This window comes from Cornus florida, unplaced genomic scaffold (genome assembly GCF_030987335.1).
Source record: "Cornus florida cultivar Cherokee Brave unplaced genomic scaffold, ASM3098733v1 CherokeeBrave_3.0.0_Hap2_Chr11, whole genome shotgun sequence".
Classification (NCBI taxonomy): domain Eukaryota; kingdom Viridiplantae; phylum Streptophyta; class Magnoliopsida; order Cornales; family Cornaceae; genus Cornus; species Cornus florida.
Window position 1 is genome coordinate 55,779,962 of NW_026775581.1, and position 72,089 is coordinate 55,852,050.

General features: G+C 35.5%; 3 protein-coding genes and 1 long non-coding RNA gene across 4 annotated transcripts; 3 read left to right on the forward strand and 1 right to left on the reverse strand.

The window, feature by feature from the left end:
- The first annotated feature begins 16,885 nt into the window (after positions 1-16,885).
- Positions 16,886-25,932, forward strand: LOC132286375 (E3 ubiquitin-protein ligase ORTHRUS 2-like). The gene is made up of 9 exons (XM_059788701.1): positions 16,886-17,537; positions 19,558-20,090; positions 20,692-20,817; positions 23,206-23,308; positions 23,403-23,464; positions 23,541-23,643; positions 23,965-24,109; positions 24,409-24,626; positions 24,836-25,932. The coding sequence occupies exons 1-9, from the start codon at positions 17,049-17,051 to the stop codon at positions 25,337-25,339; spliced, it is 2,283 nt and encodes a 760-aa protein (XP_059644684.1). The 5' UTR covers positions 16,886-17,048; the 3' UTR covers positions 25,340-25,932.
- Positions 25,933-27,171: 1,239 nt separating this feature from the next.
- LOC132285153 (ADP-ribosylation factor-like protein 2) lies at positions 27,172-40,367 on the forward strand. Its single transcript, XM_059787323.1, has 6 exons — positions 27,172-27,374; positions 35,645-35,816; positions 35,928-36,038; positions 36,479-36,641; positions 39,299-39,379; positions 40,103-40,367. The coding sequence occupies exons 2-6, from the start codon at positions 35,752-35,754 to the stop codon at positions 40,238-40,240; spliced, it is 558 nt and encodes a 185-aa protein (XP_059643306.1). The 5' UTR covers positions 27,172-27,374; positions 35,645-35,751; the 3' UTR covers positions 40,241-40,367.
- A 10,973-nt stretch (positions 40,368-51,340) lies between these two features.
- On the forward strand, positions 51,341-54,691 carry LOC132285884 (uncharacterized). The gene is made up of 2 exons (XR_009472633.1): positions 51,341-51,491; positions 54,380-54,691. It is a non-coding gene; the product is annotated as an uncharacterized LOC132285884 (long non-coding RNA).
- On the reverse strand, positions 51,841-54,488 carry LOC132285883 (ethylene-responsive transcription factor ERF113-like). Its single transcript, XM_059788113.1, has 2 exons — positions 54,347-54,488; positions 51,841-53,472 (listed from the first exon to the last, which is right to left on the reverse strand). Exons 1-2 carry the CDS (start codon positions 54,486-54,488, stop codon positions 52,871-52,873), a joined length of 744 nt encoding a protein of 247 aa, XP_059644096.1. The 3' UTR covers positions 51,841-52,870.
- Positions 54,692-72,089: the final 17,398 nt, after the last annotated feature.

Genomic DNA, 72,089 nt, shown 5'->3' on the forward strand with positions numbered 1-72,089 from the left:
GCACGAGCCCACCGGCGCCCATGCCGGCGCCCAATGGCATGCACCAGCTGACAGCAAGAAAAAGAAAAAAGTGAGGTTCCAGAACTGAGGCTTGAAATGGAGGTCGAAACGAATTTTTCTGGAAAAACACGAGAAGAAACCCCCCCTAAAATCGAGTTTTCTACCCGATCTCGCGAACGGAATCGAAAAAAACTCACTGTGAAATCCCCAAAATGCCCCTAGATCAGAACTGAATAAGAGGGTTAAAAGTTGCTACAGTGACTGTCTGCAACTGAGAGCAAAAACGGGCTAGAAGATGAATTTTTCTGGAAAAACACAAAGAAGAAATCCCCCTCAAAATTGAATTTTTCTATATGATTCGTGAAAGAATTAAAAAAAAAATGCAATATAGAATGCCTGAAATGCCCCTCCATGAAATCTGGTCATGGAAGTCCAAAAAACTGCTAAAAAAAAACAGAAAGCTGAACTTTGCGATCGATTTCCGGTACCAAGACGACATTTTCTAGAAAAACACAAAAAGGAAACCCCCACCAAAATCACGTTTTCTAAATGACCATGAGGAGACTGGAATTTATTTCCCGAAGAAAAACTCCAAAGTGCTCCTAAACCAAATTATGCAAAAAAAATGCAAAATGAATCCCTAGGAGGCTCAAATTGCAAGGAAGAGGTTTTTCCTGGAAACGATCATGCACGCAGACGTAAATAGTGATTTTGAGTGCGCGGGAATGGTCCACGGCTCCCGGAAATGGCCGAGTCAAAATCCGACCCCCCAACGGCCAAAAAGAGGAAAATGAACTTGAAATGGAAAATATGGAAACCAAAATTAGGAAATGGTTTCAAATGACCGTTTGACCTTTGGCCACACTTCAGACGAGATAAATGAGACCTAGTGGAGGTGCCGGAACACACTTTACACCACCCGATTTGAAAATAAACCCTTAAAGGCTCAGATTCTACTATTTTAGCCGAAAATGCAATATGTGAACTAAAATACAAAAATGAACACTAAATGGTGTTTGGCCCTTGGCCACACCTCATACATGATTATAGAATCCCTATGAAAAAGAAATAGTGGAATTCCCATGCCCAATGCAAAAGTTTTGGAGAAAAGACTTGTGAGTTTTCAATGTTTTCATAATAACTTTGAAAGTAAAGTGCATAGAATACATAATACATGTTATTGGCCACCGGTCTCATCTTATACACGTTGAATACAATGAAAAGAGTGTACTTGTGCACACTTTACATACATAGAATCAAAGAATACAAGTTTTGTCATGAGAAGTTACAAATCATCCAAGGCAATAAAACCTTTAAGTCTTGAGTCCTGTACCTGAAATATGCCCCAGTAACGTAGGGGTGAGCAACATAATGCTACTCGTAGGAGATGAGCATGCATCGACCTAGCATTTTACAATTTTATCACCTTAAGGTGAAACATGTCAGAGGGGCTCATGCTACCTAACATCTATGTCACAATGAGACTCAGGGAACATCATAAGCTACCCTAGAGTAATAATCAACAAGAATCATGATACTTAAACATGTATGAAGCGAATCAAGATTTGGATAATTCAAAGAACATGACAAGAAGGATGCTTGAATACAAGTTAACAAGAATTACATTATCAATGCAATTAGGCAAAGTTTGGAATAATCCATACAACACGACAAGGAGTTACTAGAATACAAGTTCACATTGTCAAGGCACTTTACATGATTGGAACATACTATTTAACACGACAAGAAGTATATTCGGATATAAGTTAGCAAGAATTACATTATAAATGCAATTGGCATGATTGGAGCATTTCACATACACAAAAAGTTTAAATCTTCAAAGAATAGCAACTTGAAATTTAAAGAGTGAAATCAAACAATGTGGAAACTTGGATATTACCCGGATTAAAACCGTACTCTTGGGATCACTTTAGGGTTACTAACCCAAGGGTACCTTCCCCTATTCTTGGGATTACTTTAGGGATTATCAACCCAAGGGTACCTTTACCTATTCTTGATTAATATCCCAAGTTCCAAAATCAACAAGTTGTGCAAGTCAAGATTGTATCAAAGACAATAAATACATTAACCACGTTTCATGCACAACCAAGATTTTGGAACACGCAAGTCATACCCCTAGTTCATTAACTATCATGGCATGTGAGATGACAAGAAATCATAGTATGCAACTATATAGACAACATCCAAGATATATAGCACATAGAGTTCATTGAAGTAAATATACCACAAGTATAAGATACATAATTCAATTACTTTCTAAGCAACATATGAGTAATTAAATCATTCCAAGACAAGTGTGCATGTTCATTAAGTACATTAATGAAACCTAGATACAAGGGGTTATGATTAAACCGATGGAAGCATAAAAAGGAAAATTTAATCAACCTAAGGGATTAAATTATCACAATTACGAGGCAAGTCCAAATGTTATATGAACAAGGTGTGTCAAGGATCATATCAAGGTCAAGTTCAATGTTAAGTTACAAGTCCATTTCATGCAAGACATAACCATGTGAATTAAGTTCCATACAAAGGAAGTAAATGAATACGAGTTTCAAACTTATCCGATTATTCTCAATTTGATATATGTGAAGGAATTTGTCACGAAAATCATGAATTCCAAGTTAGAAACTTAATCAAGACCAATGAGCTATTGAATGGATTTTAATTATTACACTTAATTAAAATCTCTAAGTTTTGAAATTCATCCAAATGATCTCAAATTTAAATATGTTATACAACATACCATGACATGATTTAAAAACACGACACAAGTGAATTCCATGCAATGAATGACCATGAACATTAAACTTTAATACTAGAAAAATAATGAATGATAGATTTCAAAATCTAACCAAATATTCTAGATTTAATATATGTGAAACCATATAGCATGCATATTAAGAATGTCAAGTCGGAATTCCAATGGGGTGAATAGTACATCCGGAATAAATTAATTAATCTAATTAATTAAATATTACTAGATTTTAAAATTTCTCCGATTACTCTCAATTTAATCTATGTTGAATAGCATGCTAGGGCCTAATATAATATGCCAACACACATCGATTTTAAGCTAGTTAAGGCCACATGAATTAATATTTTATTCTAGTAAAATATTAAATAAAATATTCGTTACTTGTCCAATTTCTCTCAATTTAATATATGTTAATCAACATATCAAGGGGTAATATTCTATTATGCCACATGATTAAACAAAGTTATGGACAACCGGGAAAATTAAATCCTTTATAAGAAAATTAAATAATAAAATCTCTAGATTTCATATTTAAGCATGTAAACAAGTTGTATAAGCATCGATAGCATGTTATATAACAATAATTAAACCTATAACACCCCCTACCTCAATTTGAGATGAAAACCTCAAAGGCCCACAAAAAAAAAAAGTGTTCCGAATCTGCCGAAACCGAAGGGTTTTGTCGGGGACAACACGATCTACATGAATCCGAAGGAAGCCCCATGAAAATCACAACTTGACCTCAAACCCAAACTCAAGAAATGATCAAAAATGAATTCTAATAAGGGCGAATGGTAGAACACGTCGAGGGGAACAAAAATCGTGAAGGCCGAAGACTTTTTACTTAAGAAAAGTTAATCAAAGGAGGAGAGAGAAGGTGGCAGCTCCATGGGCATCCATGGCTGCTTCAGGAAGTGCAAGGACAGTGGGGAAGATGAAATTCACGCCCCTTTTATAGAAATCTCAAAAAGTGCCTCGAACGGGCCCCGCCGGGTCCGGAAAAGTGGAATTTGAGCAAACGCGCTCAAATGGCAAAACTCTGTGAACGAAAAAGATTCAAAATGAGAAAATATGAACAAAGGAAGAAACGACATCAAAAACTGAGTCCCGAATAGAATGTTATGCCCCGAACAAGTTCGACGGCAACCGGGTCCAGAAACTCTAAAACTGGAGAAAAACGACCAGAAGGAAATTTTATGAATTTACGAGTCAACAAAAAGTGAAAATGAATCCCGTAGGAGGATCCAGGCTCTAGACGAGGTATTTTGTAATAACTTTCGTTAATTGCACAATGGCCACTACAAAAAGGGTTAATTGCTAAACTGACCCAGAATGAAAATATCTTCCAAAAGATATTTTCTTAGATACCACTGAAATAAAATATCTTCAAAAGATATTTACTTAGAACACCCCAAGAAAAGAAAAAGATTCTGAAGAATTGTGCATCCACGCCCCTATGGACACCGGGAGCAACCAGAGTACTTTCTTGCAAAAATGAAGATACGTATTTCAAGGAAATCACTCAAGATGAAGGCACGTGAAGTCAAGAACCAACTCCAAGCATGAGAAGTGAGGCTGTGCCAACAATGTGACAAACAAGGAAAAGACAGAATAGGGAAAAAGACGAAATAGGGAAAAGGACGAAAGACGCATAGTGTCCGAAAAATGAAAATGTGAAAATGACTCGGTCCTCAAAGGAAGTTGTCAATTCACATGAAAGAGTCTTAGAAACCAATTCCGAGCACTCGAGATGATTCTAAGCGACAAGAAACAGAGCTCAGAAAAGAAAATTAAACGAAAAAAATTCATTCATAAAATTTCAAGAAAAAAGGAAAGGGAGGCAAATGACCGGGTCATTACAAAAAATGTAATAAAAGAAAAATTAAAATGCCGAGACTATCCTTTTAAAATTAGGGGTATTACATTGTACCTTGCATGAAATTAACTTAGGACTTGATATTTGTAAAGGCCTTGACTTAATTTTTAACATATATGAATTTGAGTTCATTTGGCAGTGATTTGAAATCTAGAGATTCTATGTATGTGATTTTAAAAATTCCATATAATTATTTAGATTGATTTAATTGTATATTTGAAATCATATTGATGTCTAAATAATGGATTTGAGGCTTGTTGTATATTCACATGAATAAGTTTTAAGTATTACTTATATAGTTGTTAAGTGTTACGAATCGCACAATAAAGATTCAATTTTGCTTATGCCATGGTATGTGTAACGAATCGCACAATGAAGATTCAATATTTTGTATGCTATTGTAGTTGAGGACTTAGGGCATATATTGTGTTGTTTCCAAAAATTTGATTGTACATGGTAGATAGTTAAGTACTTTTAGTATATATGTATTAACTTTGTTGCACAATTTATTGATTTTGGAAACTTGGGACATTGTTGTATTGACTGTAGTTAGAGTACGACTCTAATGTGAGAGATACGAGTTCTCCCCAAATGTGCGCACTAGGGTAGTTCCCGGCGGGCTAGTAACCCAAAATAGCTACTATTCGTTCGGTTTAATCCGGCGTAATGTCCAAGTATGTCCATATTTGGTTGATTTTGCATTTTCGTTTCCAAGTTGATAATATTGAGTATTGATAACTTGTTGCGTTGTATTGGATATTCCAATATTGTTTCATTCCTTTAGACTTGTGGTTTATGTTAAAATGCTCTAATGTAGCTTAAGGATGGACCTATAGTTACACTTTGAACATAGACTTTATGCGGCATGAACCACATGGATCGGTTTATATTGATTTGCAAAACCGTTAAAACTTTAGGTTATACGCATGTTCATTTCCTACGAATAACTTTATTTACTCACCCTAGTTGTTGGGATACTTTTCAGATAAGGAGACCTTATTTTGGGATGTACGTTGGCGTGGTAGCTTTGGATAACTTTTGGTATAAATTTCACATACATGCAAGTGTCAACATGCTATGCTTTCTTTTGAAATTGTAATATAAGTTTGGTTTCAACATGTTTTTACCTTGAGAAATGTAATATGTACCTAAGCAAACTTTTTGAACTCACTATATATGTATGATATGTGGCCAAGGGCCAAACACCTTTTGGTTTCATGTATACTCTTTAGTTTCATGTGTTTTCTTTAAAAGTCAACTTTACGATTTTGGAGGTTTAATAGATGATATTTTATATTTGGCATGTATTGAGGCCGTAGGCCATTGTAGCATGTGTTAAAATACATATTACGTTTGCGTGCATGTTCACTTTTGCATATATCATCATATTGGATGACATGGACACTTTACGTTTCATACATTTTCATTATTTTGTAAAGATATGCGCATAAGGGCATTTTGGAGTTTCCACTTCAAAAATAAGGATTTCTTTTGATATAGTCATATAGAAAATCACATTTTTAGAGGGGTTTCTTCACAACCTTTTTTTTTTTTTTTTTTTTTTCAAAAAAGACCGCTTTGATATCAAAAATTGCTCGCAGCCACAAATTTTCTGGTGCATTCTACAGACGGCGATCAATCGCTAACTGCCTCGATGGATCGCCAACTTGGCGATCGATCGAGAATGCATTGTTTGCATCCTTCGTAAGACTTAGCGATCGATCACCGAGGTGGCGATCGATCATAAAGTCATTATTTATTTATTTTCAAAATTTGCATGGTCTCATTATCATCCTTCGTGGGGTTTGGCGATCGATCGATAGATCTGGCGATCGATCGATAGATCTTGCGATCGATCGCCAATGTCCTAACACTTAGTAAATTTTTTTATTTTTTTCAAAACTTCGAGGTTGCACATCTCTTTCATCTGGACTCCGAATAAAGCAATTCTTGAGTCTAACTTTATTTATTTTTTGTCATCTTTTCAATGGTGTGCACGGTAGCATCCATTGCAATGTGAAATGACCATTTTGCCCTTGGTTCATTTCTTGTCAGGTTTTTGAATCCTAGTTTTCGCACTTGGTTTATTTGAGTTCCATGGTTTTATGGGAAGTCACTTTGGTGTCTTAGGGATAATGTACATCTCTAGAGACTTTGGTTTTATCTTTCACTTCCGTATTTAGGATCCGATATTGGGTCATCTTTTGGGTCATCACTGACGCACAGGGCCGTCACGTCCCAATCCTGCCTATGGCCATATCCTTATTAATGCTTGATTTTACAACGAAATGACCAAACACAGTTCACGTTATCGTATAATATGTTATCTATATATATATATGTATATATATATATATATATAGACACACACACACACAAAATGATCTCTTATTCAAACGCATATATAATATTGAGTTGAGTTTCCTTATAAGTAAGCACATATATATTTTGAAGTTAGAGTCAAATGCAATCATACACATAATACTATTTTTTGTAGAGCTCAAACACTTGACCTCTCATTTGAAGTGGAGAGATCATACAATTTGTGCTAATGCACTTCAGTATTACAAACAAATATAGTTGTAAATCTATGTGGTCTTTTATTTTACAACAAATGAACCATTTTATATTTTGAGTGGATGTTGAATGTCTACAATATGGTGGAAAAGTGAGAGTCTAAACACATAACATGTATTTGGAGGTCTTTATGTTTTAACATTAAAAGCACAAATCAAAAGATTTAGAGTTTATACTTGCACAATTCATGAAATCAAATTTTAAGATTCACTCTCATAATTTTTCAATTTGTGTTGAACCTAATTTTACTCTGTCCAACCTCCAAATATTGTCACTTCAGAAACTATTGGAGCACTATAAGCATAAATTACTATCTAAAACATAAATATTTTTAAATAATTATGATATTGAATTTTGTGGTATTGGTATGAGTTACACCAAATGGAAACAATCTAGTGGGATATTATGTGATAAAAGAACAAGACATAAGCAAAAATAAAAAATTTATAGGACCATAATTAGACCAACAATGTTATATAGGGCGGGGTGTTAGGCACTAAAAAGGGAACAAGAACACATCTTTATGTAGCATAAATGAAAATGTTAAGGTGGATGGGTGGAGTGACTAGAAGAGATAAGGTAACTAATGAGTGTAAGAGAGAAATTAGGTGTAGCGCCCATTGGTGAGAAAATTAGGTAGAGTAAACTTAGATGGTTTGGAAACATATACGAAAACCTAGTGATTCGTTGGTGAAGTGGTGAAGAATTATTGTAATAGAAGGAAAGAGATGGAGAGAGCGTCCAAAACTAACATAGGATGGGGTTATTAAAAATAATTATAAAAAGTTAAACATAGTAGGAGAAATGACATGCAATAGAAAAGACGAAAGGGAGATAATTCATGTGGCCGACCCCATTCATATGGGATTAGGGCAATAATTGATAATAATGATGATGACACAGGTGGACTTGAAAGAACTTAATCCGAGCAACTCAAACTCTACTAAAAAATTTAATGGGTTGGGTCAACGTATTTGAAATCTCTAATTTAGATTGTGTTCAAATTTAAGAGTTCGAATTCATATGGATGAAACTTGAGCAAGTTTTCCTCCACCTAGGAAGAACCTGAAATGTAAGGAAAATTAATGAATTTTATATTTCTAATGCTATGGGTTACTTGCATAAATTAAGATTAAAGTTGTATGTTTTACCCTTTGATGGCGTTATAACCGATTTGGAATATTTAATGGACATGAATCTTATCATATATTTTATTGTAATTATAAATTATTATCTACGTTATAATTACTAGTGTGATTCATTAACTAAAAATAAAATAATAATGTGATTCATTTTATTACACGTTTTTTGCACCCAAACCGATCCTACGATTGAAAGATGATATTGGGATTATATGTGGTGATGATTTGATGAATAATTGCAAAAAAGAATTTATGTTTATCTGAAATAGCAAAATATACACAAATTAGTGATACGTGGCAAATCATATATCAATTTCAGCAAGTCACCCGAAGGGAAATTGATATAATAGTGCACACTGGTTAGGGGTAGAACTTGATCTTCAAAATATAAGTTTCATCCACACCAAGGCCTACTAAGGCTTGGTGATCCATGACTAAGGCCTAGTCAATCAAGACCAAGACCAAAACCAAGGCCTGGTCACCCAAGGCCTACGAAGGCCTAGTCATCTAAGATCAGGGCATGGTTGCCCAAAGTCTACCAAGGCCTAATCATTCAATATAAAGGCCTGGTCGCCCAAGACCTGATCATCCAAGACCAAGGATTAGTTATCAAATCTTATGAAGTCTTAATCATCTAAGAGATCATTCAAGACTAAGGCCTGGTCATCAAAGACCAAGGCCTGGTTGCCCAAGACTTGGTCATCCTAGACCAAGGCCTAGTTATCCAAGACAAAGGTTTGATCATTCAATACCAAGTCCTTGTCGCTTAAGGTCTGATCATCCAAGACCAAGGCTTAAGAAGGCCTAGTCATCTAAGACCAAATACTGGTCATCCAAGATCAAGGCTTGGTCATCCAAGACCAAGGTCGCCCAAAGTCTAGTCATCCAAGATCAAGGCCTGATCACTCAAGGCCTGTTCATTCAAAACCGATCGATGTTTGGTCGCCTAAGACCTAGTCATCCATAACCAAGGCCTAGTCACTTAAAAATTAGTTATTGCTTTATTATATTTCATTTGCTCATTCCGAACCTGGAAATATGGGGCAATTAAAAAAGAAAAACTAATCCCGTATTGACTGGTTGCATTGAATAACTAAGATAACAATTATACCTATTTTGAAACCCTAACATTCATGGAATAAAGATAGTTGCAACCTTATTGGTTGTTGGTAGACATATGGCCACCATTTCCAAGGAGTGGTTAGAGGAGTTGGACACAATCCCAAAAAAATCGTCTTACTCGTTACTGATTCAGATCACGAACATAACATAAATGCAATTCTGGCTAATTAAATGAGGTACGTCGAATTTATTGTGATTCCTGAATAGAGTACCTGACAATTATCACTGGTTATTGACTTAACCATCAGAGCATCCTCAGCTGGCACCGCACCGGTGCCATTCAAAGTGACGTCATCCATTTGTTTTGCGAGAAACGCGCATCACCGTTTTGGGTCATGTAGATTTTTGCATCAACAAAAACTTATTATAAGGTAGAAAGTTATCCCAAAGTGTATAAGTAGAACTCCAAAATAACAGGTTCATTTAGAAAGAAAAACAACAAACATGGTAAAGTTGCAAGTCTCTCTCTCTCTTATATTTATTTTACCGTGTATTTATCAATAAATATTGTTATTGTTTTAACTCAATCATATTTCATTCAATTAATTTTGATTATTCTGAGTTGAAGATCCAACATTGCATGTCAGTCCAATTACTATATAAGGTGATCCTTGTATTTCTCTCTCTATTTTTCAATTATTGGTCATGTTAAACAGCATTAGAAAATTTTGAAACAAATGAACTTTCATTTAGAGTTTTAATTTAGAAAAATGAAATGTTTCATTTTCTACAGTATGGGAACATAATGGGTTAAGGTACGTAAGCTTTCTCTTTATTATAAAAGTTGATGATTTATTAGTTAAAGATTTCCATTTATAATAATTATTATGATAAATATGTTGTTGTCGAATTGTAGGCCCTCCTCTCTTTATTTTATAAATGAAAGAAGTTGAATGAGATGTTACACGTAGTTATCATATTTAGTAAAAGAGTGTTTTATATAATTTGAATGAATTATTTTGGTTATGTGACAGGTCCATGGACTAGATCAATGACTCAGGATAATATCATCTTTTTGATTATTTGATGTGTCCATGGACTAAATTAATGATTAAGAAGAATGTCATTTTTATTAACATCATTTCATGCACGCATTTGTCAACAAAAAATCTATGCTCTTAAAATATCTGAAGTTGTATAATTTTATGCTATAATTATTGGCTATTAAATTGAAACTCTAGTTTGTGAAGTTTGTGAGAGGTTAGACCAACATAATATTAATGTTGATTAAAACTTCACGATAGAAAAATGGTAGCATTTACATATTATTTGTCTATGTGTATTACAATTTTAACGGGCCTTTAATAGAGTAATAATAAAATACAATAAAAATGAGATATTAAGCACAAGTTGAGGTATCCAAATAGCTTATCTGGAAAAAGGAGAAGAAGCAAATAAACTAAATGGATTAATTGTCATGGTAGGAATGTAAGTTCTTTGACAAATAGTAAATGAGCTTCAGTTATAGCATCTTGATTATCACATGTTCTGTCCCTTTAATGCCCAGCCCATATTTATAGTTCGAGGTTTTGTGGGCAACATATAGGGGTTTGCAGCCTTATTAGGGTATTAGTTAACGGTTATGGTGTTATGATTACACTAGTTGTTTATTAAGTCAAATTGTATCCTTAAATCTGGTCGGGCCTATAGTAGCACATTAAATGAGTAATGCAACAATAAATATGTTTACCTGTTTAACAGTAGTGGTAGTTGAGTATTAAATAACACATATTCACTATACCTTTAGTTAGACACAAAGTTTAAAGAAACTAAGTATATTCTGACTTCTCATTCACCATTCCAAGATCCTTCCAAATATCCCATAGTGTGACTATAAGCATATGAAAGATCCTACCCACACCCTTCTTTATATTTTCCAGTCATGTCTCGAGGGCTGTACGTCGAGAATTTGAACTTTTTGTAACTATGTTTTGGAGCTGAGAACTACTTTATCAAGATCTTTGGTGTTTATGGTATATATCTTGGCGACATTGGGTTTTTGATCTTGAGAATTATTTTCTTGGGGTTCGGAGTGACTTGACAACGTCAGTATTTCGGAGTTGAGGGTTGCTTCCTAGAAGTTTGGGATGACCTGACTATGCTAGAGTTTTGGACTTAGGATTGTTTCCTCGAGGTTTGGGGTGACTTGACGATGTCAGAGTTTTGGGCTCAAGAGCCGTTTCCTTTAGGTTTGCAATGTCCTCACGATATTAGGGTCTTGAACTTGAGGTTTACTTCCTCAAGGTTTGTAGTAACCTAATGGTGTATGGATTTAATATTTGTGGGTTATTTCCTTGAGGTTATAGGAGACTCGAAAGTATTAGGGTTTATGTAACGACCCAACTCCTCATGGATCCGGATCATTAAACGGGCCTTAACCCGACCCAAAAACATCCAAGGATGAAACGGTAATTTCACGTAAAATTAAAATGTTGAGTTCCAAAAAGGGCAAGATGGTAATTTGCCATATTTTAATAAATTAAGACCCAAAGGACGTCATAGTCATTTACGTGCATCACACAATAATTAAAATGAGGTCCGGGGTAAAATAGTCCTTTTGGGGCAAAAATATAATTACGGCATTTAATTGGGTCATAAAAATAATTAATTTCAACTTTAAATGATGCCAAAGTGTAATTTTAAGAACTTAAATTGGTAATTACATGAAAAGGCAGAACCGATCGACGTATACTCCTTATACGTCGACTGGTTTGGGATATGAACAGTGGGAAACCCACTGCTATGATACCCGTCGACTGGTTTGGGATACCAGTCGACTGGTTCTGAACATAAGTTACAATGGATACCGGTCGACTGGTTTGGAACGTGAATTGCTCAAATATACTGTGAAGATACCGGTCGACCGGTTTGGGTTATACGTCGACCGGTTCAAGAAAATCTTCACTCCCACTTTCCACTATCCTGTGTGACCTGTACTCCAACTTTTGATCGTTCAACCACCCACGTCACAACACTTACGTGCAAAATTAATACATTTCAACAATAAATTCGAGTACAACAACCACGTTATTAACGTAATTTACCACACGTCACTAAAATACACTAGAGGCTTGTGTTTGAATAAAAACTTAATTACATTATCCAATGGCCAACATTTGCAAACTTATTTACATTCTCCAAAAACTATGATTATACATGAAATGGCCGAATACAAAGTAGCAAAAATCATCTTCTAACAACTTTCAATTTTGAGGTGGATTGGCATCCGCCGGTTCTTTTCCAAGACCTGAAAAAAATTATATAAAGTAGGGTGAGCTATATGCTCAGTAGGTGACACTTAAGACATGCGTCTTGGGTCCCCGTGAATCCAATCAACGCATAGGCCAATGGGAATTAGGGAGCATGCAACACAGGGGATTAATACAACATTCCAACCAAATTCGAATACAAAGAATGTAATGCCGTGGAATGCGAATGCATGCCAATGTCACTCCCCATTTTCATTATCAAAATCATCACTTTCAACTGTTAATACAGCTCGCCCTTTGGTGACCCCGCCGCGACACGAGAGGAGGATTGGCTAGTGTCCCTGACCCTTGGTAACCCCGCGCTGTCATTATGGGGCCCAGCTAGCTCAACCACGCTAGGGCGACTCCCTAGTCCCCTCTAGGCTATATTAACCTCCGGCCCGTTGGTAACCCCGCAGCGACCGGGTTTGCATAAAACCATTTTATCCAAAACACTTCCCCGAAATTCCCAATTTCATTTCGAAACAAATTTCTCCCGTTTCATGCAACCTAATGGTACATGTATGCACATATATTTCATACTTTCAATATTATGGCATTTGAAGAATTACAACACCCAATCAAACATATATCATGTTCAACATTTCTAGAAAGGTCATCAACATAATAAACACAACAAAGCATCATCTAGACATACTCTTCACATAGAACAAGTCATATTCAAGATTGTGAAATTCTCTAGACATCACTTACACAACATTAAAACAATTAATTCTCAATTTAAGCATGTTTATTACACAAAGAAGATAAAATTCACAAAAGAGCAAGAACATCATGAATTAAGGGTCCCTACCTCAAGTTTGCACCAAAACCCTAAAGATGGGTCTCAATTTCGAATTCTCTAGGGAGGCTCAAAGTTGGAATTGATGGTACTCATGCGTAGAGCTTGTCGTGCTCTCCGTTTTGCCTCAAACGGCACTTAAAAACTCCAAGAATTGATAAAGTAATCATGATACAAAGTTTAATGTAAAAGAGAAAGAAAATGAAGAGGAAATGGAGCAAGAACTCAGAAGGGAAACCAGCGGGGAGAGAGAAGATAGAGACCAAAAATGTGGTCTCAAGGCTTTAAAGTTGGTGGTGGTGGGTCCCATGAATTTCTTTTTTTTTTTCATTAGTCTCAATTTGCACCACATATTACAATACATGCACCACTAGATAAACACCACATAAACATATAAATTTAAAATGCACAAAAGCAATTGGACCCAACCACAATCCCGTACACAAAACGTGAAATGACGAAAATACCCTTACGGCGACACAACTTCCGAAAAAAATGAAAAATACTGAAAATTGGAAACGCCACAGTTTAAGACTCGAATGGTTGTAATCTTGATGTTTAGGATGATGTCAAGGTTTGAGTTGGCCACTTAAACTTATTGTCTTTGACTTTTTTACCTCACAAGTTTGGCAACATGTGCGATGCGTGTTTGATATCTATAACAATAATTTCGTTTTTATACAATTTTATTATTTGTTAATCATTTCCTAATATTTGCTCGAATTGAAATAGTGATAAATAAATTATGGTCTACTTGTTTTGCCACTCAGTAAACTGTTATTAAGAACTCTGAAAATAAAAAATTGTTTTCAGAGAAAAATAAAAAACAGTTATCTGAAAACAATTATTTTTATAACTGAGTTTTCTGAGAACAATTTTTTGAAAACTGAATCAAACAAAGTTTTTTTTTTGGCATTTTTACAATTTTTTAGTTTTCATATGACAAACCAAGCAGGCGCTTATGGTTTGGTGTGTAAGAATGGAATGGAATGCAAGTGAGAATGGAATGAGAATGAAAATGGAATGAAATGGTTATTCTCATTCTATTGTTTGGTTGTAAAGATAAAATGTGTAAGAATGGAATAATAATAACCAATCAATGTTTGGCTGAACCAATTTAAAGTTTAGAATTGAATTAATTTTAAATTAAGTTATACAAAATACCCCTTTTAGTAACAAATAAATTAAATTAACAAAATGACACTCTTCTATAATTTTTTTAAAATAAATGGTGGTAGTGGCAGTGGCGGATAGTGGTGATGATACTGGTGGAGGTGGAAAATGGTTATGGTGTTGGAAGACGGCGATAGTGGCAATGGTGGAAGGTGGCAATGACGGTGTTGGTGGAAGGGGGTGGTAGTAGTGTGGTGGTGGTGGTGGAAGGAAATAGTGGTGTAGGTGGCAGTGGAAGGCAATGGAGTTGGCGGTGGTGGATAGTGGTGACTGTGGTGGTAGAAGGCAGTGGAGGTGGTGGTTGTGGTGAAAGGTGGTGGTAGCGGCGGTAGTGGTGGTGGAAGGTGATGGTGATGGTGAAAGGTAATGGCGATGGCAGTGGTGGTTGCGGCAAAGGAAGGCGGTGTCGGTGGTGAAAAGTGGCGGCAGCGATGGAAAGCGGTGTGCGGTGGTGGTGGTGGTGGAAGTCGGTGGTGGTGGTGGTGAAAGGCGGAGGTGGTTGTGATGGAAAGTAGTGGTGGTTTTTGGATTTGGAACATGAGGGATTTTTGGGAAGTTGAATTTTTAATTTTTTTTACTTGGAAATGAAATGGCCATTATATAGGTTTAGTTTTCAGATAATAGTTTTAAGAGAATTATGAAAGACTATTATCTGAAAATAGAATTCAGAATTTTTTATAACTGAGTTTTCAGAAAATTGAATTAAGTAGAGTTTTTTTTTTTTTTTTTTATATATTTTCCTGTTTCCAGTTTTTCAAAAACAGAAAACTGTTTCAATAGTTACAAACCAAACAAACCCTTGACCTTGCTTGGTTTTGTAACTCTGTCAGAAAATTGAAAATAGAAATTTGTACAAAAAACTCTGTTTTATTGAGTTTTTTAAAAACTTAATTATATATGTTTAGAACTGTTTTTTTATTATTCTTTGAAAATTTTTTTGTTTCTAAATTTTTAAGAACTGTTTTCAGAATTACAAACCAAGCAAGTCCTTAATTTTTATATATGTCTTTGACCATCCAAACTTTTTATCCACTAAAACTTTGAGCAACTTGAACCAACATTGGAGAAAATGTGTCATTTGTTCTTTAGAAGGAAAAAGAAAGGAGTTTATTTTTGCTAAACATTATACTAAATCAAAGAATAATACTAAATAAGCAATTCATCTTTTGTACGACTTCAACTCATAGAGTTAAACAAGAACTCTTATCGAGATTAAAAAGCAAATAAAATCTCTATTTTATGTAATTAGTAAATAAAATTGATCGTCAAATTTATTCTCTCTCTAAATAAAATTATATTTGTTACAACACGTGATTATCGCAACACCCACTGCAACAACGTGCATTAGTGGTCTTTTCCTAAACTAAAATACCAGTATTGCAAACTAGTAATAAAGTACTGTTTTAAGGACATTTTCGTCATATGGGGTCATCCGGTGTCCTTTTCATTCTCTCGCAACTTTTCCAATTTTTTCAAATGGAAAATACGAAGTAATAATCAGACGTTTCAATTTAGTCGTGTGCTTAGAAACAAGTCAAAAGTTCCACCAGTAGACTTTGAATTTAGTCAACAAAGTTGTCCAATTTCTGACTTGTGACGCTCAACACCAATAGTTTCAGTAGAGTATCCAAATAATCTACACTCGACCCCACCTGATCATGTCAGATATTCAAAACCCCGCCCCTTCTTCGACCCTTTTTCAAAACCCACAGTCACCAGTAACCACGGTTTCCTTCCCTCTCGCTATATTTTTCCCACTTTCTCTCTCTATATGTATATGGCAATGTACACATTCTATATTCTATATTTTAAAGTCATATAATATTACTATTTTAATTCAATTAAATTGTACGTAGTACTTCTTTTAAATATTTGTTTTATAGCTTATTAATTTTTCATATACTAATTAATTCACTTAAACTTAATAGTAATTTATTATATCCATATTGGAATAATTTACATAAATTAGTTACTGTATAAAAAATCTTTATACAGTAATATTATATATATCTATACTGCTACTTTCAACCAATTTTTTCAATAAAGTGGATGAATTGAACCCAACCTTTCAATATACTATTAATATACTTATATAATATACTATTAATATACTTATATATATATATGCACACACACATATATACTAGAGTGTATATATAGACTCCTCACTCTCTCTACAAGAAATGAAGTAAACCAAGCAAACCCTACACAACGGTTGATAAACACTTTCTCTCTCTACTCTCTAGATACCAGTCTCTCTCTCTCTCTCTCTCTCTCTCTCTCTCCCTCTCTCTTTGTATCAATCTATCGACAGTGCGCAGCGCTACCAATGGCGCACGATAGCCAACTTCCCTGCGACGGAGATGGCATTTGCATGCTCTGCAAAAACAAGCCACCGGACGAGGAGAAGCTGACCTGCAACACGTGCGTCACGCCGTGGCACGTGAGCTGCCTGGCCGTCAAGCCCGAAACCCTATCCGGTACACTCCAGTGGGGGTGTCCGGACTGTACCACACTCGTCGGCGCCGACGCCGGAAAATCTGCCGTCGCCGGAGGAGACGACGCCTCCGGTGGGCTCATCGCCGCGATTCGGGCGATCGAGGCCGATGCGTCGCTGACGGAGAGAGAGAAGGCGAAGAAGCGACAACGGCTCTTGAGCGGGGGCGCAGAGTCGGCCGGTGAAGACGACGGCGACGGCGGAGAGAAGTCGAAGAGGAAGGGGAAGGAGAAGGTGGAGGATACGAACCATTTTTTTGATCTTCTTGATGAGACCTTCAAGTGCTCGTTCTGTATACAGTTGCCGGAGAGGCCTGTCACGGTATTGAATTTTTGTTCTGTGCATTTTTGTCACTCGATTTGGTCTTGCATTGTCAGGATTTGAGTGTGTGTGTATATATATGTTGGAGTGTCTGTTATCTGAGGGAATCTCTATTGCATGGCTCTACATTGGCTTCGGATCGAACTTCAGGTCTATCGTTCTTTTGATTATTTTCGGGTTATTCTTGATGCCTGAGGTTTTGATCAAAGCTTTGACTGCTCTCTCTACAGTTCAAATGCATAGTATTTCGAAAATTTGAATATATGCTTATTTTTTAATAATAATAATTATAATAATTTTTTTTTTTTTGAATTAAGACATATTTTCTTGTGTTTATAGCTTTATAGATCTTTTCCGTATACGTTTTTTATCTCAAAATTTTGATGAAGTTTTGATAATTTTTTTGGGGATACAATTGCGGATTACTGTTTCTATCCGTTTTTTGTTACTATTCCGGTATGTGTTTGGTTATAAATATAATTTCAGCTGCATAAATGCACATTTTCTCATCTCATTGGTATTATATGTGAGCATTTGCTTGCCATTCATTAGGATTAAGAGCTCTGTTATGTTTATTATACATTTCTCTCTCTGAAGATGCTCTGTGGTATTGGATAACAGAAATGGAAACTCCCAGAGGGCATTGGTTGTTGATGTTTATTTTTCCTAAATAGATTTCCTGCTACAAGTCTATAAGTGAAACTGGTTCTCATTGTTTTTGGATTACCCTTATGGAGTTTTTGGGTTCATAATTCAGTTCATACTTCATGTGATGTCAAATTGCCTTATTTTGACTTTGAGTTTGTTGCTTAATACTGTTCTTCTTTCAGTAGGGTTTTTTTTTCCCTTCAACTTTAGATTGTATGAGCCATCTGTGGCTTCATTCTTTCAATGGTGATCTACCTCTTATATATCATCTACTGTATTTCCCCTTCCTACCCCATAGTTTCTGTAGAACTACTTCATGTATTTGTCCTTCCTGTTCTGTTGCTTCTCTCTTTGTTCTAGGATTTTCTAATGCCCCATAATAATTGACAGTGGCAACAATGCAAGTTAAGGAAGTTAAATAGGTGTATCCTAATGCTTCTTTTCACCAGTCCTGCTCTCCGAGGGTTTTGTTCACCATCCTGGTGGTTCCACTTTGATGTCGGGATGCAGAAATAGTATTATATTTGAGCATTTCCGTTAATGGAACTTCATGTTTGCAATGATTTTTGTGGTCCTGAGTAGGAACTATGAACAACCTGACTTGCCTGGTTCCACTTTGATGTCAGGAAGCAGAGATAGTATTATATTTGAGCATTTCCGTTAATGGAACTTCTTATTTGCAATGATTTTTGTGGTCCTGAGTAGGAACTATGAACAACCTGACTTGCCTGATATGGCAATTGAAGTTGGGTTAAGTAGATATTTCTATTCTGGTATGGAATAAGTCATTTTCGGAGGCATTTTATGATGTTTTAATAGTCTGTGGAGTTGCAATTTCATTGACAGAAATTAAATGAAGAGGTTTTTGTTCTTCAATCTGAGAAAGAAAACCAACTTAGTGGGCCCTTTTTTAATGTTGGGATGCACTGACATTATAATAATACTCTTGACATTTCAGTTAATGGATTTGCATATTTGTATTTTGTCGGCTCTCTGACTGTGAATAAATTTCCTTAATTGATAATTGGTGTTGAATCAGGTGGGTTTCAATTTCTGAAATTTAATACTCTGACATTTCCGTTAACAGATTTGCATATTTGAATTTTGTCGGCTCCCTGACTGAAGTATTCATGAATAAAATTTCATGGATCAAGTGGGTTTTTATTTCTGAAATTTAATAGAAAATTATTTTAAAGACATTTCACATTGTTTTGGTGTTCTGTGGAGTCATGGACTAGGCAGTTCAGTGTCAACTTACGGCTTCATTTAACTGCATCTGAGTCATAGATGTACCTCATACAAGTAAGAGGATATGTTAGCGAAACAAATTTAGGTGTGTTTAATTACTGAAGATCTTACTTTTCATTCCCAGACACCATGTGGCCACAATTTCTGCTTAAAATGCTTCCAGAAATGGGTGGGACAAGGAAAGCATACTTGTATAAAGTGTCGCTCCAGTATTCCTGCCAAAATGGCAAGTCAGCCCCGCATCAACTCTACACTTGTGGCTGCCATCCGTATGGCAAAAATGTCAAAATCAAATGCCACAGGAGGGCTTCAGAAAGTTTATCATTTTGTGCATAACCAAAACCGACCTGATAAGGCATATACTACAGAGCGAGCAGTGAAGGCAGGGAAGGCCAATGCGGCAAGTGGGAGGATATTTGTCACTGTCGCACCTGACCATTTCGGTCCGATTCTTGCTGAGAACGATCCAGAGAGGAACCAGGGTGTCTTGGTTGGGGAGTGTTGGGAGGGTCGGCTAGAATGCAGGCAATGGGGTATTCACCTGCCGCCTGTTTCAGGTATTTGTGGACAATCGAACCACGGTGCACAATCAGTGGTACTTTCAGGAGGTTATGAGGACGATGAGGATCACGGGGAGTGGTTCCTCTACACCGGAAGGTTTGCGACTTTTTTACACTTGAACTGATATTTGTTGTCATTTGACCCCATATAATCTAGTACTTTCATCTATTAGTTGCATTGAACATCTATAAAAGCTGGATTTGTTGGTTTCTAAAATGGACTGGTTTGGCAAGTATTCTACCGTTTTGTTTCATGATTTAGGGTTTTTGAATGCTATTTCATCATTATCTTGCCATATTTGGAGGGGAAGTGATACTGAATGCAGATTCATTACATGGGCTCTGCATTTATTTCCCTTCTAATATCCTAGTTTTCTTTGACTCTTCAAGTGGTGTCTCATTCTATCATTACTATGAGATTGACCTCCTTTATGCCTTTTTCACTTTTGAACATGTTGTATCATGTATGTTCTAAGATCACACAGAGTGTGCTCAGCTGTAGCTTGGAAGGACTACTATTTTATTCATTCTTCTTTTATGCTCTGTGTGGAATTGAACTTTCATTTACCACGTGTGTTCTTTCCCCTTAAGTTAGGCACCTTTATCAACTACCATAATAAATTTGTTTCTACTATGGTTGCTTTGTTTTTTGCCTTTGCTTGTCTGACATTGGTCTGGTTCTAATGGGTGTGAAACAGTGGTGGAAGGGATCTTAGTGGTAACAAAAGGACTAACAAGGAACAATCATTTGATCAGACATTTGATAAAAGTAATGAGGCTTTACGAGTTAGCTGCAGAAAAGGTTATCCGGTTCGAGTAGTTAGGTATGTACCAGGTCACCAGTGTATTGGTATTCCTGCTTTTTTCTTTTTTCTTTTTTAATTTTTAATTTATTTCTGTGACTGGATTATTTCTCATCTTACTGATCTATCTTATGAAGAATAAGTTACAGGTCAAAAACTTAAAAGAAAAGCAAGAAAAGAAAAGAAACTTACTGTATCATTTCTCTCTTCAGGTCTACATGATCTTAGATAATGGGTTTCTCTCTTCAAGTTTACATGATGTTAGATAATGGGATATCGGTTGTAGTCTTTCCTATTAAAATTTCATGGTTTTAGAAGTTCTGATTGTGCGTTTTCTATAAAAAAAAGTGGCTTCTTGAAAAGGTGAACCACTTGTTCATTGGTATAAGAGTATATGGATATGACTGCAAAATCAGTCATTTAACAAAGTTGTTATGGTATGCATGGATGGTTCTGTTCTCAGGTAATAACTGGAACTAAAATAAAACTACATGATTGTAAGATAAGGATATTAACACACATGCAGTTTCTGGTTTCGTGAAATTTTGAACATCATAATTACCTTGTTGCATAGCCTTTTTGGATTGTAAGATATGGATAATGGAATGATCGGCACAATTAAGGCTGTAACTGAACTAGTCAAGCTGACTTTTTGCCCAGCTTAGCTTTTATTTATAGTACCTTCATAATATGCCTGTCAACTGTGATTTTATGGACTAAAATATAGGACTCTATTATAATTGACTTAAAACATACCTAATAATAAATAAATATGGTGCTGTTGGCAATTGAGCTAGGAAGCACGGAAACACCTAAAAGGGCAAAGAACCCGTGTTGGACATGGACACCCGCCGGGTAGCACATGTCTGAATTTTTTATTTTATGTTTTTGAATATTTGTACACGGCACGGATGTGGACACGCCATGGATGTGTATACGACATGCGTGTCCCATTTTTGGAATTTAAGAAAGTTTTAGAAAGCAAGCTAGGTTGAAGTGTAAGTATGAGAAGTTGTTTAATAGCCTTCAATAATATGATGGTCATTACATAATTACTTAAAAGAAGTTGTGTTCTAAAATAACTTTATATTAAACAATCAGATATTTATGCGTATATTTTAGTTCAAAGGTTCAAACTCTAGCATGATCATCTTTGACACTCTCATGTTCTCCCATCGTACCTAGCTTCGCTTCTGGTGGATGGTCTCTCTCTTCTTATTCTTCTTCACAAACCCTAGATGCTTCTTTATTTTTTTTCCTCTTAAAACAAAATTCGCTGTCCCCTAATATTTATATATATAAAAATAAATATTTATTATTTGCCGTGTCCCCGCCGGGTGCGTGTCCTAATTTTTTAGGATTTGCCGTGTCGCCATGTCCGTGTTGTGTTGTATCCATGTCCCGTATCTGTTTCCGTGCTTCCTATCAATTGAAACAGTGCCAAAAATTTCTAAAGCAGCTTGAGCTTGGGAAAATTTGGAGTGTTTAGAACTTCTTTTGGCTTGGTGCATTTATACAGACTCAGCTCATCCAGACAATGGTGTTGCATGGTAGGCTGAATCCTGTAAGCCAATTGACTGAATTAGTCACTAGTAAATGTAGTCACTAGTGAAGTTTATAAACCTTGATGTCAGATTGTTGGTGACCCTGTATTTGGTACTCTCATCATTTGCTACACATGAGAACTGCACCCCCCATCTATTATTTGCATGGAAATTTGCAAACTGACATTTGTACGTTAATGAAATTTAATTCTGTCGCGTAGATTGGCAAGTATAATTGGCTGGCATAAAGCTCAGCTGAATTGAGTTGATTTTATGACATTTTTATGATCGACTGTTTCAAAGCAGACAAGTACCATTGTAGCTTGGCTTATGCATGTTAGTTATGGTCGGGGTTCACTCTTGGTTCTTTATTGATGAACTTGTTTATATTTTTGACTACTACACAACTCATATAGTGATAGTCTTATGCTAGCTTACATTGTTTTAAGATAGTCTAAGGTATTCTTACCTATTTGAGCGCAAGTAAGTTTCTGTGTGCCCTGAGCTAAACAGTGATTTCAGACACTCTTATCCAGTGACCTGGTTTTGGTTTGGATTGGATTTGTTGAAGAGAATTAGTCTAAAGTAATATCATCTTGATCAAACTTTAGCATCTCTAATTTGGATTTTGGAAAATATCATATTTTCTGGATCCAGATGTTGTTGGTTAGTGAGTTAGACGGTCGGTATGTATGGGAAAATTTTTCAATATCTTTTGTCTGGTTTAAATTATTTGGATCTAATAGTGAGTAGTTTATGTTTGGATGGCCTTGATAATTCTGTACTTTTCTTATCCAAACCCCATTGTGAATAGCTCTATAGATATATCTTGATAGTTATGTGGCATTGACTTTTTAATGGTAAGGTCGCATAAGGAGAAGCGTTCTTCTTATGCCCCAGAGGAGAAAGTGTTGCGGTATGATGGAATCTACAGAATAGATAAATGCTGGAGGAAGGTTGGAAAACAGGTAAATATTTGCAAGCAAATACATTGAAAGTGTGCTATCAGGTTGTTTTTTTTACTTTAATAATAAGTCCACTGATGGGGTTTGCTGCCATTAGGGCTTCAAGGTCTGCAGGTACCTCTTTGTGAGATGTGACAATGATCCTGCACCATGGACGAGGTTTGTCTTTGGTCCATTTTTTATTCTCTCTCTGTAACTGAACTATTGCTAATAATTTCAACAACTTTAATTGCAGCGATGTGTATGGGGACCGGCCTAGACCCCTGCCAGTCATTCCCGAGCTTAAACAAGCAACCGACGTTACCGAGAGGAAGGAGAGTCCATCATGGGATTATGATGTTAGTGAATGCCGTTTCTTTAATCTGTAACTTCATTGGTTTGAGATTTTGTATGCTGTTCATTACTATAGCAACTTTTAAATAACTACTCATGATTCTACTCCAGATTATGGACATAGATGGCCATAAATAAGTTCACTAGACAACGTTACTTCAGGGCTTCAATTACTGATAGATTTTTGCACGTGTTCCCTCTCTTTCTTTATTTCCTTTTCTCCACTCTCCAAATACTCTGGTATTCATTTTTGGGGGCTAAATTCATCTGTTGTAAGCTTTAGCATTTTTTCCTCTCTAATTCAATTATTCTGGTTTGTATCTCAGGAGGAAAAAGAATGCTGGAAATGGAAAAAACCACCACCTCCCAGCAAAAAACCAGTAACTACAGGAAATGCCGAAGGTGAAAAGAGTACAAGGAAAGCAATCAGGAAAGTTCATATGATATCTGTAAAAGAGAAGCTTCTGAAAGGTTGGTACCCCTCCCCCCGCTTTCTTTTCTTGTCATCAGTAGTTACCATTAAAGCTTGAAACCTGGTGGATAAGTTGGTCTGTATGTCATAAGAGGATTAAAAAAGCTTTTAGGGATCTACAAATTCTGAAGAAAATTAGATTTTTGCTGGCTTAGGTCTTATTGTCCAGGTGCCAATAACCAAGTATTCTTATGAGGGGTCAACTTTCTCTAGCAGTGTCTGAACTTTGGTGTAAATGTTGTCTCTCTTGGGCTTTGGTGAGACGGTATTCTGAATTTTTATGGTCTCTGCCTTGCAGGATTTAGTTGCCTTCTTTGTCAAAATGTGATGACTCTCCCTCTCACAACTCCCTGTGCTCATAACTTCTGCAAGCCTTGTCTGGAAGGTGTATTTGCTGGCCAGAGTTTCGTGAAAGAGCGGACAACCGCTGGTGGACGGACACTTCGCTCACAGAAGAATGTCATGAAGTGTCCGACTTGCCATACTGACATTTCAGAATTCCTTCAAAACCCGAAGGTTTGGCACTAGTACATTATTTTACTCTTGGGAAATTAGAATTTATTTGCACATTGATTTTCATTGATTCCTTGAATATAGAGTAAAAGACAATAAAACCTAAAATGAGGGCACTCTCGCACCCCCATCAATTCTAACACGACCTTCCCAAAGAACTTGGCATTCATTCTCTCTTTTGACTTTCTATACGTATTTTCTCCTCCATACAGGTTAACAGAGAAATAATGGGTGTCATAGAGAAACTCCAATGTAGGGATGAAGAGGATGATGATACCATGGAGGAATGCAATAAAGAGGAAGGTGCTGCGAAGGAAGAGAGTTCTAATGCTTTGAATGGGAGTGAAGAACATGATTTGCCTACTCCTCAGGCTGAGTGCTCGCCTGAAAAGGCTTCCAAGCGAAAGAATGTTGATGCTGATCCTCCAATCGGCGAGAAACCTAAAAGGACTAACAAGAGGAAAAAAACTGATGCTGGAGGAGGCTCATCAAAGATTGATGATAATGGGATGAAAACCGGGGAGAAGTCCAATGAAGAAGACGATTCTCGAGTGCATGTTCTTAAAAGATGTGCTGCTGAAGGAGCTTCCAATAATCAGAAAACTGATGGTGGGGCAGAGGCCGAGAACAAGATGGCTCAAGATGCGGCCGGTGAAGGAATCGATTCACCTTCAAGTCCTCTCAATGTGGGTTCAGAGGATGACGATTCCCGCTGATTTTGTCCTCTTGGTTAAACAATTTGGTACATAATTGGATGGTGGCTAGGATTGGAAGATTTATCAGTTGAATAATCAAACTGGTTATAATAATTTCAAGTGGTTTTTTTGAGTAGAGGCCAGTGATTCAGGCATTCACAACCCTACAGAAGGGGTAGTTTGGCAAGTTTTTGAAAAACATTTTTTGTTCAGCCAAACTGCTATACACATGTTTGTATTTTGATGCTTCACATTGTATTTTTGATGCAGAGCCTGAAAGCATATGATATACAAAAATGTTACTATCAAACAGTTTCTCCTTGCCCGTCAAGTAGCTTCTAAGATTCTTATGAAATGTGAATTGTCACAAGAAACTATTATTGTATTGGAAGTCATTTTTTTGGAATCCTCTATTGTTGTACAGCATAGGACAGCTGTGATCTTTCATGTGTGGGACCGTACATTGGAGGACGGTCGTGATCGTTCACGTGTGGGCTATGCTTGTCTATTAAATGTCGCTGTATGGTTGTGATCGTTCACATGTGCGGGCTATGCTTGTTTATTACGTATCGTTGTACGGTCATGATCATTCATATTAAGTATCACTGTACGGTCGTGATACCAACTGAGAATGAATTTTCGCGTTACTGCTAATTAATCATGTGTGCTTGAAAGGCCTGCCCTGAAATATTTGTATTTCAATGGATCATCAGGTTTTGAATTACTTCTAAGACATGTAATTGTGCATGAGTGGTTTTACTTGGATGGCATAGTAATAGTACAGTCTTATGACTTTACTTTATATTTATAATTTCAAAATCTATTGTGTGTATTCAAATGATGATCAACATTTTTCTTTAAATCTTATTAACTCATGATATTAATTAACATCATAATATCATGACTTAATAAAACAAATAAGAAAAATAATTCTTAGACGGAATTTTCAAATTTATTTGTTGGGTTTAAGAGTTCTTATTCATTTGATGTAGAGAATGTGACCTACCTTCAGATTTATCCACTATATCAAATTAATAAATGTCTCGTAAACTTGAGAAATAGACATGAGAATTCAGTCTAAATATCATTACTCAAATAATTGAAGCTAAACCCAATTCTCGGCAAGAGCTCAATTGGCTTAGGTTGGGTTGCAGAATGCGTTGTATTGAATTTGGGTTGAAACTTAAAAGTCTTATAGCTTGGGTTGGGCTTGGATTGGGCTCTTATCCGCCCAAGTGCACCTCTACCCCAACAGGATTTTATATTTAAAATTTAATTTACATTATTAATTTAGTTTTAGTTTACAATTATAAAGTCTCTCTTTCATCTTTATTATTTATTTAATTTTTTAACTTATTGCAAGAATAAAAAAGAATAAATTTATATATTATCACACCACACAGTTTTGTGTTAGGATTTTAGTAATTTTGTTGAGGTTCATCTACCAGAACTCTAGAAAAAGGAAACATGAAATTTGTTGTTTAGCTATTTAATTAAACCCTTTTCTTAATCTTTTTTTTTTTTCCTACAAAATATGTCGTATCTTTAATTTATCCAAATACCTAGTTCCAAAAAACGGTTCATTTATATATACAATAATTGCATTGTGGTCGAAAATAGTCCTTTTCTTTTTAAAATAAAATTTCATAAAAAATCGCTGAAGGATAAAAATTGTGATTCGAATAGTACAATGCTACCATCCAAACTCACTAAATTAATCTGAGTCTTATGTGATTTATTTTACAATAATTGCATTGTGATCGTGTTCCGTTTTCTTCATTTTTCTGGGCCTGTAGCCCATTTTCTATTAAAACCTACTCCGTACAATCTTTATCAACTATAAAGTTTTGAAGTCCAAAATCCAGTTTTGGAGCCCAATCCCAAACACAGAAAGCATCCAAATCACGATCTGAGAACCATTTGCGAAACTAGAAACGAGCAGTGAAGCTCTGGTGGCCACCGGGCTAGCTTCCGACGATCTCCGACGACTTCAAAGGCTTCCGGCTAGTTATTTCAAGTTTACACTTCCACCCACCTCTAGGTCAAAGTTTTTTAGGTATGACTTCAAAGTTCAAAGCTTCCTCTGTACTCTTCTTTGTCTTTGCACAAAAAATGAAAAAAATTGCTCTATTCCTCTGATTAGGAGCTGCTTGATATTGTTAGAATTTCCATGTACATTTAAAATTTATTATTTGTGATTTTGTTATTATTTCTGAATGTGTTCTTCCTTTTGGGGGAAAATCAGAGAATCTTTGTAGGATTTGTTTGGAAAAATATAAGATTCTGTTATATTTAGATTTTTATAATGCATTGCACTATGAAATATGCAGACGTATGCCTTTGGTTCTGGGAACAAAAGTAATAGAAAAATATGCTTTAGGTGGAATTGTCCCTACATGTATGACTCTTATGTTCTTTTTTTGAGGCTTATTCTATATGTTTCCTAAATGTATAATTCTTATGTTCGTTATGTATTTATATATGTTCTGTAAAATAATGCGTAAAAGTAGCACTAGAGGCTCGATATCTACTTTATTATTTAGATGTTTTTCTCTCTGTTTTCATACACAATACAATGGTGGATGCTCCTGTATATAGAAGAAGAAATGATAAGAATGGAAGGAGATGGAATAGAAAACAGAGAGATTAGGAAACAATATCAATTACTGGAGGATTTCCTCCATTGATTCCTCCAATAAATCTTAATACTCCCCCTCAAGTTGGACCATGAATGTCATGAATGCCCAACTTGCCACTGAGATGTTGAAATTGTTCTTTTCCAAGAGGCTTGGTAAAGATATCTGCCAGTTGATGAGCGGAAGCCATGTAAGAAGTTTGAATCAACCCGGCTTGAATCGTCTCACGAATAAGATGGCAATCCAACTCAATGTGCTTAGTGCGTTCATGAAAAACAAGATCAGTTGCAATATGAAGTGCTGTTTTATTATCACAGTAAAGTCGTATGGGATTCTTGTGAACAATCCCAAGGTCTTTTAGAAGCCATTGAAGCCAAATTAATTAGCATGTAGTAGATGGCATAGCTCGATATTCAGACTCGGTAGATGATCGAGAAACCGTTGATTGTTTCTTACATTTCCATGAAATGGGACTTTTACGAAGAAAAAAGCAATAGCTAGTGATTGTTCTTTGAGTTGTAGTACAGGCACCCTAATTTGAATCACGATAGGCTTCAATTTGAAAGGATTTCACATACTCTAATACCAGATAAGTAGCATCGAGATGAGGCTTTCGTGGTTGGGACATAAATTGGCGAAGGAGATGAACTGAATAGACCCACCTCTGGCCTAGTGATAGTGAGGTATACAAGGAATCCCACCAAACACCGATTGCCTTTGCACCATTGGGAACTCAACTGGCTTAGCACCAAGAACACCAGCATCGCGTAAAATTTCCGAGGCATACTTGTTTTGAGATAAAAATATCCCCTGTTTAGAACGCTCAACCTCAATGCCATGCCCAAAAAATATTTTAATGAGCCAAGATCTTTGATATGAAAGCGACTGTGTGAAAACTCTGAGTGACTTGATGGCAAGATTATCATTACCGGTGATGATGATGTCATTGACATAATCTAACACAATGGTAATGGATGAGCCTTTTGTAGAAGTAAATAAAGAGTAATCACAGTGTGATTGCTTGAATCCTGCAAGATAGAGAGCTAATGAGAATTTTTTAAACCAATTTCTACATGCTTGTTTCAGGCCATACAAAGTTTTCAGAATTCGACAAACCAATTTCTACCCCTGTAGTTGAAATCATGGTGGGGGATTCAAGTAGACCTCTTCATAGAAATCATGCTAAAAGGCATGGAACAATTACTAACTTGGTAACAGGAGCAAATGTCTTATGATAATCGAGGCCTTCTGTTTGAGTATAGCCCTTTGCAACAAGATGAGCCTTATAGCGCTCTCGTTGGAGTCGTTAGAACAATATTTGATTTTGTACCCCCACTTACAATCAATTGGCATAGCTTGGAAGAAGCCGAGTGAGTGTCCAAATATTATTCCTTTCGAGAGCATGAATCTTTGCAAGCATAGCCTGACGCCATTGTGGATGTTGGAATGCTTGAGCATAAGATGTTGGTTCAACCTTGGCAGAAATAGCAACAATGTAAGCAAACTGATTAGATGTTAGTGAATCATAAAAATAAAGTCATGAATAGGATATGCTAAATTAGTACGTTGTGAGGTGAAAAATTAGAGCGATGAGGTAAAAGATGAGGAGAGGTGGCTAAAGAGCATTGATAGTCTTGAAGGTAAGAAGGTGGATGATGAGCATGGAGGAATGATGAATTGGAACTGGAGTAGAGATAGGTGACGTGGAATTGGAGGGTTTGTTGTCTGGGCCAATTGGTTGTGTAGGGGTGGATGGCTGACCAATAGGTTGTATAGGAGCAATCGAATTATCAGTTGCGGGTTTGGGAAATGTACTTTATCCTAAAATGGAAAAATAGTTTCGTGAAAAGTGACATCATGACCACTAAAAATCACATGCTTCTCAAGATGATATATTCGATACCTTCGTTGAGCAAAGGGATACCCAACAAAAATACCCTTAATGGCATGTGGTGAATATTTATTTTTTTAGGAGATACATTTTGGGCATAACACAAGCAACCAAAGACACACAGGTGACGATAAGATGATTCAGAATGTTGAAGAAGCTCATAGGGAGATTTACCTGAAAGTAATGGTGTGGGTATGTGATTTATGAGATAAGCAACACTGACAACACATTATCCCCAAAACTTAAGAGGTAAATGAGCCAGAAAACGGAGAGCATGGGCAACCTCTAGGACATGTCAGTGTCTGCGTTTGGCAACCCCATTTTGTTGAGGGGTTCCAACACAAGTTTGTTGATGAATAATTCCATGTTCATTAAAGAAAGAATGCATGGAGACAAATTCAAGGCCATTGTCACTTCGAATCTATTTGATTGATCGTTCAAATTGTGCTTTAACCATGACATAAAATGTGTTTAAAAGAGATTGAGTTTCAGATTTGGGTTTCATCATGAAAAGCCATGTGCAATGAGAATAATTATCAACGATAAATAAAAAAATAATGAGCACCAGATAATGAAGCAATAGGCAAATCAAGAAATTATTAGATGGTCCCGGCACCACCACCTCATTAGTGGTCCGGACGAATCTTCAATTGCCATATCAGCTTTTCTTAAAAAAGAGTTTTTACATCATCAATGCCGTGAGCACACCTTTTGTCACTGCCTGACACCCAGATTTAAATTGAGGTGTTTCTCTCTTTACTCCTTGTCGAAGATAAAACTATCCATTCAATCTCTCTCTACTGTTGAATTTTTCACATTCTTCTTCTCTGTTTCTCGTCCCTTCTCTCCAAACTTTGCTTTTTGACAAATTTAAGACAGATAACCTGGTTCATCTCTCTATTTACTCCAAAGGGAAAAAAAAAGGACAGAATGAAAGAGAAAACAAAATTACAGATCTAAGATGTTCAAATTCTTCTTTTGTTTACCATCCATTTTGCCATTGGAAAGAATCTACACAATTCCTCAACCTCGTTCATCTCTCTATTTCATTTTCTTATTAGGGTTTTATTAAGAGGGAAACCGTTTTATTTTTTTCTCGAAAACTGGAACTAGGTTTCAATATCTAGTATTCACTGTATAGAAAAGAATTTTTTTTTGGTTAATCTGTTATGCTTTCTGGAACTATTTTCTCCACCAACTTGAGTTTGGTTATTCTACACTGATTCTTTCCTCATGCTTTGACTATGTAACAAAGAACAAGATTTCTCCTGGATGTTACAAAGTTCAAAAGTTTTTAACGGTGAACAAAGGCTTATGACTTCTCTTGCATGCGCTGTTCATCTTCTCAGATGAATGTGTTGAGAGCAAAGATTTTTAGAGAGAGAGAGAGAGAGAGAGAGAGGGTCTTTACATAAACGAAGTACAACAAATGGGTCTCCACAGTAGAGAGAGAATTAATGCCGTTTACTTTGTTTGCATTATGCCAAGTGTCTTTTTAGGATTGGTCGGGACCACAAATAAGGTTGTGGTCCTGGACCACCTAATAATTTCTCTAGACAAATCACCTCAAATATCAACAAGGATTAATTCAAATGGTTCACTACATTAATTATTTCCATTGGGAAAAGGCAAACTTAGCAAGAGAACAAGCATGACAATAAATTAGAACAAGTAGAGATGCCACTAATATTCTTGGACAAATAACTGGGACGAGATGCAGAAGGATGACCGAAACGCCATTGCCAAAGATCAAAGGATGATTTTTGAGTAGCCAAAATAGTGGGAGATGAAGTAGGTTGGTAGTAGTAAAGACTGCCATGTTCTTTACTAGTTCAATCGTCTGGTTCATGAAAAGGTCCCAAAAAATGCAGAAATCTGAAAAAAATGTGACAACGCAATTCAAGGATTTAACAAGTTTACTAATATACAAAAGATTAAAAGTAAAGTACAAAAGCATTATTGAGTTGAATTTTGTCTGAAGATTCACACTCCCAATATGCAAAATTCGCAAGGAATCACCATTTGGAAAATGAATGGGTTTGTTTGTAGGAGCAGAGACAACATGAGACAAAGAATGAATGAAGAAGAAATATGATCAGAAGCACTAGTGTCAATAACCCAAGGTAAAAAAATTGGAACTAGAGAGACAAAATGAATTACCTGGGAGGTTGACAGTGGGTTTGGTGGTATTTGTACCGAGGAAAGAGAGCAATTGCTGATGTTGTTCTGCCGTGAATTGAGGAACTTCAGCTTTTGGTGCTGTAGGGGCATCAATCCTTGTAGAGACAACATTGGCTTGCCTTGGTGGATAGTCATGAAGCTTAAAACACTTGGCTTTGGTGTGCTTGATCTTGTGGCAATGATCACACTTAGGTCGAGGTTTTCCTTTACTATAAAGATTAGAAGTACGATTTTTGTTTTGATTATAATCACCTTTGGCTGCAGCTAGTTAGGGTTGTAAATGAACCTAGGGTTCGACGAACAGCTCGACCTCGGCTCAATTCGTGTTCATTTGTTTAGTAAACAAACCAAGCTCAAACAAAATATAAATGCTTATTAATAAATGGACCAATCTCAAACACCGTCCTACTCGACTCATTAATTCGTGAACAAGCTCGTTAAATAGGTTCGATTATAGCTTGTGAATATGTGTGTGTGTATATATATGTATATGTACATATATATAGATACTAAATAACTTCATAAGTTTAGGCCCATAGATTTTCTTTTTTAACTTTAAAATTTATCCTAACCCAACCCAGCCCAATCAATAAAATGCATTACCAATCATTTTAAAAATAAAGTAGACCAAGCCCTAGCATTAAAACCCCAAACATAAGCCGATTTCTAAAAGCCCATCTATATATACTCTTTAACCCCATATTTCCTCTCAACCTTGGCTGCACTCTTCTCTACATCCTAACTTACCCTTCACCCTTCACCATCTGCCGATCTGCTCTCCATACCAACTCACGCTTTACTAGATCTGCATCTCTCTCTCTCTCTCATGTCATGGGAGGATGGTGATCCATTTATAGTGGCATAGCATTGAAAAGGAGAAGAATACTATACCAACAATTTTCTTTTGATAGATAGTGACAGTAATCGGTGATATTTAGTTTCACCAGATCTGTGTGTTCTGTGTGTGTAATATGTATATTTATAAACAAGTTTCGAGCTGGGCTCGAAAAGCTCATGAACGCTTTTGCAAGCCGAGTTCAAACACCTCAGGTGCAAGCTCGATTTGAGCTCGAGCCAAGTTTAAGCACCCTGTTGGACTGTCGAGCTGAGCAAACATGCCACTACTTGGCTCGTTTACACCTATAGCCAGTGTAACATAATTAGGTTGAAGAGTGACAACATGGAGTTCCCTTTGTTTTTTCTTCTTGAAGTAGCAGATAATATACCTTACTTAGAGAAGGTAACAACACTATTGCCAGGATCTAACTACGAAGAGTAGCATTGGACTCATTAAGTTCCATTAAAAATTGATAAATATGCTCTTGTTGTTGGTATTCTTGAATGGCCTTAGAGGAACCACAAGTACAATCACGAATGGTGTTGTAGGAGTCAAGTTCATCCCACAGAGCCTTGAGCTTGGTGAAGTATGCTATGATGGATGCCTGCTCTTGGAGATAGTGCGTATGGATCGTTTGATCTGAAACACACTAGTAGGGTTCCCTTGAGAAAAATGACTATGGCGATCATCCCAAACTTATCTTGCTGTATCAACATAAATCACACTATTAGCAATGTCAGGAGGGATGTAAACAAGCCGAGCCGAGTAGTGGCATGTTTAAGCTTGGCTCGACAGTCTGGTGCTCGAGCTCCACTTGAGCTCGAATCGAGCTCCCACCCTAGGTGTTCGAACTTGGCTTGCAATCGTTCACAAGCTTTCCAAACTTGTTTGTATATACATATTACATGCACAAAACACACACATATATGCAAAAATCTATCCAAACTAAATATCTATCAAAAAAAAATTTCATACAAAATAGGAAATAAAAATACCTGGAAAATCGGTGACTGTCACAGCCATCAATGCCATGCCACTGTAAATGGGTCACCATCCTCCCTTGCAAAGGGAGAGAGACGCAAATTTGGTGATGCGTGAGTTGGAATGGAGAGCAAATCGACAGATAATGAAGGGTGAGTTGAGATGCAGAGAGGAGTGCGGGGTTGAGAGGAAATGAGCGGTTAAAGAGAAATGGGCTTATGTATGGACTGTTTTAATGCTATTGGGCTTGGTCTACTTTATTTTTAAAATTATTGGTAATGCATTTTATTGATTGGGTTGGATTGGGCTAAACTTTTAAGTTAAAAAGAAAATGTATGGGCTTAAACTTATGAAGTTATTTAATATATATGTATATATACATATTCACGAGTTGTAATCAAGCCTATTTAACGAGCTTGTTCACGAACATGTTAAAAAATTAATAGACCGAGTAGGATGATGTTTGAGATTGGTTCATTTATTAATCAAACACATATATTTTGTTTGAGCTCGGTTCGTTACTAAACAAACGAACACGAACTCAGCCGTTGTTGAGCCTAGCTTGAGCTGTTCGTCGAACGCTCCGTTAATTTACAGTTGTAGTTGCATCGGTCCCACTCTGCTATGTTGGATTCCGAATTCGTTGGTTTGGTGATGGTGCCATAAGTCTTTTTTTTGGTAGATAAAGCCATTCTCATGACCCGGTGCCAAGTTGAGTAATTATCAGCATTGAGATGTTGAGATTCCAGCGCAATGCCTGGACTATTAGACGGATAGAGATAAAAAGGTGAACTGGGAGTTGTTATAGTCTAACTAGTAGCAGCGATCATGATTCATGAAGAGGAGTTGGATGCCATTTCCATTGTGATGGGAGGATGAAAAAATGTTTCTCGATGGGGGGGCGAAACTTAATATTACACACTACGAAGGAAGAAGATGACCTCAATAAAAATGGACCAGATGCTCTGATAGCGTGTAAAATAATGTGAAAACAGTAAAAGAGGAACATGAGATATTATGTGCTTTGGTAGAGTGCCTATGTGCAAGGGAGGAAGAGCACTAGAGGCTCGATTTCTACTCTTTTACTGAGATGTTTTTCTCTCTTTTTTCATACATAATAATGAAATGGTAGAGGCTCCTGTATATAGGAGAAGAAATGATGAGAATGAAAAGAGATGGAAAAGGAAATGAGAGAATAGGAAACAATATCAATTATAGGATGATTTCTTCCATTGATTGCTCCAGTAAATCTTCAATATATTCTATATGTTTCTTATGTTTGTTTTAGGCTTTTTCTATGTTAATTTAAGCTTGGATCCCATGGCGACTAATAAAGTACAAAAAAAGTTGCTCTATCTTAGAGTATCCATTCACTTGAAACTGATATGCTTCCATTTCTACTTCCTGCAAGCAAGCTCGGGCTTTTCCTGCTCTTCAATGGCTCATCCGCATTCTTCTGAATTTCGAATAGTATTCAAGATCCTTTGATCTCGATTATCTAATAAATCATTTAATGAAAGTTGATCATCTTTCCATTCATTTAAAAACTTCCGTAATCCCTTCCCAAACCAAAATATAAGAAAAGTAAGCCTCTCCCGATCAGACAAGTGCGCGTCGAGCCCATGTAAAGGGTTTGGTTATGATATGCCAGATTATTTTCCATTGATTCCTCCAGTAAATCTTCAATATATTCTGAATGTTACTTATGTTTGTTTTAGGTTTATTCTATGTTAATTTAAATTAAAATATAGTTTTTTCATTATTATATAAATATATATTTATTTTTACTTGTTTTGTAGGATCTTACGATCCTTGATCCAATCTTGTAGACCGTCTCATTGATCCACTGATCCCGGATCAAACAGATTCCAAAGCATTCTCTGGCTGGGGTTAGGTGGTGGCAGTGATGGGGCTTCTTAGTATCATCCGGAAGATCAAGCGGAAAGAGAAAGAAATGCGAATACTTATGGTGTATGCCTATTATCTCTAGCATAACATGTTCACACACACACACACACACACACACACACATATCTATACATAGAGGCAACATATTATGATGAATAATAATTGTTGTTGCAGGGGTCTTGATAACTCAGGAAAGACTACGATTGTTATGAAAATTAATGGAGAGGACACAAGCGTTATTAGTCCCACACTAGGTTTCAACATCAAGACTATGACTTATGACAAGTGAGCTTCATTATTCTGCCCTCATTCTATTTTCAGTTTTATGTATATTTTGTTAGTTATCGTTTTTGTTTTTCTCAAGTTTGTATTGCTAGAAGAGTAAATTCGTTAAGTATTATCGTTTAACCTAATTGGCTACTAATTTGAATCCATTGGTAGTATGAATTGTCTGATTTTGATGGTTTAGGTTTTGGTTTCTACTTTCTACTAACTTGAATCTATTTGTTGACCTGATTGACTGATTTTGAATGCTAAATGTTGGATTTTTTCAACAATTATTTCACAATAGTTTATTTTCATTGTGGAAAGTCCACATTTTTATATTCAACTTTGTAGTTTAGTTCATTTTGTTAAGTTTGGTGCTCATTGATGATAATTTTGAAGTTTTGGGAGTAATTTTTGTGAAGAGGACTTTGAAATTTGAAATAATATGTTCATGGCAGGTATACCCTTAATATATGGGATGTTGGAGGACAAAGGACAATAAGGTCTTACTGGAGAAACTACTTTGAGCAAACTGATGGTTTGGTATGGGTTGTTGATAGCTCGGATCTTAGACGGTTGGACGATTGCAAACTCGAGCTGGATAATCTTTTGAAAGAAGAGGTATTCACATTCTTATTCTCTTCTTTGCTTGTGCTACATTCTTTTGTGCAACTTAGAAGATGAAGGAAAATATATGAACACATATGTTACATGGACTCTTAAAGATTGCGTGAAGAACTTGTGTCTGGCACACGACACTGAGACATATGTATGAGTAGGAATGACAACGGGGAGGGTATGGGATGGATTTCTCTTAGCTCTACCTCGACCCCTTTGACAATACTTGGTCCCATACCTGTCTAGAACCTGAAATGTTTTTGAAGTTATCCCATCCCAAATGACACTCACAGCCCCGTTCCTTCATGTGTCTGGCACACGACACTGGACATATGTATGAGTAAATATGAAAATGGGGAGGGTATGGGATGGATTTCTTTTAGCCCTACCTCGACCCATTTAACAATACTTGGTCCCATACCTGTCTAGAACCTGAAATGGGTTTGAAGTTATCCCATCCCAAATGACACTCACAGCCCTGTTCCCGCCTTGTTAAAGACAAATAGTTTAACACACACACACACAAACACACAACTCAAATCCAATTATATATATACAAATCTGTACATATATATAGATACAATATAAAGGACTGACAGTGTAAAAGCGGAGATCGCCAACCGTAGGAGATGAGATTGTCGACTGTAGAAGCCAACAGACTCGATGAATGCAGAGAAGGAATGGTGGACGATTGTGGGGTGGATGCTCAAATACCTGACGTTTCCTTGAACCAGGAGCTCCCTATCCCATTTAATACCTCACCGTTCCTGTCCCATTAGGGACGTTCTTGGGCAAAAACTTGTCGAGTCTGGACAAATTGTCATCACTAGGAATGATATACGTGTTTTATATAGCGTCATGTGTCGAACAAACATCTCCAAATTCAAGTTTATTAAATAATAGTACAAAAAACTCTCCTGTTTTGTTTTTTTTGGTTACATTATTTCTTTTACAAATAGTGAAATACCTACGTGGAACATTTTATATTACATACAACTATTATTTTACACTTAAAAGTAAACGAAGAATATTACATAGCTTGAATATTTAGTTGTGTCCCTGTATCCTTGGGTCCGGGAAGATAGATTCGAGCCTAGACATATACATGCACCTGATGCCTATTTTGGTCCAGGTAACAAAAATGAAACTATGAATATTGTAATAGGTATGGGTTGGAGTACTGTTTATGATTTCAAGTCTTTTTCTCCTTTCTAACTAACTGTGAAACTCCCTGCGATTAAACCATGCATTGATCTCGTCTATTTATTTTATTAGCACTTCTCTTGTATATTGTTGATTCATATGGATGAGGGGTTTGCATCCTATATGTATCCTATGAATCAATAAGAACGATTCCATATATTTAGGAATGCACATTATAGTTTGAGTATGGTGTTATAATCATGGAATGAAGAACATGACAAATAAGGTGCAGGCTGTGGCCTTGTTTTTTGAGTACCAAATTATTTTATAAAGAGTTTGTCTTTGGAATTGTAAATATAAGTTATATTCCTATAAAATTTGTTAGTTGACATGTTCTTCAGGAACACCTTAAAACATTGAGGGTTGTCACAAAAGTATGTTGGTTCCCAAATTATGTTAAGAAACTCAGAATGATGACATGTGTCTTTTACGACACGGATTATTTTGTTCATAACATTTATTCTTGAGTAACCTCTGGTTCGACTAGTGAATTTGATTTTATTTCTAGTTCTTCAAGCCTTCTTTACCCACAGTGACCACCTTTTTCGTGGAGCGCCTTTGATAACAACTTGTGAATCACATGGAAAACAGCATCACACAGTGAAAACATAATGTTATGGGGTTACAATGATGTCTTTTCTGATATTTGTTTAGATGTTTACTTTTTATATTCCCATTGGGATGTTGGCTCGAAAATAGGTTTGCTACAACACAAAAGTTTAGGCTTTCTGAAAGAATCCTAATTTTATTGCTTTATAAATCAAGTTGTCATTTTTTTTATTTTCCAAAAAGGATATTGTATACTCCCAAAAGGATTCTAGATTCTATCTATAATCAATTTTTAGATGAGAGTGAGTGAGCAAATATCCAAGACGAACTTCCAGTGCGATCATATATCTCCCTAACATTGATCTATCTGAGCAGAACTTGTGAAGCCACAAAAAACACTCCAAGAGCATGTAGGACGTCGCTAGGACCTGATTGCAGTTGCTGGTGTTAAAATTCCAGATTAGTGTCATCTTACCGATATATCGTCCCATAAATTTTCTAAATTAATTTTATGGACCCAAAGATATGTCTTCGTCATTGAGTTTATCAACCATGATCCAACTAGTTATTTGTGTAGGCATGTCTTTGAAGTGTGTGATTGTTCTGTTGAAGATTGAAGGTTGATGTAGATTGTTGTATCTCCTATTTAAGGCTTTCTTCTTTTAATTTCTCATGGTGCATAGCTTTTTTATTTTTTATTTTTTTTGCCACATGGTGCATAGCGAAACATGCAATTATATATTTATGATCAATATTGCCTTTCTTGTTATGGCTGCAATACTAAAGTTAATATTTTACATGGTAAGTTTTTGTCTTTTTCTGGAAATGGTTTTACAATTTGTCACCTCTTCTTCCAGTTTTCAGGATCAATATCTTACAAAGAGATTATTTTTATTTTCTTACTACAGAGGCTATCAGGAGCATCATTACTGATTCTAGCAAATAAGCAGGACATACATGGTGCTCTCACACCAGCTGAAATAGCAAAAGTAAGGCTTCTGAGAGAATTTTCTTCCCTGTATTTGTTTAACACTGTATATGCTATTAATAAACATAGATTTTGAACATTTAATGCTCAATTCCTTGAACAAATAATCATAGTTTGATAAACTTGAAAAATTCATCCCTATTATTTTGTTTCAAAAATTCAAGCCACGGTTTGTCACCACAACTTGTGTCAATTTACTTTTTTTTTTTTCCTTAAAGTCTGTCTCCTTGTCCATATAATCTGTAGTGAAACTTGGGTAACATCAAAAGCTTTAAATTTCATCCATTCATGCGGAAAGTCTGAGGATGAATTGGGTCCAGCTGGAGGGAAACACTTATTGCACAAGAGCTTGTATACTAGAAATCCCTCTATAATATATTAATTAATTCTCAATAAATGAATTGTGATTAATTTCCCAATTTAAATGGATCTCATTTTATGCCAGTGCAGTATGTTTCATTTGGAAAATATTGCATGTAATAATATTCTTCATATATCTATATATTGGCAGTTCTTGTGATATGCAATGTGACTAATGGGGACAATACATGTTGAATGAAAGAATAGTAGATTTTGTGCCTTGCTTTAGTAGCCAGTTAACATTCACTTCCTCTGAGGTACCTTTTTCCTGAAAGTCGAATGTTCTTGAAAGGAAACATCTAGGATGATTGTTACGAATGAATTCTCTGAGTAATACAATTTAACTTTTATTACATATGTACAGGTGCTCAACTTGGATGCCATGGATAAAACCCGACACTGGAAAATTGTTGGCTGTAGTGCTTACACTGGGGAAGGACTGCTCAACGGATTCAATTGGTTGGTTCAAGACATCGCCTCTCGAATCTATATGCTTGATTAACTCATGGTCATATCTGAATAATTTTTTTTTTTTGTTTTTTGTTTTTGTTTGTTTGTTGTTGTACAAGACAAATTCATGAGATATGTTTATGGCAACTGAATTAAATTTTCCAGAATATTTCCGTGAATTCAGATTTTTCTATGGATCAATACTCCTGCAAATCTAAAACCCGTCACCCTAAGCTAATTCTTTGTTCATATATTTATTTTTTTGGGAGGTGTTGCTTCCCTAAACATGCCCTCTGGTTAAACTCTTCAAGTTTTGATGAGTTTATTGTAACTATAAGCGCGTGTATGTAAATCGTAGACAAAAAGCCATTAATAAGTGCATAAAAACTCTAACCATAACCATCATAAATGGTGAATTGGGCCAAATTTGTTGGAAATAAAACCCGTTATTGGCCTTGACTGGAGTTACCTAATAATTCAATGGTTTTGGGGCTAGTTGGCCCATTCTCCGTGCTCCTCCAGCCATTTTCTCTCTCTTTCTGTTGCTCTCTCTAGGAACCCTAAGCAGCAATTGCCGACTGTGCCAGCTCTCCGTCTTTGTTCCAGAGTGTTGACAGTTGACATTGGTCCAACTCCTGAGAATAAAGATGAGGTATCCGACATCTATATTTGTCTTGTTGGTAACTAGTATTTCTTTTGAACCATGTCCTAATTACAATCATGTTTTGCCCAAGGCTATCAAAGTCCGGAAGTTTTGGGGAGATAAGGCAGATCTTTGGAGTTTTACAGATAGTACAATTGCAGAAAGTACACGTGAGTTTATATATATATTTATATCTATATATGCTTAAGTTTGCTGCCAACATTTTAGATTATGTATTTTAAGATGATTTACATGCCTCTCAGATAATCCAAAATCGGTAGATTGGGGATGCAAGGAAATGGAGATAGAGCGATGGAAGAGAGCCATGTGTTCATAAAAAGCATCGCTGAACTTGTTTTGTTATGGCATCTTTCCTTGGCAAAAGGAAATGTCATGCACATTGCAGATCAGTTTGATTTTTGTTTGCTTCATGTCACTGAACTGGAGACAACACTTCCTGCTCACTAGCCGGTGACAATCTTTGGGTTCTCCATTTTCATCAGTTCGAAGTCATTTTTTTTTTTTTCCTTTTCTTTAGAGACTTATTTATAGCAAAAATAATGTTTTGATTTCTTCAAATTCTATTTTTTTTTTCCTTGCCAATAGAATTTTCAGATCCTAATCTTTTCTGGAAATTTACTTGGAGCGTTAGAAATTCTTTCGAAGCATTTACGGCTTCTCAGTGACATTCCTTTGAGGGTATCTAGTGTGCAGCCTCTTGAGTCAGGTTTATTTTCTCAGCCTTTTCCTTTCTATCTATTCTTTTGATTTATTTGCTGCCTTGTTTATGTTGCAGCATGTCAACTTCTGCCATCATTTTCATTATTTTTTATTGGCAAAAATGCAAAAAAACCCCCCTAAACTATCACGAATCCGCATTTTACCCCCCTGAACTACAAAAACGAACAAGTCAGTACCACAATTATCAAAATCGTGCAAATTAACCCCTAAAACGCAATTCCGGCCACTTTCCGGCCGACCTCATTATAGATTTACAAAACTACTCATTGTAATTAAGAAAAAAAATACCAAAATAAATAATGAGGGTGAAATACCTTCAATGCCCCTTAAGTGATATACACTTGTTTCCCAAACGTTGCCTACGTGTTGTAAACTGAGACGTATCAGGGTCGTTACTTTTTTGAGGTCCCTCTTGTACAAAGATTTCAACTATCTCTCTCTACAGAGATGTAAAGACCCATTTGTTTCCACTGTTCTCTGGTTTATACGTAAAGACCCTCTCCCTGTGTGTGTGTGTGTTTTTTTTTTCCTTCTCAACATGATCATCCAGAGAAGATGATTATGCAATACCATCAACAACACATGTATATTCAGAACTTTTTGTCTTCCACAAATTATTTCATGCAAAAATTCTTGAAGAATATTGAAGAAAAATAATTTATGAACACAGAACAGATTAACAAAAAAATAAAATAAAATCTCCTGTTTGTATAATGTATACTAAATATTGAAGCCCACTTGCCCTCTTAATCAAACCCTAATTAGCAAAAAAACCTGTTCATTATATATCTTTTTATGTGTTGCGGTTGTGTTTCTTCTTCATTTGGACACATTCAAATATAGTGTTAGCCAGTTTAAAAAATATAATGGTTAATTTAAAATTTATATTTAAGAGTTTTTTAATTTTAATTTTTATTGTTCATCGCTCTATTCATCGGCAAATCTGATCGGCTTCAGAGGATGGTCTCTATCGTATCGGAGGTTGCGAAACAGAGCTTGTTGATTGTTATAGTTGTTTCCGAGGGTGTCACCATGGCTGTGGATGATGGCCATCCGAGAAGTATGTTGATTGCTGAGAATCCGGTGAAGAACGATGATGGCGACGCCGAGACTGAATCGGCGGCAAGGACTGAATCAGCGATATGCAATTTCAAGCAAGGATTCGTGGTTCGTCTGGCTGGTGCAGCGATGACGATGGTGGCATGGGTCGGCGATGGGCTGTGGAGAGGTCGTTTGTGACCTTGCGGCGTGGCACCGGCTGGCAAGGAGAACTCCGCTGTGAGCTTCTCGGTGGTTAGTGTTGATAGGTGGATTGTTGATGAGTTTTCCTCAATTGTTTACTGTTAGACCAAACAATGCACTATTTTCAGAGTGAGTGATCTGATTGATTATGGGAAATGGAATGAGCAGTTAGTGAAGGAAATTTTTGAGATAAGAGATTGGATAAGAATTATATAGATTCCAATTAGCTTGTCCTCCACTCAAGACAAACAGTTTTGGTTGTTCAACAAAATGGTACTCTCTCTGTCAAATAAGCTTATCAGTTGGCTTTGAGGTTAAAAAGGAAGGAATTGGGTAGTATTTTGAAGTTTCAAGGAGAAACTAGTGTTTCAAATGCCATGGCAGTTCAGTGGTATTCTCATTGGAGGCTTAAAGTAAAACCAAAGATCAAACATTTCCTATGAAGGTGTCTTCATGATCAGATTGCACTTTGGATGTTTGGCCAGAAGAAAGTTGAAAGATGAGATTATATGCAAAAGTTGTGGGCTCGAACTTGAGTCATGCCTGATTTTGATTTTTTTTTTTGTTCTTTTATTTGTTTGTGTGTGTGTGTGTTTTTTTTTGTATTATATATATATGCATATATATATATATATATATATATATATATTATCTTAAACTTTGTTCTTTAAATTTGTTTGAGTTTTTGGTGTAGAGTGGAGTGGAGCATATTAGAGGATGGAAGAAGGCAAATGAACAAATGGGTTCATTTATAGGCAAAGGGTTACAATGGTAATATTCGAGAGTAATTTCGGAATTAAAAGAAAAAGGACAGTCACGTGCTGAGCTTGTGGGCCGAAAAGTGGCCGGAATTGCGTTTCAGGGGTTAATTTGCACGATTTTAGATAGTTGTAGTACTGACTTGTTCATTTTTGTAGTTCAGGGGATAAAGTTCAGGGGGGTTGTTTGCACTTTTGCCTTTTTTTATTTTTCATACTAATACTTGGTGTTAAATAAAGTTATCTAATGTATTCAAAATTTTTCTTGCTTTATGATTATTATGTTTCCATGCTGTTAACTAATTCATACATATACTGGTTAAGGGTCATCGTAACTAATTCATACATATATTGGTTAAGAGTAATATTATGATAAAAATTTAAAAGGGTGGTGATATGAAAATATCATTGGTATTCCTAAAATTTGCGTAAGGTAGACAGCCGTTTGTGATGGATTCTCATTCTTGAAAGAAAAGAAAAGATTGATGTAGGCACTGCATTCGTATGGATTGAAAGCATCATTGGTGATGTTGATAACTCAATTCAACTCAACATTTCCCTATGTTTAGCACTCTCCTCGTGTCGGATTGGAAGGGAAACATGAAGAGGAAAATACCCCTGTTCATGTCGGAGACCCTCACGCCTGATAGTACCCTCTCTCTATTAGTTGTCCAACCTTCTAGCGGGATTTGAATGCCTCTGGAGAATGAATTGAAGTCTCTCACACACCCACCAAAGCCTTCTCATGAAATCTGCCCTTTCTGTGCATCAACAGCCAGTTTGCAGCCTTTGCTACACACTGCATTTCTCCACCCCAATTATGCACCTTACCTTCCTCCTCATACAACCTCCCATACCCATCGCATAAATGTATTAGCGTGATATATGTTAGTCTCCGAGTGAAGTGTTCATCTCTTCCGTCATGACTAGAAGAACCAAAAAACTTCGTCTTATCTTTATGATTCTCTAATCATAACTAGGTTTTTGTTACAAGTTAATCAAATGGCATGATTAATATAACACACTCATAAAATTTACAGGCAATGCACTAATAAAAAGTTGTAATTAAATAAAATTAATAAACATTGGCTTGTAAGGGGATATATGTCTTAACACAAAATATGTTGCAGCTTAGGAAATGGGATGGAAAAAATAACTATAGTTGGGTGCATAATTCTCAGTCAACAGTAACGTCCTTATCGAAATTGGCCAAAAGTCCTCTTCAAAAGTTGACGAACACATATATATATATATATATATAGTTGGGTGCATAATTCTCAGTCAACAGTAACGTCCTTATCGAAATTGGCCAAAAGTCCTCTTCAAAAGTTGACGAACATATATATATATATATATATATATCTATCTATCTATCTATCTATCTATATCTATATTGGTGAGAATGAAGAATTCCAGCCATGCATGACCCATCATTTGATTCCTTCCAGCCATGTATGGCTAATATTGCATTCTGTAATCTTTGGGATGAAGAATTCCAGCCATGCATGACCCATCATTTAATTCCTTCCAGCCATGTATGGCTAATATTACATTCTGTAATCTTTGGGACACGTAGGCCAACTAATTTCGAGTTGCTAGGGCTTTTGGCAATGGACCTCCTGCATCAAGTACGCTAGAATTGCGGTGGAAGGAAGGTAATGTCTTAATCCCATGCCAGAAACACCATTTTCTACAAGATTTTAGGCATGGGGTTGAGTAATAAGACAATTTGAGGTTTGTTGATATTATCCTCGGATGATGACACATTGTTGACCGTTGGACTAAATAGTATGCTGAGGAATAACTATGCATTTTTTATAAACTGATATGGATTGAGAAATTATTAAATGGTTTTGAACTATCTGTTAGTACCTGGTCCAGTTCAATTAAAATTAATGTTCAGATTTCTTTATAATATCTAGTTACACTCTTTCAAATTTCACTTTTTTCAAATGGAGTCTTGATTGGACTAGACCATCAAGTGTCAGTGCGGTGTATCATTTGGATAGACACCAGGAGGGAAGAACAGAGCAACTCTTTTTTAATTTTTTAATTTTTAATTTAAATTTTTGGATTTATAAGTTACGACTTTTAGGGCTTGTATTTGGTTCAAAGAGCATTAGGCATCATTAATTTTTATCGAGACAGTGAAATTATTGGGAATGGCTTATTCAATGGTATATATGCCATATAAGTCGTCGTTGGTATTATATAAAAGAAATTCAGCGAGTGCTATTCTTAAATGAGATTGCTTTGGTCATATTAGGCTCGTAAAGAACTACTTTGGTGAAATTTCAATAATACCCCTTGCTTATTTTAATTTCCTTGTAGGGTAATATTGGCTCACAATATTGCATATAATGAATTTAGTAAAAGAGATAGCAACTGTAAGTGTCGTTTTGTCCGAGTTGTTGATTTGCTCTCCGTGTTTGGACGCACGTGTCCATATCTTCTTATTTAATTATTAACTCCTACCATTCTTGTCTTAAAAAAAAGATAAAAAAAGGGGATAGCAACAGAGTAATGGGTTGTTGCAGAAAAGGTTAAAGAAAAGACAAATTTAATATTTATATTGGGTTTATATTAAAATAATAAAAATATTTATTAGGTTATGAATTGAACTGGTCAATTCGCATTGTGTTGTGGGGGTGGCGTTGAATTTTGTCACTCACAGGCGCCGATAGAGCTGTTACTCGCACACTATACCGAAAGAAGCTCCATATAATTTATACACACAGTGGTGGTGTAGGGATATTTATATAAATAGCCGCAAAAATTGACGACACAAAGTGGGCCGTGTGAGGCGACGATTATATTCACAAAAAATGGTCAGCTTAGCGTATGGACATGGTGGGCTAGAGCCCACATTAATGACCAACCTAGTGTCAACTAGATCATGGCGGGACGCGTATTGTCTTCTTCTTGACCATTTTGGTTGACCTAACTAACCCACTTGCTACAGTAGGACGAGGCTTGCTTGTCTCAAAACTTCTCAATCATGTAAAGAGATTTTCGTTTTTTCTTTTTTTATTTTATTTTTTATTTTTATAATCTCTTTTCCATAAGAATATAAAGAGATATTTGGTCTTACAACTCATGTCTCATAATAGTGATAGGTTTATATTATTTTTTAAGTAGAATGACAAACCAATCTTAAGAGAAACTTCGTTCTGGCTTTAAAAGTATATATATATATATATATATATATATGAACACAGTTACACATATTTATATTATGGCAAATTACACATGGTTTTCATAATTATAGGGACCTCCTTTGTAATTTGAAAAATTACTCGGATCTCCCATAAAAATAAAACTAATTTACATAGATTTCTCTTCTGTGTGACGGACTGTCAAATGTACTAATGGACCTGTGTAACTTATTGAAATACCCTCACGTTGTGAAGCAACCGTTATGTTATAAAATGGTAGGGATAAAAATATTATGGACATTTTAATTAATTAAGTACATGACATCATCAAAATCCGTGTAAATTAGTTGATTTCATAGGAGAGAGGTTTGGGTCGGTTAGTTTTATTTTTACGAGAGATTCGATTAATTTTTTAAACTATAAGAGAGGTAATTATGACAAATTATAATAGAGGTCTTTAAATTTTACCTTTTATATTACAATTATACATGAATTCCATAGTGATGGGCATTCAAAGTTACACATACATCTGAGAGTCTAAACACATTTGTATTTGCAGTACTCTTGCTTTCACATTTTCCTTCCCTTTCATAATTACTAAGAACTAAACTACTATCAGTCGGTCAAAATGGGATGTCTTTCATTATATTTCGAACCGAATCGTTTCCTGAATGGCGAACTGAAAGTCTTTGCTTTTATCTCCGACCGGTAAGGAAGTTTTGATTAAAACAGTTTTAAATGTCTTACTGACCTATGTAATGTCTTGCTTTTAGCTGTCCCGTAAGCTTTGTAATTCAATGATGACATTTATTCGGCGATTTTGGTGAGGTAAGGATGCTGACTTTGCTCATATTAGTTGGGTTAAATGGAATATTTTATGCAATACAAAGGAGGAAGGGGGGCTAGGTTTTCGTAATTTTGAAGCTTATAATGTTGCTTTATTGGCTAAGCAGGGGTGGAATTTTTCAAGTTAATCTCTAGGGTTTAGTTTTTTAAATATTTAAAGCTAAATACTTTCTGGATAGTTCCTTTTTGGAAGCCCCATTGGGATCTAATCCCTCTTGGCTTGGCATAGTATTTGGTCCACACAATCTCTGCTTCGGGCTGGTTCGCGATGGGTGGTGGGCAATGGCCAATCCATTAATATTTGGAAGGATCGATAGGTTTCTGGTTTACCTGGCACACTTTCTAGGATTGCTTATATAGTGACTCCTATTACGGTGAATGAACTTTTTAATTCTTCTGGGACTGGGTGGAATGTGGAGATGCTAACCTCTCTTTTTATCCCACCTATTGTTGATGCTATTCTAACTTTTAGTTTTAGTTTTTGCTCTAAGGATGATGTGTTGGTTTGGGAAGGTGAGGCAAATGGTAAGTTTTCTGTCAAATCTACCTATCGTTTGGCAACTTGTATGGCTCGGGTTTCTAATTCCACATCCCATGACCTGTCTTCTTATGCTCCTTCACAAAACACTGGTTGGCGTCATTTCTGGAAGTGTAAAGTTCCCCCCAAAATTCAGCATTTTTTGTGCAAATGTTGTAATTTGGCTCTTCCGGTTCGGCGCCTCCTCAAGTTGCATGGTATGGATGTGACATCGGTGTGTCCTAGATGTGGTCTTGTTGAGAAATCAATTGAACATTTGTTGTTTCAGTGCCATCACTCTATACAGGTATGGAAATTATCGCCGGTATGGTTTGATTTCATGTCTAATTCTCCAGTTTCTTTTAAGGCCTGGTGGATGAATTTGTTGATCCAATGGGGTTCCGGTCTAGAGGGTTAGGAGCTACTTCGTCTGGTGGTTTTTTATTGCTGGGGAATTTGGAAGGCGAGAAACAGATTTGTCTTTGAGGGTGACCTGTTTACTCCTTTGCGGATTGTTAGTTGGGCCTCTGCTCAATGTTGAGAATTTAAGGAGTCCTTTGCGTTCTCGTTATCTTGTTTGGAGCACCATGAGTTGGAGAACAATTCGGCCTTGTCCGGTACCCTTTCTACTTTCCATTGGTCGCCCCCTCCTCTGGGAATGGTTAAATGTAATGTGGATGATTCGTTTTGCTTAGCGTCTAAGGTAGGCGGTGGGGGGGCTGTTTTTCGGAATTCACAGGGTCACATTTTGAAGGTGGTGATTTTTTCTCCTTTCCCAGGGCAAAGTGCTTCCCAGGCAGAAGCTGTGTCTCTTCGGAAAGCTGTTTTATGGGCTTTGTAAGGTATGGTTTGAATGTGATGCTTTGCTTGTAATCCAAGCGGTGCTTGGGATAGATTGTGGTCCAGTGGAAATTCATCCTATCTCTTTTGATGTGCAAAAGCTGCTAGAACATTTCTCCTTTTCGCGTCTTAGTCATGTTCGACGGCATGACAATGAAGTCGCTCATGCTCTTGTTTAGTTGTCTTAGACACATATTACCAGTGATGTTGCTCTTGTTCAAATCCCTGCTACTATTATGGAGCTGGCAGCTATGAATTGTTTATGTTAATTATGGTGGTGTTCTTGTTTGCTAGGCGAAAAAAAAAAAAAAATAAAAAAAAATAAAAACAAACTGAACTATAGTATATAATAATAAGCAGCACACACATCATGGGTGGGGTCGAAAGAACACATCTTTTCAATGGCGGTGCCGAAAAGTGAAAGGGTTACAGCGATGTAATCAATTGTATGTGGAAATAAGAGCTCATATCACAAATGTTTGCATTGTGATGAATCAAATCAACCTAATTTTGAACGAATGAGGCGAAATAGATTGAAAATAGTAAGGTTTTATTTAAAATTTATTTAAAATGAAGAAAATTTTTAAATGGTCTGGAGATCACTTACTACTAAATACTAAATATTAAAAATTTAAAAATATATCAAAAATATTTATTTTTTAATTACTACTTAAATACTTCAACTATTAAAATTTTCAATACTTAACTTTCATTTTGATCAAAGAGTACATTCATCTCCAAATGCTTACACAGTTATTTGTGAGACTGATCCGCTCAACTGACAAGGTTTTGAGGTAGTCAGCTTAACTTAACTCGTTGATGTGAGACTTAAAATGATTACATACATTTAAAGATCTAAACTATTTATGAATTTAAAGTGGTTAGCGAGTGGACTGATTATTTGTTATTAAAAGAAAAATATATCAAATGCTTTCCTTCTCAATCATTGGATGAAGGCACTAAAAGTCTGTAATGCAGTGGTGGTATTTTATCATTTTAAAAATAGAGGATTCTTGAACTTGACAGGACGGGATGACTTTCGGTAACATGTCAAAGCAAAGGATGGTGGATTCGGAGTGGTATGTAGCCCGATAAATATTGTACATTAAGATTTAACTCTGCAAATTTAGGTGTGAAATCAAATTTTTTGAAGAATATTTTGGTAATTTGTGCACTTGTTATATTGTCTTAGTATGAAGGTATTTATCATGTGTCGTTTTAATCATTATAGTAAAATTTCTACAACCATTAGACGTGGTTTTAATTTGGAAAGAAGCAAGTAAAAACTTTCTTGTTGTGTGTGATTGATATTTTCTGCTTAATCTTTGGATAGATTCTTGGATTGACACGAGGAGATGACTTCTGATGACAGTTCAAAGCAAAAGATCGAAGGTTCTTGGTTGGACACGACAGTACAACTTTTGATGACATTTCAAAGTAAAAGAAAGAGGGTTCTTAAATTACGGATATATGATGACTTTGGGACACATTACTCATGATGGGTAATAAAAGATTGAGTAAATTACAATTTTCACGGGTTAGAAGTGCAGACATAATTATTTCTTCTAGGATTCAAACTGGATGAATGCAGATGACGAGGATTAAAATATAATGAAATTGACAAAATTCCAAAAGAAGACATCTCCAATCCAAATGCTAATGGTACTAACTAATCTAATATATATATATATATATATATATATGTAAAATATGTACAAATATTAAATCTACATGGCCATGAAAGCAAGCAAGCTCTTCTAGCACTGCAATATACATGTTTATAAATGCTTATACAAAAGGAGTCTCCTTAGACATTTTCTTTAATTTCAATTTTAAAGCATTATTTTTATACAATCGAACACATATAATATTATTTAGAGTTAAATAGTATATTAAATTATTGTCAAATTAGATTTTAATTAAGTTGAACCAAATTTAATTAATCCATGGTGTCAAAGCAAATATTTAAGTCAAAGAAAATTTAATTAGTTCAAGGACTACCGTGCGTTCTATGTTGACGTGTCACTGGACATGCCAATTTAATCAAAATATCTAATACATAGAATCATATTCAGTTTTCAAAAAAAAAAAAAAAAAAAAAAAAAACAAAAAACGGAAGAAGAAAAAGAAGATGGGATGATGCATGTCAAAACTGAAAACTTATGAGAAGTATCCTTAAACATATGGAAGTTTCTGGTGAAAAAGAGAGACTTATCTCTTAAGGAATAAATGGTAGTGTGTGACTGTGTGTGGGTAAATTACATAGTGTAGTGTGCTAAGAACGACACGTTATCATCTTTGTTCTTCTAGAACAGGTTGACCAAAGTGTTCAAATTACGGATGCGTTTCACACTTGTTGGTTTCATTCACCTTTGATGTTGAAGCTCATTTTGTCCGCCCACCACAGCCGATTTCCATGACTACACTTTGTCACATCCTCTAGAGATTTTCATACTTCTACTTGTCTACACACACAAACACATATATATCAAAGCTCAATCTGCCACTTTGAGAATCTCAATGAGGATGCCATTCAAATTCAGCAACTAGCTTCTAAACAAGTATTCCTTAATTTCTTCTCTCTCATGTCTTTTTTATTCCTCTTTTCCCCCTCTCTCTTCCTTGCGACATTTAAATCCAGTCTCTATTTATCATTGATCTATATCTATCTCTGTGTTTTACATATTTGTTATGTGTTTGTTTCTGGTGCATGCAGCTATCATATATATATATATATATATATATATATATATATATATATATACATGTTTAATAGTGTGTCTTGTAAGTTTGCAGGCTTCCCACCACAATTACATGGTGCATCTGGAGATCATCCCTATTAAACCATCCATACCCATGGAGAAATTTTGATATGTTACGGGACTACATACATGGTCCTGGTTAATCACAAGCGACCACGTAAACAAAAAAACAAACTGAATAAAGTTGACACATTTGTTTGCGTGATAGTATGTGTAGGCTCCTCTCCGCTTTGTTGTGGTGGGACCCACTATCTCAAGTTTGGCCTCCAAGTCTCAGCATCCAATTCTTCAATAGGAGAATCGTATTCTTTCCGAATTTTAAAAAGGTAACTGGGAGAGTGAACTCACTGAGTTCGTGCGTGCCCTTGTAGAGTTCATATGAAGAGATTAATGAAGTCCGTCTCTTCATTTAGTGCCCGTTTGGAAACCACTTATTTTTCGTATTTTGCCTGTAATGAAGCAAAAACACACAACTTGTTTGGTAATGCGTGCAGCGATTTGAATAATACAGAAGCGCTTCCGAAAAAAAGGCCAAAATCGGAAGCAAAAAATTGATGCTTCTGGATGCTTTCGCACTATAACAAAAACACAGTTAAAAAAGAAAAGAAAAGAGAATCAAGGTCATCCCCTAGACAGGCTTCAAACTTGCAACACCTTTTTTATCAAACATGTTTTCCTTCCAAAAATCTTGCTATATATGTTACCAAATAGACTTCCAAATAGTATTGAACATACTTTAAAGCAAAAACTTTACTTCTGTTTCTAATCAAAGCTAAACACAAAACAACTGTGGTTGTCAAATGGGCACTTAGCAACTATGATGATAGGAGCTTCTCTTTGATAATTTTCATGACTACATAGTGAGCTTTGCTGCTGCTTTTTTCATTTGGATCTTCATTTCCTTAGCTTTATTCTAACACAACCAAATAAGCCAAAATGGTTGGTTGAATGAGGCTAATATAGAGACATATTTAAGAATTCCCTCGTTGGGTTGTTGAGCTTGGTTGTGCTCTCGTCTGTCTTTTTTGGCCCCAATACCAAGTCATGCGCTTGCAGATGCAACACAAAAATGATCAAACCAACATTTCTTGAAAACCACAATAGATATAAGATGATGTATCCCCCAACTTAATTCATCGTTTACTGGTACTTCTCTATCGATCTCATGTGAACTTGGATCAACTACCCTTTGGAGTGATCTTGGGTTCAAAATCTTCCCAATTATTGGGAGGATCACAACTTGAAGAAGAACTTCTAGATTCTGATGGAAGTCTTCTAATCTCTCCTCCTTGTTTTTGCCAATTATATGTTGAAGCAGATGAAGATGTTGAAGATGAAGATGAAGACATAGACTGCGAAAGATATGTTCCTCTATGGTGGATACCGGATGATATGGCGTGGTTCAAATTATGATCCCCACTAACTTTTGCATAATGAGGAAAATTAGGATATGCATTTTGATGCGGAAGGACTGGATGAGGAGGAGGAGGAGGAGCAACCGAGTCAGCAGACAGTACTCGTTGAGCCATGACACGCGAGTCTTGACGAATTTTTAGGTAACCCAACTCGATTCTCCCTTGAACTCTTTCAGGGAAGTTGAGCTTAGCTTTGTTTCCTTTGAATTTAAGAGCTGCTTCATCATATGCAAGTGCAGCAGCCTCAGCTGTTTCGAAAGTGCCTAGCCAAACTCTTGCTGCTCTTTTAGGGTCTCGTATTTCGGCAGCCCACTTGCCCCATGGCCTTTGCCTCACCCCTCTATAGTGTCTTCTCCTTTGGTTCCCTTCACAATATACATATAGATTTCTTTATAATGTATGTAGCTTAATTTGACATATTACATGAAAATCATTGATGACGACGATGGCAACAATGAGTCTTTTTTTTCAACTATTTGGGGTCGATCGGCTACATGAATCCTATAACCTCAATCAAAGGCCATACATGATGGTTGTAAACTGCAAAAACATGAATATAGCAAATACCACATACCACTTCCTGGATTGAATCAGAATGATAAATGAAGAGCCAAAATATAAAAGATATATAATGTGAACTTATTTTTTTTTTTTTTGGGTGTGCGCACGTTAGGTATAGTGTGAACTAGCTAGTTGATTTCATGTTATTATTTATTAGCTTTACTTGTTTTCATGTTGTTATTAATTATCTCTAGTTGTTTTCATATTCTTCTTTCAGGGAGAGAGAGAGAGAGAGAGAGAGAGAGAGAGAGAGAGTACGTTCCCATGCTTAAGCAGGCATGCAGAATCATACCAGTGTAGAGATCCATATATATACACAAAGGTTGCACTTGGCTATTCAGGAAAATTTTGGAAATTAATAAATCAATTGTGCTTAGATCATTTCATTAAATTAGAGGAAAAAGAACCAAATATAGCAAAAATATCTATTAGAACACTACACTTTTCCTGAAAAATCAACCAGATAGTCAGTTGACCAAATACAACATCCTAGTTAGCTTGAAATAGAAGTGGTGGTCATCAACATGTTCAAGTCCTAACCTTATTTATTTATTTATTTTTTAGGGTAAATGAAAGATTACTTGAAATTGTTCAAGTCTAACTTGTCCACATAATATATATTAATTTATAAACAAGATTATCTAATAATAGTATGATACATGTATGCATTTATGTTACCTTGATCTTGAATATTGGGTTGATCCTGATCAGGATGCACAGTTGCACCGGGCTGGGGTATGCATATGGCTAGTGAGCTTCCTGGTGCAGGCACATCAGTGTTTCCAATAACTCGAGTGAGTGCTGAAACCATGGACGACATGTCTTGTTGGGATCTAGCTGAGTAGACAGGAAAGATGTTATTGTGTTCTTCTTCTTCTTCTTTTTTCTCTGATGAATCATCAGATGAAAGGGGCCTCTTCCCATACCTGTTTGGATCCACTTTATGACCTTAATTTCTTACAAACTTTTATATAGTTATAAATATATACTTAATATATGAATTTGTAAAAGTAGTTTACTTCATTGAATCTATATATGGTGGGTGTGAAACATGAGGGTTGTTACTGTTGTATATATGGATCAAGAAATTCAACACCAAGAAGAGAGGATTCAGCTGAAAATGAAGATGTGGAGGAGGTGAAAGAGGGAAATAGGGTTTTGCAATCGCTTGCTACATATATTGACTTTTATATCCCTAGCTTGCTTGTTAAGACTCAAGTGTGAACAGAACTATGAACAGTGTTTGGTAGAATTGTTAAATTGGAAGGTAGAACTGTACAGAGAAGGGATAAGGCTAGCTAATCTTAAAGGCCAGAAGCCGAAACAAGCCTGACATATAGCCAAAAAGAGACAACAAAAGCACATTCAAGTTCCATGACCTTTAATTAAATTCATTTAGCTAATCTTGAAGGCCAGAAGCCGAAACAAGCCTGACAGATAGCCAAAAAATGACAACAAAAACACATTCAAGTTCCGTGACCTTTAATTAAATTCATTATAATGAATTTAATTAAAGGTCACGGAACTTATAATGAATTTAATTAAAGGTCACGGAACTTGAATGTGTTTTTGTTGTCTCTTTTTGGTTATCTGTCAGGCTTGTTTCAGCTTCTGGCCTTTAAGATTAGCTAACCTTATGTCTTATATATATATATATATATATATATATATATATATATATATATATATATATATAAGCTGCTTGGGTTGGTTATATTATATAGGGGTGTAAAAAGAATTAGTGGAACCGTTAGGAATCAGAACCGAAGCATCGGTGGAACCATTAGGAATCGAAATCGGTGCTTTGGTTTCGATTCCTAATGCATTCCGTTCCAAAATTTTGGAACCGTTAAGAATAGTTTCGATTCCGGTTCCAGACTCTAGAATCGGAATCGTACTACTAATTATATATATATATAATACTAGTTTTTATTTTTTTAATTATATTATGCCTATATTTATCAAGAAATATATATATATATATATATATTTATATTGTTGAAGCATAAATCAGCACGACCCAAGAAGGTACCGTTTCCCTGCAAAGAAAAGAAAGGAATATCGATTAACTTTGACTAACACCGGTGTAGTACCTACCAAGAGTTCTCTGACGATCAAGTCAGTCAACAAAGTTCCTAATTAATGGTAGTAATTTTTAGGTATCTGTTGTCTCATACCTGTTTGGTTGGCTATACTTGTTTTTATATCTGATTACTATACTGGTTTGTCGCGTGTATCGTGATTCGAGGAGATCTGTTGTGGATTTGAATTTCCTTGGTTATATTTGATGTAACTGAAAGATCTCTTTGAAATTCAAACACTTCACCTTATTTGCTGACTATTCTTTCGTTGCACTACTTTATTCTAAATTCCTTTATCAATTGCCCCCCATTCCCAAGCTTGCTCGTCTAGCTTTGGGAATGTCAGACACTAATATATATATATATATTTACCCAGTGTCACTATTCCTGCGACATTTCACAATTTTTCATTTTTCTGATATTTATTTGATTTTTTGTATTATTTTTTATCACCTCGTTTTGCCTGCCACACATTGGTTAGTGAGTCCGAAGGTTCCGAGAGTGGTTTGGGATATTTCCTTGAGTTTAGAACTCTTAGAAATATATTTTAGGGCATTTTGGACTTTTTTTGATTTTTTCTTCGCGAGGTCCCGTGTGGAACCTATGCTTGGATTTTTCATGCACGGGTAATCTTGTTGGGTCCATGTGCATTTCATATCTATGACTTGACGCATATTTATGTGTGTATGTGTTTAGATGTGTAATTATAGCATGTTGTGGTGTATGTAAGCAAATAGGGCATTTTAGACATTTCATGGGTCAAGGTGGACCAAGGTTGACCAAACCATTTTATTTTGGCCATAAACTCAGATTTTTTTTGGCCATTCTTCCTCTCCACCAACCGAGCTTCAAGCCTAGATTTCATCTTCTTTCTCTAGGGTTTGGCCTTTGACGTAGAAGGCAATCTTGTAGAGCTCGACGAGAGATTCAAGGTGATCAGAGCCAATTTCCGATGGGGTGACATTAGGATTTTCAAAAATTGGGGGGTTTTTAAAGCTTGGCTTATCTCTTTGAGATAGGGGTTTCTAAAGCCCACAATTTTTTATTTTGGTGAATCAATTCCTTGTAATTGTGCTTGACATATATAATTTTTGAATATGAAGCATGATAGTTATGGCTGTTATTGTAAACGACAATATATATGTTCTGTGTGCGAAAATGTGTTGAATTACATGCTTATGTGAACTATTGTGAGATTATGTATATGATTGATATTATTATATGATTTGTATGTCAAGAATGCAATAGTTATGATGTTGATTGTGTTCGAAATATTATATCAAGTTGTTGCTAAAGCATGTGGGCATGATTATATTTAAATTGTGAGCTTTATATTGACATGATGATATAATGCTTGATACATTCATATCATTGGCATTGAGTGAGTGTGGGAGTTCTTTTTGAAAAGAGAAATTGATTTTAAAAGGTTTTAAAAGAACGTGTGTGAAAAATGAACGGCAAGGAGTAGCCTTGTATCTGTGGGATTAATGGAACCTAGAAGGAATATGAGGAGATTGCCCTATGCGTGGTTGAGTTACCTAGGCCTCAAATGATGTTAAGGAGTCGCTTTAGGTTAGGGATAGTTAGCCAATTCTTCTCTAGCGCTAAGAAGTTGTCTTGGGCCGGGTTACATTAACGGTTTGATGGTCGTGTTGTGTCAAGATTTTTGAAAAATGGGCTTTTTGAAAAATGGGCTGGACATTTGCATTGCATTGGCATTGCATATCAATGCATTGATTATATGTGGATTGTATGATGACGATCATGTTGCTCATTTCCCCCAAAATTAAGCATGACCCCCTTTTCTTATGTTCCGTCTTTGTATGTGACTCATGGGATCATTAAGGAGTGGCACCTCCTACTGAGCCGTTGTGCTTATCCTTTTATTATAGTTGTTTCATAAATGTTATGAGTTGTTTCGTAAGGCGACACCTGTGGGTTTGCTTCGAGCGTGTTCGAGCGCTCGCAATTAGAGTGTTGCCACTACATTTTTTTTACCTCCTCCGTTGGGTCCAAGCTCCACCGTATGGGTCTTAAATGGCCTTTAGGATGTATGGAACACTATGGCTGCATCCGGATACAAGTAGGATGGTCCAAAATGTGAACAGAACTAATGAATAGTGTTTGGCAATATCTATATATATATATATATTTTCAAAAGTAAATTTATTAAATTGGAAGGTAAAATTGTATGGAGAAGGGATAAGGCTAGCTAGTCTAAAAGGCCAGAAGCCGAAACAAGCCTGACAGACAACCAAAAAGAGAACAACAAAAACACATTCAAGTTCCATGACCTTTAACTAATTTCATTATATTTCTTTTATAAACCAATATATATACACGTTGCTTGGGTTGGTTATATTATATAGGGGTGCAAAAAGAATCAGTGGAACCATTAGGAATCAGAACCGAAGCATCGGTGGAACCGTTAGGAATCGGAATCGGTGCTTCGGTTCCAATTCCTAACGTTTTCGGTTCCAAAGTTTTGGAACTGTTAAGAATAGTTTCGGTTTCGATTCCAGAGTCTAGAATCGGAATCACACTAATAATTATATATATATATATATATATATATATATATATATTCCGGTAAATATAGGCATATATATTAGTATAATTACTTATATATAAAATTATATATTGTTGAAGCGAAAATCAGAATGATTCGGGAAGACATCGTTTCCCTGCAAAGAAAAAAGAAGAATATCGATTAACTTTGACTGACACTGATGTGGTACCTGCCAAGAGCTCTCTGACGATTAAGTTAGTCAATGGAGCTCCTAATTAATGGTAGAAATTTTTAGGTATCTATTGTCTCACACCTGTTTGGTTGATTATACTTATTTTTATAGCTGATCGCTCTACTGGTTTGTCGCGTGTGTCGTGATCCTATTAGATTTGTTGTGGATTTGAACTTCCTTGGTTATAATTGATGTAAATGAAAGATCTCTTTGAAATTCAAACGTTTCACCTTATTTGCTGACTATCCGTCTGTTACGCTACTTTATTCTAAATTCCCCTATCAGTTGCCCCCCCCCCCCATTCCTAAGTTTGTTCGTCTACCTTTGGAAATGTCAGACACTAATATATATATATTTACCCCGTGTCACTATTCCCGAGGTGAATAGTACATCGAGGTATTGCTCCTAAGGTGATTTTTTCTTTTTGTTTATCTTGAGTCACTATTCCCGAGGTGAACTATACCTTGAGTTACTGTTCCCGAGGTATTTTTTTACCCCAGGTCATTATTCCCTAGGTGAATGATACTTCAAAGTACTAATCCCTAGGTATTTTTTTTAACCCCAGATCAATATTCCCAAGGTGAACCGTATTGTTCCAAATGTTAATTTTTTTTTTTTTGGTTACCCCGGATAACATTACTCCGTGAATTTTGTTTCCTGGGGTAGATAATATAAAAACAGAATAAGGTTCTGTTTTGTAAGGGTGTTTAGACTTCCTTTGGGAATCCAACATATTATTTGCAGATTTTATGAACTTCACTCAGATCGTCCCTTTGGTAAGGGAATAAATTTTATGAACTTCACTAAGCTTGTCCCTTTGATAAGGGAATGTATTTTACGAGCTTTACTCAGCTCGTCCTTTTAATAAGGGAATTCTTTTTACGAGCTTCACTCAGCTTGTCTCTTTAGTAAGGGAACTGGTTTTACGAGCTTCACTCAGCTTATCCTTTTAGTAATGGAATTGGTTCTTTGAGCTTTACTCATATAATCCCTTTAATAAGGGAACTTGGTTTCTTGTTAGTGTTAGCTTTTTGTAAAGCATAGAACGTATAATCAAAATAACCGAAAAGATAAAATTTTATTGAACAAACATGAGGGGTCATCCATCTTATTAATGATGGTGACTTTATTAGAAAACTAAAATGAAGTGTGAGGTAGTGGTGCACACGGTCTGGTTTGGACCGGATTGTGAGTTTTTTTGGGACCAAACCTTTTATAACGGTTCCATCATTTTTGAAACCAGACCGAACCATAATACCTATGGAACCAAACCAAACCAAACCGCAAAAAAACGGTTTGGTTCGGTTCGGTTTGTCGGTTTCAGTTGATTTCCTTTTTATTTTATTTTTTAAAAAACAAAATTTCTTATTTTTCCCGGTATATAACAACAAACAAATTCAATAAAATAACAAACATATTTAGTAAATCTAGTAGACTAAGTTAACCAGGGGCGGAGCTAGGATTTTAATTCGAGGAGGCAAAGTTTAAAAAAAAAAAAAAAAAAAAATCAACTAACATTGATATAACACGTAAAAAGAAGAATTTTAAGAAGAAAAAAGCAAAGAAAATTGAGATATATTTGAAAGGAAAGAAAATTGAGATATGATTCAAAAAGGGAAATTTGACTTTTTTTAAAAGAAATTTAAGGAATTTAAAGAACAAAAGAAAGAAAAAGTTAAGATAATTTTAGAAATAAAAAATTTAGGGGGGCACATGAGATGTGAGAACTTTACTTGATTTAGGTTTAGGGTATTATATATATATATATATATATATATATATATATATATATATATATATATAACATAATAATGGTTCAGTCTGGTTTAGCAGGACCCTAAACCAGGACCGGACTGAAAAGTTACGGTTCCATAATTTTGGGCCCAGGACCGAACCAAACCGCTATACAACTAGCCCAAATCACCCTATTCAGTCCGGTCTGGTCTTGTTTTTTGGTTTACCGGATTTTTTGAACACTCCTAGTGTGAGGGAGCTATCCTCCCTCCAAAGTACTTAACTGACATACCCCCAGTCTTTATTTTTAATGAGTCGACGATGCTGCTTCTAGTTGGGAGGCAAGTTTTGTTATACTTGCCACATGAGTCGAGTTGGATTCATCATTACAAGTGTGCTCATCTAGAGATGATCCTGATCTCCTCAATTGGTTGCTGCTTTGGAAGGCAATTATTGGGGTTGGTACCTTCATTGGCAACAAACCTTTGTAAGTGACCCATTCGAATTAGGTTCTCAATTTGATTCTTAAGGTCAAAATAGTCCTTCGTAGTGTGCCCATGATCCCAATGGAACCTGCAATACTTATCTCGAGATTTTTTCGCTAAATCGAATTTCGTCCTCTGTGGTCATTTCCAAGATCCATCATCTTGGATCTGTAAGAAAATATGGTCAACTGATGTATTCAGAGGAGTGTAGTCAGCATACTTATATGAGTCCTTCTCACGAGATGTCCTCTCGCTTTGGTTGATGAATGATTTCTTATATTTTGCTTCCTTCTCATCCCTGGTGTTAAGCTCTGACCTCTTCTTATCTTATCCTTCCTTTTCTTTCTGTGCATTCATGGCGTCTTCATCATTCATTTGTTTCTGCGTTTTGACTAAGAACTCTGTCATGTTGGTAGGAGGCTATTTTTTTTTTCTCCCCTAATTGGTACTCACACACACATGCCTCCACCAAGGTTCGAACCCCTTACATCTCTTTGGAAAGTAGGAGCTTGGTACCGCTAGGCCATTGGCCCATTGGTTTAGGGTGATGTATTCCCATAGTGACTCCCCTTTCTCTTGCTTCATAGTAAGTAGGTAGGTAGCCGGCTTCCTATGCCTCTAGCCTGTAATAAAGTGACTTAAAAACTGCTTACCCAGTTCTTCAAAGGTCTCGATGGTTCTTGGCTTTAGCTTATTGAACCATATATGTGCCGATCCTTTGAGGGTTGTGGGAAAGGCTCAGCACATGATTTCATTCGGCACAACGTGTAGATGCATAAGAGCTTGAAAGGTCTCTAGGTGGTCGAGTAGATCTTTTGATCCATAAAAACTTTTGAATGAGGGCATCTTGAACTTGGTTGGCAGGGGGCATTTCATGACAGCGAGACTAAATGGAAGGTTGGTCCTTTGCACCAAGTCTTCTACTGCGATGGGACCTTTTCCTTTCATTTCTTACATCACATCCTTAAGATATTAGAGTAGGTCGAAGTGGGTAACTTTCTCTGTCTTCTCCTCGACAAAGATGGCTGTGCTTGCCCAAGGCTGGGAATTTCGCGGAGAAGGAGGAGGATGAAGAGGCTCTTTGTGTCGATTCTCGACTTGGATTTGTTCTGCCTTAAGCTCATGAGGAGGATCGTTATCTCGATCCTCCTCATTTTCTCCCCCATCATTTAGATTGGGAGGATCTGGATGTCCATCGGACAATTCTTGTTGGGGCAGTTGTCCTGCTAGGTGTTGCAAAATTGCCGCATTTTGTTGGACCAACTAATCTAACCCTCGGTTCAAGGTCTAGACCCATCATTCCAATGCTGTGATGCATTCTCGATCGGTGGAGGCGTCTAGATGTCCCCCCAGGCATTTCCTTTTGACTAGATTTCTGCATCGATGTTCCCTCTCTAGAGGCTAGCTCGGATCGTAACTGAACCATGATCTTTTATGACGAGAACTTTCGTTCCCATAGACGGGGCTAGCTGTTGAAGCGAAAATTAGCACGACTCAGGACAACACCGTTTCCCTGCAAAGAAAATAGAAAAATATCGATGAACTTTGACCGACACCATCAAATTTAAAATAGAAAAATAAAAGGTAATTATCCCAAAAAAAAAAAAAAAAACAACAACCTCTTCCTCTTTGGTCTCTCTTAACCAAATTTTTTATTTTTCCATACCAATTGAATTTGTAAGATCTATGTGTCTTTTGTCTCCTTTTAAATCATAATCTCTTATTGTTACACCCGCTTAGCAATTTTATGACAAATCATAGTCCTAATCATACATCCATTAACCTATTCATAATAGGAAAATTAAACTAATGACATATGAAGCATCAACTCAAAAAAAAAAAAAAAAAAAAAAAAAAAAAAAAAAAAAAATGGGACTAACGTTCCATTTGCATAAAATTTGTCATAAAATTGCTAACATTCCATCAACTCAAATCTTATTTTATTTTATATTTTTATTTATTTATTTTTCTATCTACTTGATTAACTCAAGGTAACATGTGATTTGCATAAAACTCCATCTGCATAAAATTTAATGGATTAAATTCACTTTATCTATCTATCTCTCGTAGTTCTTTATCTAAAGAGACTAACTTCCTTAAGACGTTTTTAATATGTATATATTTTTGGTAATTACCTTTTATTGTTGTAATTAATGGTATTGATAAATATTAAATTTGAAAATTAAAAATAGTGATAGTAGTTTTGTATTAAAAGAAAATTATATAGGTAGGTTTTTATAGTGACCGTTGAATTAGATCTAATGATCACTATAAAAAGTGCAAATAAATTTTCATGCTCCACGAAAAACAATAGATCACTATTATATATATAACACACACACATTACACAAACATAAGTATGTTTCACATAAAGACCAATGTGGCACTGATAATTACGGTTGACAGTTCATGTTAGTGGGTTAAATTCGTGTACTGCCCATAGTTAGTAAAATACGTACGGGAAAAATACGGGTACGAAAACATACGAGTATAATTTGATATTTTTTTAAAATATGTTTAAAAAATTTGTCAAAAAAATACAGAAATGTAAAAATACGAATACGGATTTGTACGTGTATAATACGTTATACACACTAAAAATTCGGGATAAAAAATTCAGCTATACACATCTTATTATTTTCTTATATATCATATGTATGTAAGGACAATAAAGAATATGTAACAAATAATAAAATAAATATATTACCGTTGATCACAATAATCATAAAAAAAACTCATAAGTATATAATGTGATACTCTACTAAAACATCTAGGGAGTGTGGTGATCTATAAATTTCTAAAATAATAATAATAATAATAACAGATACTAACAAAATTTAAAAGATCTCACAACAAAACAAAAAATCTATAAAATCTACAAACATCCATAAAAACTTATGATTCTTCAAGATTGTAGTGTTCCACAAGTGTGTGTATATATTTCATTACTTTGATTAAAGATCATACATTGGAGTGACAACAATGAAAGATTAAAAAAAAAAAAAAAAAAGAGTGATACCTTGAATGTAGAGCAATTGAGTGAAAGAGTGGTCACAACCTTTCCCAGGATTGCACAACAAATAACATTATTTTGATGACGTGAAAGATAATGGCTATACCAAGCAAAAGAGGGTAGAAAAGACGATAGTTTGTGTTTCAGAAACATACGCTGAACGAAAAAAAAGAAAATAATAATTAGGTTATGAATTAAACGGAGCAACGAATAAACGCATTAAATACGGGGTGATGGAAAAAAACGCGTATTTTACCATATCTTTCAACTCTGATCGACAAACGAAAATATTTTTTCAAAATTCGTACGTACGCGTTTAATTTGTATATCATACGCAAATTAACTAACTAGGGAACTGCCAACCTAATATTATTAGGTTATATGGGTCCACATAACACATTTATTATACAGGCAATTAACATGGTATAACCCTTTTATAAGCACAAAAATTGGTCAGCTCTCTTAGCGTGTAGACAGGGGTGGGCTAGAGCCCACTTTAATGGACTAACCTACTGTCACCTGGACCATGCCGGGGCTCGTATTCTCTTCTTCTTGACCATTTTGGTTGACCTACTTGACTCAACTTTTCAATCATGTGAAGAGATTTTTTTATTTTTTTCCTTACGGATATAAAATAAAAAAAATAAAAAAAAACCATTTCTACATGCATCATTCTGATTTTCAAATTGGTTGTGACTTTAGAGATTATGGGCTTGTATGATTTCAATATATATATTTTTTATTTTATTTTTTAAAACTAAGTTATAAAAGTTCTCTGAATATTTGAGGACCGGTTTTTTAAAAATAAACCAAACATGTCTTATATTGCTTTATAGAAATGGAGGTAAATATTTCTTTTAATACGAAAAGACGAAGAGAGAATAAATGTACTAGATTCTAGGAAAGTATGTAATTTGACCGTTCTCATACCTTATATGGCCAGTGGCCACGCTAAACAATATGTAAATTTATGCATTATCATTTGCTGCACATATGGGCCTGACCCATGAAGTCCGTATGATGGTCAGCGGACCCCTTTATCGTGTACAATTTTGTAGATTTTTAGTCCATGAACCCAAAAATTCAGATGATATGCTTGATCTTTGTCTTTATATTAACCATGAGAATTGAAAAGAAAAATATGCATACATCAATAGTGCAATTAAGCCTTAATAATCCCTCCTGGCAATAGCAAAAAAATTTCCTGCCATGTGAACTTCTATCCATCATTTGTTAAAAAATAAATAAATACAAACCTTAACTAGGAAATAAATAAATAAATGCAAACCTTCTATGTATCATAAAGAAACGCATGTACAGTAACAAATTGTGTGGACTCTGGGTAACTTCTGTAAGCTTGAAATTTTCAGGTTTTGGATTATATTTTCTTTTTCTTCATTTTATAGGAGAAAATAAGCTAAGAAGTATGGATACTTCTGCTACGAGCATATTCGTTTTGTTTCCGTCTTAGATATTTACACTTTTTGAACACTCTTTGGACTTAAATTTTACTTATTATTTTGATTTTTTTGAACACTTAGCTGACACTTTTCAAACACTTATGTAAATACTTTCTAACAATTCTAACATAAGTCTACTTGGTAATCTTGCAAATAATATGAACACATTCTAAAATGCTTAAGCTTAAGTGAAAGCATAAATGAAAAAAAAAATTAAAAAAAATAATCATAAAATAATATCTATTCATTTAAAACAAAAGCACTATTATCACAAAGTAGTGAAATAATGTGATGTATGATATAAAAATTCATTACAGAGCAATTCTTAGTATAGAAATTAGAAATGAATTAAAGTTTAATAATATTATTACTCAATAGATGTATATAATTAAAAATTCATATCTATATAATAATCTTACTTTTTTAAAAAAAAAATTTGACATGTCGATATATCAACGTCGTATCGTGTCTGTGTTTATGCTAGCTACTTAGGTAATAAGCATTACTAGATCACGCGTTAAGGGGTTTAAAAGAGTAGTTCTATTTTATTTTAAAATTTTAATCTTTTACCTTAGCAAAAACTCAAACACTCACTTTATTCATATGCACCAAAAAACTTGTAACTTAGTAGTGGATGGTGAGGGTTCAAGTCCCCCCATAGGAGCATATAGGTACTTAAGTTTCTTGTCAAGGAGGACAAAAAAAAAAAAAAAAAACTATGTCCATATGCAGACCTGAACTAGCTTTCTAATTTGAAAGGTGAAGAAGTATTACTAAGACTGCACTACAATTCTTGGTAGTCGCATTGTTGTGGAGTGATTACTTATGAACCATTTTTTTTTTAGAGTTATGATCTAGGAACCATGAATACTTATATGAGAACGATGTATCTTTATCAGATATGTGTCCTATACCGATACTCTTCGAATACTCGCGGATACATGTTTAATACTTTTTAAACATATTCAAAATTTTAAAATATATTCTTTAATTTTTAACACGTATCCAATACTTTTTAGATACTTCAACCGTGTATATGATACTTTTTAGATACTTCATAACACATTTTAAAAAAGTTTTGAGCATTTAATTGTAACTTTTCTAACAATAACATCTTAGTATAATTGTTAAGAAAAAAAATAAATGTATTAAATGTTTCCTATACCTATGTTATATTAAGGGTTAAGTGCAAAAAAACTCCCCCTCTACTATCGATATAGCGCAAAACAGTCCCTGTGTGGTATAAAACCCCCTTATACTATCAATTTGGTGCAATTACCCCCTTATGTGCATAAAAAGATATTAATACACTCTCTAATATAAATTTCTGGGTTAAGTGCAAAAAACCTCCCTGATATGTAAGGATTGTGTAGAAATAGTCCTTACTTTTTGAAAATGTGCATTTCAGTGTATAAAATTCAAAGAAGGTACAAATAAGCTCCTCTAACCACTTTTTGGTCAAAATTGACATAAAATAAATTCAAAAACCCTATTTGTCCCTCTTTTTTTTTTTTTTTTTTTTTTTTTTTTTTTTTTTAACCCTTTTCTCCTACGCTCCACCACCACCACCATCCTCACCATTATCACCACCATTATGTTTATTCTAGCCATTTAATTCAACCCCATAGCCAAAGTTCAACGTCGATTTGTTGAGTTAACTCAATGTGTTATCAAACAAAGACACATCATAAACCCAATTGTTTGGTGGCTGTTGGTGACGGTGAAGGACGGCAAGTTCGGGACGCCGTTAATGTGTTATTGGTGATGGCAACTAATGAGAAGGGTCCGAATCTGTTGGTGTTTGCTGTCCGCTAAGGATGACAACTTACCGTAGGAGTTTGGTTGACGGTGAAAGGTTGAGGTCTCATTTTACGATGATGAGACGGTGGACGGTGAACCTCATGAGGTGGTTTTAGACAAGAGTGGTTCCGTTACCTCGAAGGAGGAGGTCAGTGGGGTTGGCCAAGTCTAGTCCGACGGCGATGAGGGCCTCTGCGATGGCTATGAGGCTCAACCACTTCTTTACTCCCTCTCTTCATTCCACCACCGCGGCCGCCTCTGTCCCTTCCTCTTCTTTCATCACCTCTACCACCACCACAGCTTTTAAAGCCACCACCATATCTGCGGCCTCTAGGGCTTCTTCCTCCTCCGAAGCCCCTTCCTCTTCTCCCTCCATCACCTCTACCGCAGTCGTCTCTGCCCCTTTTTTTTCCTCCATCACTTCTACCGGCACCACAACTTTTAAAGCAGCCGCCACCTCTGGGGCCTTCGAGGCTTCTTCCTCCTTCGAAGCCCCTTTCTCATCTCCCTCCATCACCTCGACCGCTTCTAAACCCTCCACCACCACGACCTACAAATCAATCAACTAAATACAATGGGAAAAAAAGGGAAAAGAAAAGAATAAATGATCTAAAATGGTAATTTTACATTGCCTAATTTTTTAATATTATTTCATTTATATTAGAGAGGGTATTAATGTCTTTTTATGCAAACAAGGGGTAATTACACCAAATTGATAGTTTAGGGGGCTTTATACCATACATGGACTGTTTTGCATTATATCGATATTAGAGGGGGGCTTTTTGCATTAAAGCCAAGGGAAAAATAGGATTTTTGAATTTATTTTATGTCAATTTTGACCAAAAAGTGGTCAAAGGGGATTATTTGCACCTTTTTTGAATTTTATGGACTGAAATACACATTTCTAAAAAGTAGGGACTATTTCTGCACAAACCTATATATCAAGGTCTTTTTTTTTTTTTTTTTTTTTTTTTCACTTAACCCTTATATTAATTAATGCATTTAAATTCATAATATTTTTAAAAATTGACCAAAAATTAACTTTTAATATATATAAAACTAATTTTTTATTTTTTATTTTTTATTATAGTATCATGTCATACTCGTATCCTTTATTTTATTTTATTAAAGGTTATCATTTCGTGTCATATTTGAATCCTATATCCTTATATGTGCTTCTTAGATTATGATAGACATATCGATTGATGGCAACCAACTAAGACACAAAGTTGGGGTCCATTATGTTAGAGTGCTTCTCAATTTCATCATACTGTTTGGTTTGAGGTGGAGAGATCTTTAGTTAAGGTAAAGCTTTAGAGAGATCTTTAGTCGAGGTGGACTCACGGAGGAGTGCGTGACGACGAAGTTCAAGCTAAGGTGAAGATTATTGAGTTATGACTCAAATTGTGGTGAAGAATCCATATCTAGAAAAGTTAAACTGGTTCCACTTTAATGGAACTGGTTGAATTTGGGCTAAATGGTCGGAACAGTGATTCAAATAAGTGGAAATGGTTAAAGTGTAACCTGTTGCACTTGCCTAATGTGTACGAGAAATAGTTTCTTTTTCTATTTCGAAAGCCAGAGGACTTGAAAAAAAGACTGAAGAGTTGGTAAAGAAGTTGTGCCTGCTATTTAGAGTTAATGACTAATATGGAAACTCCTTGTAGGCAAGTTGGAAAATTCTTGTCGAACAAAGAATTAGGTTTTGAAGACTCTATAAATAGAGGTAGGTTGAAAGGTGTAGAGATAGAGAGAAGAGAGGAAATATGTAAGGGGTTGGTGAGTGTTGTGAGGAGAGGGGGGAGAATATGTAATTCCCAAGCAGCCTCAAGAGTGATGAGTGAGAGGTAGTGGGGCTTTGACACCTGGTTGTATATTCTTTTTCTTTACTCAGAACAATGAAATCTCTCTCTATGGACGTAACCCTAGAGTTTGGTGAAACATATAAAATATTATTTTGTGCATAGATGTACATGTATGATTGTTATCCATATATCCTTGTGCGATGATGTGATAATAATACTTTGGTTGTGTATGATGAATGAATGATTTAACTCTCAGCAACACAGACTATTGAGTGAGTTGAAGAAAGCTAATATCCTTAACACACCATAACTAAAACCTGGTAAAGGACCAGTAAGGGCGGATGCCCCAATTGGATTTTTTCTTATTTGTATTATTACCTATAATTTTTGTTAAAATTTTGAAAATGTCCTCTCTCAATTTGTAAAAATTTAAAAAATGCCCCATCTCAATAGATAAAAATACAACACTTCACATTCTTGCCCCCACTGATTTTTTGGATATAAAAAATAATCATCTCTTTTTCACTCTCTACTGCCAGCTACAGTCATGATTCTCTCTCATACACTTTGATATTTCCACTCAATTTTTTAAAATATCCACTATATATATTCTTGCATTTTAGATCCAAAAGAAAGTAAGGTAAATCGGCTTTTTTGTTTCTTTCCGTCCAATATCCATGGTAATCTAGAAAGTAAGGAAACAGTTAAACAATCAAAGAATCTGAGTCTGACAAGTCACAAAAAAATAAATTTTTATATTTATTATTTTATTTAAAAAATTTATCTTCAATTCTTTTTATTCTTCAACGGCGCCCCTTTCAACAAAATTCCTGGGACCGTCACTATGAAAGAACACGAACAATTTTAGTGATTTCTTCCTCAATTAAGGAGTAAATCAATGATCATTGTAATTTTATATAGACAAAAATATTACAATATGGAAAGAATCCACCAAGCTTAATTTGCACGTATTGTAGATAAAGAATTCTTGTTGAACAAGAATTCTTTATCTACAAGATCTCAACAATTAAGAAAATAATTATGTCTAAAATAATTCCCGTTACCCAAGTATTGACTCTAGAGGGGGGGGGGGGGGGGTTGAATAAAGTTTATGGCAAACAATGGCCAATTTTCGGTTTTAATTATTTAACAAATTCTAATAAACACCTTATAACAATTATGTAATAATCAGGATATAAACTCAACCAATTAATAACACAATTGTAAAAGAGATAAGGGAAGAGAAATGCAAACTCTTGACACAACGATTTAGCGAGGTTCGGTAACTCATACTCCTCGGCTCAAGATCCCTCTTGAGACTTTCTCAATCCGACTATGGCACCTCCTTACTGGTGGAGAGCAAACCGGTACAAGAAGCACACCGCTTTAAATTCTTCCTGTTAAGAGAACAATCCTCTCTTAAACTTCTGCTGAGTTACACCAACCCTTACAATTGATTGTAGATAGAAAGATGTTGTACAATAATATATCTCTCAAAGATTGATATGAAAATCAAAGCTCACAACTAGACTATAAATGAATATAAGTGAAGCTCAATACTCTATGAATGATATGTATGAGAGGATGAAAAAGATGAAGAACAAAAGCTCTTTGATACTCAAGAAAGTTTTTCTATTTCTCTCCAATGCCTACCCAAAATGTTCAAGCATTGTGTATTTATAACCCCTTTGAAAAATATAGCTGTTAGGGGTGAATTCAATTTCCAGATCTGAAATTTTAGCCCATCTGATCGGTTACATAAACCTTCTATGCGGTCACTTGGAGTCATCTGATCGGTTACATTGGTGAAGTGATCAGTATGATAAGATATAAATGTCATCTGATCTGTTACATGAAGTATCTGATTAGTCACTTGGACTCATTTGATCGATTACATGGTGAAGTGATCGGTTACATGCTAAACCACAAAGATGCGAGTTCACTGTTTTGGCATTCTATCGATAGTATAACTGATTTGATCGGTCAGATGAAAAATAAATAAATATTTTTTCTGTTTTGGTCATCTGGTAAACAACATGGTCTGTTACTTCTGCATAGCTTATTTACATTGTAAACTTAAAGTAAATAGACATAAAAATACTTTAAATGGACATTTAAGTAAATGTTTTTACAATATTTATATGTCTATTTACTTTAAGTTTACAATGTAAATTAGGAAGTACCCCTTATTTGGATTCAATAAAAAATATAAGAAAATTGAAATCCAACTAAATCAAAATGTTGAAAATCAGTTTTAGTACAAATTGGGGTTCCCGACAGTTTTTGTAAAACTTGATCCTCCGTGTAGGCCAATATATTAATAATGAAAAAATCGCATAAAATCAGTTTAAGCTATTTGAAGTATAAGGAGTAATTATCGGGAAAAATTATTTTGAAAATATCTTTATTTCAAAAATCCATTTTTCACACTTAGCCAAAAATACAATTTTTCATGAGATGCATTCACGGGTCCTAATGTCCGTTACCAAGTAATGGTAATAAAGGCTTTATATGCCTTAACCTTTACATTCTAGTGACTAATATGAATTATGTGATTCAAGTAATGGTAATAAAGGCTTTATATGCCTTAACCTTTACATTCTAGTGACCAATATGAATTATGTGATTGATGTGCATGGTCCTGGCATTTCTAGCTCAAGTGATGAGTTTTTTCAATGACTTCATATCACAAATATATATAATGAAGTTCATAGTCTATTGCTAATAAATATAGGAACATATGAATGATGATATGATATGTATGGTCTTATAAGAGATGAGCTTCAAATGGATTCATAAATACTTTAACATTGAATCCTAAACACTCACCAAGGTATCTACCCCTTTCTTCAAGCTTTGTCCATGATCGTTTAGGCTTGGCGATATTCTTGCTTTCTTCCTTTTTTTAAGTTGCTTGTTTGCTCATTATAGTCCAAGATATCTTTGGATGGACTTACATTTGGTTCCTTGCAACTTTATGTCTCTTTACATCCATTATTTTTCATTGATATGATCTTTATTGCTTCATTGAGGTCATTCTTGGAATATGACTTATCTATAACACTCAATGTAAACATTAGTCCATAAACACCATTAATGGTTTGTAATCATCAAAATCACTAGATTGTTCTTAGCTGAAGGATTTGTGCCAACAATCTCCCTCTTTTTGATAATGACAAAACATTGATGTGTTCATAAGTAAGTAGAGTAACATTTGAAAAATACTCCCCCTATCAAAGTGCATATAATGAGCATCATATCATAAAATAGCATGCTTGATATTTCATAAATCATTTTAGACA

Coding starts and splice junctions, on each gene's coding strand:
- LOC132285883 (XM_059788113.1), bottom strand. CDS start 54,488: ATGTCGTCCATGGTTTCAGCACTCACTCGAGTTATTGGAAACACTGAT. Junction 53,473..54,346: donor ACCCAATATTCAAGATCAAG/GTAACATAAATG, acceptor TATATTGTGAAG/GGAACCAAAGGAGAAGACAC.
- LOC132286375 (XM_059788701.1), top strand. CDS start 17,049: ATGGCGCACGATAGCCAACTTCCCTGCGACGGAGATGGCATTTGCATG. Junction 20,818..23,205: donor TATCCGGTTCGAGTAGTTAG/GTATGTACCAGG, acceptor TTTAATGGTAAG/GTCGCATAAGGAGAAGCGTT. Junction 24,110..24,408: donor AAAAGAGAAGCTTCTGAAAG/GTTGGTACCCCT, acceptor TCTGCCTTGCAG/GATTTAGTTGCCTTCTTTGT.
- LOC132285153 (XM_059787323.1), top strand. CDS start 35,752: ATGGGGCTTCTTAGTATCATCCGGAAGATCAAGCGGAAAGAGAAAGAA. Junction 36,039..36,478: donor AAGACTATGACTTATGACAA/GTGAGCTTCATT, acceptor TGTTCATGGCAG/GTATACCCTTAATATATGGG. Junction 39,380..40,102: donor CACCAGCTGAAATAGCAAAA/GTAAGGCTTCTG, acceptor ACATATGTACAG/GTGCTCAACTTGGATGCCAT.